Below are 72,089 nucleotides of genomic sequence, written 5' to 3'. Positions count from 1 at the left end.
GTTTCTTTGTACCAGTCCGCCCCTGATAGGGACAACAGAGCCTTTGTCCTTGCTACTCCAGACTCAGCACTGCAGAAACTGCACTATGTAACTTCTGGGAGAAGGCGTGACCAGTGGAGTTATGTGTCTCCATTCCGTCTGAAACTAACCAATGGTTTTTGTAAGAGGACTTCAGATTTAGGGCGAGTGATCTCTGTCCACAGCGCACTGGGTCAAACAGGGCTCGGTCCAGAGAGAGTTGAGACTGTTCTGAACAGTGTGATATGAAACAGATGGAGATCAGCTGCAAATACAGGAGAGTTGAAGAACATTTGCTGGAATTTAGCTTGATAACACAAAACTATTTGATTCTAAATGTCATGCCCTCGTCCTGTCATGTCTGTTTTCCCCGCCATGTGCTCTCTTAGCACATGGCTCTGTTTGTTTTTGTCCATGTCTCCGCCCTTGTCCCACCTTTGTTCCGCCTCCTTGTCCGCCATCCTCATTATCTGTTTCAGGTGTGTCTCATCTATTCATGTATTTAAGCTCCCCTGTGTCACTTCCGTGTATCGGTCATTCGTTTCGTTTAGTTTCCAAGTCATGTTGTGTTGTTTCTTTCCTACTCCAAGTCAAGTCATTTTGTTTCCTAGTTGTTTCGTTTTGTTTCCTATTCATGTTGTGTTGTTTCTTTGTTTTGTTATATTAAAGTATATGTGTTTTAGCAAGTGCGTCCGCCTCCGTCAGTCCGCCCCGCTAATCGTGACACTAAACTATCTCTACAGATGCTTTGATTGAATGAGGGATGTGTAGGTCAGCTTCTTTCTTTGAGATACCAGTCTGAAACACTACATTCTCAATTGCTCTGTGCTTTCGTTATTACCATACACTATAACTGACTACTCAGAACTAAAGAACAGTGTTCCTGACTCTGCTGACCTGCTGCAAATAAGACATAAAATCCTCTGACCTTTACTGAGCTGCAGAGCAGAGGGGTGACATTTTGAGGAAATGACCGGATACTCTCCCTCCCTCCCTCTGGGGGAGACGGAGGTTGTAGTGTCGTTACCTAGTTTTACAATGCATGGTAATTTGGCCCCTCTCAGCGTGAGAATGCTTATACAGGAAAACACATGCTCTCTTCACACTCCCGCACTCAGCTGGAACTGTACTGGAGACTTTGAGGATAGAAGCAGTGAGTGTGTTTCTCTGGATCAAACAGGACATGAAACGAGCAGCAAACCATAGATGCTCTAGCGACAAGCACTGGGCCGAGCAGTTCTTTAACAATTAGACTCCCTCCTTCCACGCACACGTCCAATTAATGATAATGCCGCTATCTCCACAGCTCCCACACTCTCAATTATAAACAGCCGTAACCAAGCCCCTCACCGGAGAATGAAAGCTGGCGAAGCATGCACGCTGCATAATTGCAACAATGCTGAAAGTCACTGGTAATTAAAGGTCATCTCTGCTTTTCCGAAGGGGGCAGGATGGTGATGGATGGATGCGAATAGGCACAGGTCAGAGACCTGGGTTTGTGTCTCCATCTCTGTACCTGGCCTCCAAAGCTACACTGGCACCGGAGTTAAGAGCAGACTGAATAATTCACAAAGGCCTTAAAGGTGATGTTCGTGTTTTAATTCAATACACTTTTTATACAATTCTGAGAATGTTTCCTCACCATTGGCTGCTCTCTGCTCTGTTTGTGCACTGGAAAAAGCTGTGATGTTTGAACACAGCCCTGGCTTCGTAAATGGGAAACAAACTAAGGGTTGTTGTCCGAACTGGGTCAGGAGCTCTCTCTCTCTCTCTCTCTCTCTCTCTCTCTCTCTCTCTCTCTCTCTCTCTTTCTCTCTGTCATCCATGGCAGAAAAATGAAGAGTTATTTGGAATGCATCTGGAGGAATTTGGACAGTGAAGAGGCAGAGAACGATGAAAATCATGAACCGAGATGAGGATGTTGCTCTATTCCTGCTCCATAGGGGGGTAACACTGACTTATTTTTGCTGTTACAGTTACATTACTTAAGGTGAAACTGACTCTAAATTCAGAAGAGCGCTAACTGCATGAAAGTAAACACAGACTGAAAGTGCTACAAAACTGAACAGCTCGAGTTACTCATGAGTTTCTGTGGTAATTATTTGGGAAAATGTACAGACAATTACACCGCTCCACCTTAAAAGAGGAGTTTGTTTTGCTGTGAGAACCGCAGCTCTCCAGAATTGTATATACTGCCTTTAGCTTCAGATTAAGGAAATAATTCCAGTTCATATTTTAATCGACAAGCAGTTTTTAAAGAGCATCTGAGGCTGTGGAGGTGAACTGTGCCACACTGGACACTTGTGATGAAGGGTTTGTGCTGGTTCATCACTGACTCCTGTTTACCCACAAGTGACTAACACCTACAGCTAGTTCCTTACACACAGAGGAGGACACACACACTGTACATTTACATATATATATATATATATTCTCCATATATGAGCATGAGATGCACTGAGGCTCTCTGGAGGATGCACACATGGATTTAAGATTATCACATACACACACCCACACACACACACACAGCATCCAAATCAGCAGTGCTCTTGTTAGCTGATGAGGTGATAGCTAGTGAACTAGTGTCGTTTAGATGAACAAAAGCTGAGGTCTATAGACACAGGTAGATAAGCCTCTGAGGCTGAAATGGATCACATTTAATCTCCGAATCATACACTCACAGACTGCGGGTCCTGCCCCTCCATCAAACACAACAATGCATGTCTGCTCCAGCTGAGAACAGCATGTTTAACTGGAGCATATTTAATATTTTATCACTACATTTCCTGTGTATTTACACAACATGTTGTTGAAAGGAATTATGTTCATTACAGAAAAATAAATGAAAATGGTCTACGTTCACTGCCCATTCCCTCAGCTCCACTGACCACACGGGAGCGTTTTGTAGTTCTACAGTTACAGACTGTAGTCCATCTGTTACTCTGCATACTTTTTGTTAGCCTCTTTTTACCCTGTTCCTTAATGGTAAGGACCCACACAGAGCATGTATGATTTGGGTGGTGGAATGACACTGACGTGGTGGTGGTGTGTTAGTGTGTGTTGTGCTGGTGTGAGTGGATCAGACACAGCAGTGCTACTGGAGTTTTTAAACCCCTCAGAGTCTGGACTGAGAATAGTCCACCGCCTAAAAACATCCAGCCGACAGCGTCCTGTGTCACTGATGAAGGACTAGAGGATGGCCGACACACACTGTGCAGCGACAGATGAGCTACTGTCTCTGACTTTACATCTACAAGGTGGACCAATGAGGGAGGAGTGTCTCACAGAGTGGACAGAGAGTGGACGCAGCTGTATCTGATCCATATACTATGAAGATATTTTTATCTGAATACACATTTTAGCATAAAATACACAAATATAAACGTCCTCATCTTTGTCTGTTCCCTCCATGTTTAAACTCTCCCTTGTGTCTCTGACATGTTGGTGCTTTGTTTTTGATCTCCTGCCCCGCCCTTGCTCCGCCTTATCTCCACTTTTCACCTGGGTCCTCTCTGTTCTCATGCTCCCTCATTGATCTGAGCTGTTCTTGTTTGTCCTTGTGTGTGTACATCCCCTTGTCCTTGTCTTGCTGTGTTATCCTGGGTTCTTGTTTTCATTTTACCTGTCGGGTGGATGCTGTTTGTTTTCAGTTTCATAGTTTCGGGTACTTTTGGTTTTTCCAAATCTTAGCGCAGGCTTTTGTTTTGCATTTAATTAATAAAAAGAGAAAAGCTCTTTCTTAGTGTGTCGTCTCTTCCTCAGTTGTGGTATTCGAATTAAAAGACACCCTCTAATGTCTGGAATGAAATCTAATATGGAAATGTTAATGTGGTAATCAACATTTAAAAAAAAATGAAAGAACACTCAAGTCTTTGTGATGGAGCAGCTGGCAGGAGCACAGCGGAAAGTCGTTCTAACTGCTTATTTTCTCTGTTATTCATTAAGATGCATGATTTAGGTAATCAGAAAAATTATTTTGCTGTGAATTGACATGCTTATGCATATTAGGCGTGTTAAAACAACTGTAAAGGGTAACACCATGAAAACTTTCAAACAGGGATCACTCTCAGTGCTGTGCTCACATTGACTAATAAGCAGCTAACTACATATATGCTATGTTTGCCTCTTTAATATCTCTGTAATTCAACCATAGTATGTATGAAATTTCTTCTTAATATCTACGTATTCATTCATTCATTCATTATCTGTAAGCGCTTATCCAGTTCAGGGCCGCGGTGGGTCCAGAGCCTACCTGGAATTATTGGGCGCAAGGCGGGAATACACTCTGGAGGGGGCGCCAGTCCTTCACAGGGCAACACAGATATACACACACATTCACTCACACACTCACACCTATGGACACTTTTGAGTCGCCAATCCACCTACCAGCGTGTGTTTTTGGACTGTGAGAGGAAACCGGAGCACCCGGAGGAAACCCACGCAGACACAGGGAGAATACACCAACACCTCACAGACAGTCACCCGGAGGAAACCCACGCGGACACAGGGAGAACACACCAACTCCTCACAGACAGTCACCTGGAATCGAACCCACAACATCCAGGCCCCTGGAGCTGTGTGACTGCGACACTACCTGCTGCGCCACCGTGCCGCCCAATATCTATGTAGATTCTCCTTAATTTTTCTGTAGTTAAACTTTATTATCTCTGTATTTCTACTTTAATATCTAAAATAACATCACCTTAATGGCCACAGTGCTTGCACATAGACGAATTTGTTGTCTACATTTAACCCAATCCGTGCAGTGAAACACACATTTACAAGCACACTAGTGAACACTAGGGGGCAGTAAGCACACATACCCGGGGAGGTGGGCAGCCCTAGCCATGACGCCTGGGAAGCCTTTTTCAAGGGCACTTCAGTCTGGGGATCGAACCGGCATCCTTCCGGTTACACACCCAGTTCCCTAACCACCAGGCCACAGCTGCCAACTTATCTCTGATATTTCTCCTTAATATCTCTGTAATTCCACCTTAAGATTTATAACCTTTCTTCTTAATATCTCTGAAGTTCCTCCTTAAAATCTGCCATTCCACCCTAATATCCCTATAGTTCCTCCTTAATATTTTTGTAAAATCCATCTGAATATCGCTGAATTTCCATCATAATATCTCTGTAATTCCACCTTAGGACCTCAGATCTTTATTAGTAGATCTCAGTTGCTTGGGAACAGTTAATGATCCACAGGTGTGTCATGTTTGGGCCTTGTGTGTTTCAGCACCTGTTTCTGTTTCTAAGCTCACATTTATGTTTATGCTCTATTTCCACTGCGATAGTGTCATTATCATAAGTGTTTGGTCTAGGTTTGACAGGTTTCTTTGTGTTTCACTTAGGGCCTGTTTACCTGGCATTAACTTGTATTTTGGATCAGGATAATATTAATATCAATATCAATATTTACTTTGACCGGATTCTGTTTACACTTCTTATTTAAATGCGTCCTTAATCTGACCAGATGGGTCTGACTTTATTTCCTCGCATAAAAAGCACATCACCGTATTCATTGTTTCTGTTTTCCTTCCTTTAACCGGCTGTAAACCTGGTTTCTCACCTGCTCCCAGTGTGTTAAACCCTCTCAAACCTCAGAAATATAACTTCAGTGGCCAAGGAAAAGGCTCCGTCCTGCAGCCATTGGGATTTCTGGACACGACAGAGACATCCAGACTGGTGAAAGAATTGTGTCCATTTTTACAGACACAGAATTCATGTCATTCCTTCAACAGATAATTAGGTTAAATGTGGACAAGATCCATCTCTGAGCAGCCAAATGTGGTGTGAGTGATTCCATTGTGACCTATTCACAATGCGTCTTGGGGGTGTTTACACCTGGATCACCAGAAATGCATCTTAATGTCAGGTGTGAACAGACCCTTGTTTTGTACTTTGTTTCATATTAATATAAAAAACACCCAGGTTTGCGCCTGCCCTGTTCATGACACCCTTAAGGAAAATCCCAGTTACACCTTCTGAGCTACCGCCCAGAAACTTTAAAGTAATATAGGATTATAAATTAGTGTCGCAGTGGGTTTGATTCCTGCTCCAGGTGACTGTCTGTGAGGAGTGTGGTGTGTTCTCCCTGTGTCTGTGTGGGTTTCCTCCGGGTGACTGTCTGTGAGGAGTGTGGTGTGTTCTCCCTGTGTCTGTGTGGGTTTCCTCCAGGTGACTGTCTTTGAGGAGTGTGGTGTGTTCTCCCTGTGTCTGTGTGGGTTTCCTCCGGGTGACTGTCTGTGAGGAGTGTGGTGTGTTCTCCCTGTGTCTGCGTGGGTTTCCTCCGGGTGCTCTGGTTTCCTCCCACAGTCCAAAAACACACGTTGGTAGGTGGATTGGCGACTCAAAAGTGTCCGTAGGTGTGAGTGTGTGAGTAAATGTGTGTGTGTGTGTTGCCCTGTGAAGGACTGGCGCCCCCTCCAGGGTGTATTCCCACCTTGTGCCCAATGATTCCAGGTAGGCTCTGGACCCACCGCGACCCTGACCTGAATAAGGGTTACAGATAATGAATGAATGAATGAAATGTGTCTCAGATGGAATCTATGTTGCCTAAAACCGAATAAAATGAAAAGACTGTAGGAAGAAGTCTAAATTCCCTTGGTCCCTTCTCCATACAGTGAGGCCCACGCAACCTTCAATTCCAGGCAGAATAAGACCCCTCCGGGGGGCTGAGCACTTCTCCACGGGTCTACTCTCCTTACACTGATGATGTCTCCCACTCCTTGTGTTGTGGCTGAGCAGATCTGCAGTTAACTCTGATTTCATTTGTTCCACGTCACATGGCGCCACACAGACATCACAGTGTCATTAAGCCGAGGGCATGCGTGTCTCCCCTGCGACATTTTCACAAACTAATGCCCCCTTCCTTCCCCTCAGGGGGCTCCAGTTCCACCCTCTTACTAGACATCATTAAAAGTTTCTTTGGGTTGGAGTGAACTCCAGTCTCCAGCTTGGCTCTCATAAGTATTCGGTGGCTCCTCCGGCGCGGGGAGCAGGAGGTGAGCACAGTTAACGCTCCCCCCTCTCTCTTTTCGCATGTGAAATCGGCTGAATGAGCTCGTGTCATCAGCCAGCGACTGGCTGCCTGCTAATGGCCTGTGGAAAACACACGTCCTACTCCAGAGTGATAGTGAGACGCCGTGCCCTGTTCAGTCTGACATCACACAAATACAAGACTGCGCTCCAAATCCACTGCTTCACACCGCACAGCGGTCCGTAACAATAACACTGAGCTCGGAAAGCCGGGGCTTTAAGTCTAAGAAAACAGGAGGCAATATTTCGCCTCCCGTGGTCACTGCACCAAAAGAAACATGACAGGAATTCAGCACAGCAGGAGAGGAACATTGTATTACTGTCAGGAACGCTTGATTATCTGATTACATATTTCATAGCAGTTGTGAAACATGTCTCTAAGTGGAACTAAGCTTTGTTCATCACTGATGTTGATTAAGAAACATTCTGCCAGTGTTTTCCTTGTTTGGCTCTGTTCTACATGCTTTTCTGTTTTGCTTTGGTCTTTATCTCCACCCCTCTCTCTCTGTTCATGCCTCATGCTGCTCCACGTATCCCCCGCCTTATGCCTGGTCCACACTACACGATAATCTAATAGTCTGATTTTGAGGCCGATTTACCTCCTAATGACGATCGCAAAGGTTGAACAAGGTGCAGTCGGAGCCACCCTGATAGTAAATCTTAACTGTGAAACATGTTCAGTATTTACGAGTCCAGATCCTGTAGCGTGGGTGACAGCCTCATAAACCAACAAGAGTCACTCTGGGTTATGATTTCACTGTGATCAGTCACGTTCATTAACATCCATCCATTCATTTATTCATTATCTGTAACCACTTATCCACTTATCATTGGGCGCAAGGCGGGAATAAACCCTGGAGGGGGCGCCAGTCCTTCACAGGGCAACACAGACACACGCACATTCACACACACCTACGGACAATTTTGAGTCACCAATCCACCTACCAATGTGTGTTTTTGGAAACTGGAGAACCCGGAGGAAACCCATGCAGACACGGGGAGAACACACCAACTCTTCACAGACAGTCACCCGGAGCGGGAATTGAACCCACAACCTCCAGGTCCCTGGAGCTGTGTGACTGCAACACTACTGCGCCACCATTAACATCCAGCATACAAAAAACTCCTGTTCTGTCCTGTAGCTGTTCATGAGAAACTCGTGCTATCTGTCGGGGTGAGCGTGATCTGAAAGTGTGTGGTGTTTATTCAGGGCGGCTTGTGTTGTGTTAGGACTTTGAGGACTAACAAATATCAGAAAAATCTTTGAAAAATGTCATTGTGTGTGAAGTGTCTCACATTTTCAACACGTCCTCTTTGTACTATAAGTGCTATTTGTAATGCTTCATTGAAGGATTTTCTCACTATCACACCTCATTGCTCACTAGCAGCTCAACACCACATTCACAACATTTCACAGACAACAGTGTCCTCGTTCCTCTGACAATTAAAAAGTCAGTTGGTTCTCCTCTCTCTCAGACTGCTTCTGCAAACAAGGGTGTATATATAGCAGCACATTTCAGCTGCAATGCGTGACTTCAGACAGATTAAGATGTCACACCACGTCTCGACTAAGATTCTGAGCTTCAGAATACTGATGATGAAGGTGCTGCATCTCGTATTTTGAGGCATGTCATGTGAAGACGTTCTGATGGCTTTAGAAACATTTCTGACAAAAGTATCGCAAAGTATTTTCTCCTATTCTCCCACTCCTTTCCTTCTTTAGTCCTCAAAATCCCCCTCCTGGAGATATCACAAGCATTTCGGGACTTATTAGAGTGCAGAGTCTTCGGGATTTGGGATGCACCGTGGTATCCGAGTAGTTTTCATGTATTATATGAACGACTACAGATGGATTCGGACACGTTAATCTTCCTGAAGTGCTTGCTATTGAGAGCAGAAGTGTGTGATTTCTCACTGCTAGTGCATTGCAGCTATTCTCCACCTCATCTTCCTTTCATTTTTCAGCAGAGAGTGCGGAGGGGCTTCCTGCCAGGTAGCTCTCTCTCGTCTCCAGACTCTCTCTGCCCATAGCAGATTAGATCCTCCCTTCTGAGGAAAGCCTAATTATGTTGTTTGGTTGTCTGACAAGTTCTCCTGAGGCGGAAGCTGGGGTGAGGCTTTGGGACAGATCAGAGGAGCCCTCGGAGGAGAACATGGACAGGAGGCGTGATGACTGAGGCCACGTTTTAACTGTTAAAAGGGTTTGATTAGTTAAAACTGTAGCTTTGTATACATGACGACATCCGAAATGATTGTTATTACTGAACTCTAAAGGCATAAAGAGGAAGAAACAGGCTGCTCTCCTAATTGCTTTTCACATGCTGAATCCGGCAAGGGCAAGACAAATGGGACAAAAAGTCAGACAGCACCAGTATAATTAAGCAATAATACACGAGAGGGAGTGCTATAACGTGATATTTGCACTGGTGTGCTGCAGTCGTAGGTCATTATACCAGTGCAGATATCTCACATTATTGCAGAGAACCTCAGGTGTATGACTGCAATTATACCACAGGTTCATTATCGCTGATTATTGTTAGACATTATAATAAAGAGGACAGAAAATGTGTTTATTAACATTGGGCAAGGTAAACTAGTTCCATTCCTTCACAAATCCCACTTCCCACTTACAGTGGGTTCAGACCATAGTCAGAGTTTAGTCTGCTTCAGTTCAAAAGTGAGTATTTTGCAGTATGGTTCCATGTTTACAAGTCACAGGTGTAACCCTTATCCAGTTCAGGGTCGCGGTGGGTTCAGAGCCTACCTGGAATCATTGGGCGCAAGGCGGGAATACACCCTGGAGGGGGCGCCAGTCCTTCACAGGGCAACACACACACACACACCTACCGACACTTTTGAGTCAAAAATCCACCTACCAATGTGTGTTTTTGGACTGTGGGAGGAAACCGGAGCACCCGGAGGAAACCCACACGGACCCACAACTCCTTACAGGAGCGGGAATCGAATCCACAACCTCCAGGTCCCTGGATCTGTGTGACTGCGACACTACCTGCTGCACCACCATGCCGCCCTAGGTGTAATTCACCATCTTCCAAAATAATTAAAAAACAGAAATATACTAAATCATAATGACAAACTGTTATCTTGGATTATTTCATCTGGAAAACAAATTTTAACAATTTTTTTACACTCAAACACAACAAATGGGAATGTCACAACCACCTGGAAAATAAATCTGTTCATTATTTCCAAAGCAATATACAATTACGAGGAAAAATCTATTTTTAATATAAATATATATATATATATATCCCAAATGAATAGAAACAAGGAGAAATCCTCATTCTTACCTTCAGGGCTCAGTGAATTCAAATAAAAAATGTACCAAGCTTCTCTCAGTGTCCATCCCTAGGTGAGGGGTTTACCATTTCCCACCTGTAAAACGTAATAAATTGGCATCATGTCCTTCATTATTGAACTGTGTAGCTACTGGGGATTTCTCCTCTTTATTCGTGTACTCTAAAGGTGTCGAGTTTCACTCTGCGTCTGTGAGAATATCGATTAATGCTCTTATTTTTAGGTGAGGACTTGGATGGGGAGGTTACTGGCAGGCTGTAGCACGATTAGCAGCTCCATCTGTGAGGAAGCTGGCCGTGGCCATTGCCGTTTGTTTCTCAAATACTTTCTCAGAGAGGGAAATATGTAGCCACTTATCTGGCCAGCTGTCATTCATGGATTTTCATGGACGTAAAAAGCCTTGGCTGAGACGCTGGAGACAGTTTCCCTCCATCAAACGACGTGCCTACTTTGATCGCTGATTATTTTGCTGGACTGCATGCTTCTGGAGCCTGTGGTTTGCTGTGTTTATACAACACAGTGTTTTCAGGATCCAGAAAGTCAGTGGCGTAGAACAGTTCTGCGAATCCCACAGATCCCTGGGGGAGATTTATTCGTCCTCCATTAGAGCACATGTGATCTGAAAGAGTGAATGCAACAAGGCACCACCAGCCACCCGTGCCCGGAGCAGTCATCACAGTTTCAATCCCATTTATCAACCGCGGGAGCCCGAGGACCGCACAGCGAGAGTCGTACCTCCAGCCTCGGTGCTCATAAAGCGCCGCTCGCTCTTATTGCTGCTTACCATCCCCTTCTTAGGGCGGCATCCAAAGTGAATCTCATCCCATGGTGCTGCCCTGAGCACCTGCTAAGAAGCTGTGATTCCACCCCCTCCCTTCCACCAACCACAAGCAGCTGGAACATCAAACCGCTGCTGTGTGCTGTCCCAATGTAAGTGGGTCACTTTATACCCGTCAGAAATGGGCCCTGTCATGGGCTCCCAGGGCATCCGCAGACGAAGCAGCATATTGCAGCTCTCCACACTCTCTGAAGAGCCCTCAGGGCAGCTTACATCCAAACTCCTGAAAGTCCACCCCCCCACCACCACCACACTTCCCACCCCAGCTGTAAAAACACAGCTGGAATTTTAGTGCAGGGCTATTTCTGAGCTGAATGGTGTTTATCTGCATTTTATTTATAGAAGCAAGCACTTCTTTAAACGCCTCCTGTGGGGTTATCTGAAAAGTGTTTAATCATTCAATTAATTATTCATTTAACACTCGTATGGACAAATCCAATGTACATCACACACACACACACATAGAGAGAGAGAGAGAGAGAGAGAGAGAGAGAGAGAGAGAGAGAGACAGAGAGAGAAAACCAGCAGCACGGCTAAAGGAAATATTTACTGAGAAGAAATAAGATCATTCACATGGCCCTGTGATGGACGGGTGCTGTGTCCACTGTGTGTTCCTGCCTTGATCCCAGTGATTCCAGGTAGGCTCTGGACCCACCATAACCCTGAACAGGATGAAGTGGTAACAGAAGATGAATGAATTAATGTAATTGTTCTTTTCAAACACAATTGGTTTTCTTCTTTTGTTTTCAAGATTGAAAACTGATCAGTACCTACACATTTCATTCTGATCTGGGTCTCGGTAGGTCCAGAGCCTATCTGGAAAATTTCACACACTCACACCCGTGGACACACTCATCCAGTCACTCACACCTGTGGATAGTTTCACACAGTTCCTCTCCACCTATCAACAGGTGTGTTTGGACTGTGGGAGGAAACCCACACTGACACCGGGAGAACACACCACACTCCTCACAGACAGTGACTTGAAGAGATGATCCGCCCGGGACCACAAGCCCTGTCAAGCACACGTCTCTGTTTTCCTTTCTTTTTAAAGACCATTTTGAGTAGAAATTGAAGCTGAATATGAATGGTGTTCTTTTGCTTCGACAACACTGCGCCGATCCAGTCGACCAAAGAGGCTCTCCTGAGTTCTATAAACAAGGAGGAAGAGTGTAAGAGAGAAGGATGATCAGAGAAGAGATTGTTGAGGGTTTTGTCCGAGTGGTACGACTGCTGTAGAATGATAACTCTGTGGATGTATCACATCATCAATCATGCGTCCCTGTAGCTCCATGCCTCTCCATACAGCACGCCACAGCCTACACACTTAGCTTTTCCTTTCATTGTCAGCAATGAAAAGCAGTATGCAGCGCCTAAATTAAACTCCCGTCCTCCAGTATTAGCATAATATTTCATGCACGTGAACCACTCCGTGCAGATCAGGCGGTTTCGGTCTGGCGTGATTGATAACGTGATTTACAGGGAAGAGAAAGCACCACTGCTGGTGTTTTCATAACGCTCCAAAAACCGTGGCATTGCTGCTTTCTCTCTGAGAAGCGTCGTCTCCACATGAATTAATCTCCACCGTGGCATTAGTGGGATGCATCTTCGTGCCTGGCTGACGTTAGCAAAGTCAGACGTGGCCACTCCGTAAAGCAGAGTTGGTCAAAGTCGGGCGATGGGGGCTATCCTTCCTCAGAACGCATTAGAGTCAGCCCTAAGACAATAAACTGCTGCCGTTGACGGAGGGAAGCTGGTTAAAATTCTATGAGAGGGAGAGAGTGCCGTAATGGGTCGTGCGGCCTCGCTGTCAGGAAGTTCTTTTTCATGTTACCTCTCTGAGCACGAGTCCCCCAGCACGCTTTGATGCTCATCTACAGCACTTTAATCCTTGCTCTTCTGAAGACGTCTGAGTCCACGTCGGGTGTCGTTCTGTAACCCAACCTCTCGCATGGAAATTTGTACAAATCTTAATATCTAACATTTTCCTAGGGACTCTCTTGTTCTTTTTGATACTCCTGCCACGCTTCAGCAGGGACCCCTACTTTCCAGCCGTGTCAGTCAGACTCTGTGCTGTGTATTTTCTTCCCTTCATTCCCTATGTTTCCCCAGAACACTTACAATTCATTAGTGCCCGGTGCTGATTCCTGCTGATGTTTCATTAGTGGCACACGCTTCCCGGTGCGGACGGGAGACATCCAAAGCATCAAAGATGAAATTAATCTCTTTGAGGCGCTATGGTATTAATCCCGCGGGATCAAATTAGAGCGGCCCTTCTTTTAAAACGTAAAGCTATTAGAGGACTTCAAAGTCCCAGATGCCATCGCAGAATTTCACAAGGCACAGATTCTGAGAGTCGCTCAAAGAACACACAGCCACACAATGTACGTCTGCATCGATGAGAGCGGAAGGAGCACAAGTCTGTGCAGGACACCGTCCTGAAACGCTCCGGCTCGTCCTGCTGTGCTGCTTTCTGCTCCTACAGCGTGAATGGACAGGATCAGAATAGATGGAGGATAGATTAATCCCAGCGGGTTCCTATTAACTTTATCAATCCACTCTGCTAATGGAAGAGATAATTAAGCCAATGCTCTGAGATTCTTCTTGTGAAGTAGTCCTCGGTCTGGGTGGTATTTTCTCTGTTGGTACAAAAGACCACAGAAGTTGTGCTGTGATGTCACTCTGTTAAGAACTCTAAGTCTGAACCGGATTTCGGAAAGACAGACGTCAGTGGGATTTAACCATGTGCTAAATAGCCTCAAATACAAAATACGTGCTGATATTCTCTTTTTAAATGGTACTAGATCCTTCACATTGTCTTTGAGGAGCAAAGAACTGAATCAACAGGGCGGCACCATGGCGCAGCAGGTATTGTCTCTGTTACAGCTCCAGGGACCTGGAGGTTGTGGGTTCGAGTCCCAGGTGAGGAGTGTGGTGTATTCTCCCTGTGTCCGCGTGGGTTTCCTCCGGGTGACTGTCTGTGAGGAGTGTGGTGTGTTCTCCCTGTGTCCGCGTGGGTTTCCTCTGGGTGACTGTCTGTGAGGAGTGTGGTGTGTTCTCCCTGTGTCCACGTGGGTTTCCGCCGGGTGACTGTATGTGGTGTGTTGGTAGGTGGATTGTGAGTGAGTGTGTGTGTGTGTCGCTCTGTGAAGGACTGGCGCCCCCTCCAGGGTCTGTTCCCACCTTGCGCCCAGTGATTCCTGGAAGTAACAGTAACATTTATATGTAACGTGAGGAATATTTAACATTATTTCTTGTGGGAATATTACATTTATATTTTGTGAAAATTACATTTCGCAGCATTTTACAAAACATAATACATGTGTAAAAAGAGTTACTGTGTTACTGTGTGAATTTTTTTCCAAACACTTCTTAAACCTAAAACAGTATTATTATGTGATGCCCTCTATATAAAATAAAGCAGTGCATTTGTTCTGTTTATTAGGCTTTATTTTGTCCATTTAAAGCGGGCTCATGCTGAAAAAGCTTTCCTCTCTTTTGCCAAACCTGGTCAAGCAGCGCTACTAAGACTGGAAATGGCTGATATATGGTTCTTCGTAGCAGGGGCTCAGTCATAGCTTGTTCTGAAAATACCATTGATTTGTGCCATTAAGGACTGTAGCCTATTCACTTGGATTCCTAACATGGCATGGGGACATGAGCACAAAGCAGATGTACGTTCTAAAGCATAAACTTCCGCAACCTCTCTAGCCCTGCTCAGAAGCTGCGCATGGTAACAGGCTGTTTAGGAGCGAATGGATGTGGAATAATTCCCTTTGCTCCTGTTTGTGGATGAGCCTGTGGTGTAAGACATGAAATGGAAAAAAGACAGGGCAGGCGTTTACTGCAGTGTTTACAAATGCCAGCTGAAGGTGCAATTAGCCTTAATGTCAAATGTACCCAGAGAAGCATTTGTGTGGCTTCACAATGACAATGTTGCATGACTCCCATTGTTTGAATGCTATCCCCATTTGGCACAGCCTCATTAATCTCAGTGCCCAATTTGATTGCCTTCCACCTGCATGAGCCCAGTATTCCAAATTGTGTTGTGCGTAAGTAGATGCACAATATAAAAAGAGAGATGCTTATCTGGAATTCACCCCTAAGGGCGGGACGGCAATTTGCTGTTGGCTGCAGATGAAATTGGGAATTGCATCAGGTAATTTAAGATAATGCGGATCTGTCCAACAGCCCGGGTGCAATATAGAGAAAACAAACAGCCGAATATATTTAATGATATATGGTGGCACTGGCCCTAGGTAAAAACCAACAGTGCTCATAATTCATCCACTGCGGCCATAATCAAAGGCCCTGGCTCGTCCCCCCAGTCACCCTTTCCCAGTGCCTTCCTCAGAGTGTATATACCTCAATGTTTTATTGTAAAAGAAAACATGAGGAGGGGGAGAAAGCAATTTCATGCACCAGAACACATGATGTATAAACAAAATGGATCCCGATATCCTCGTGAAAGCCATAAAACCTTCATAAGATGCTCTGCTTAACTTAATTCTTCAGGGCTGATGTGGAGAGAGCGTGCAGATTGGTGCGGAGCAGTGGCCTGTGCGAGCGCCACGCTTTCTCGGCTCTAAATGTGAAAATGGAGCTTGAGAATGGAAGTCGCACAAAGAGCACGAGGCGCTGGTGCAGATTGCATTAGGATCTCCAGGCCTGATGAGCCGAGTAGATAGATGACGAGCCGAGAAGCACACGGAGGGGCTGCGCTGCCTGTACCTCAGCGATCCGCCTGATTGGAATGGAATGAATGTGGCATTCAGGTTCGAGGCTGAGCGAGAACACATCACGCATTAATGGAGCAAAAGCAGGAAAGAGAAAACAACACATAGTGTTGGATATAAAAGTTTGGCTGACTCTGGTCCAATGACAAGTTTAATTGTCTCTGCAGGAGGAAACAAGTCGGGGAAGAAGCAATAACTTCAAAAACGAGAGGTGGAGCTCAGAGCCAAGCCCTCAGCCACAGGGACGGAGACTATGTTCACATTACAATCCACATTAATCAATTCCCATTGTTTGCTCAGATGGGATTTGGATCTTGACGGTTCACATTCATAAATGTAAGTGACTTGTATCTGTCTCCAGTGGCAACAAATCTGTCCTGGAAACAGAATGAATGTTGCACTTTGATACATTTATGTTCATTTTCTCCATCACCAACAACATCATAATTGTGAGATTGTATTAAAAATGGAAATACCTACCTGTTAATAGCTCATGTGCATCACATTTTGCCCAGGAAGACTACAAACAGCTTGTCAACTCTAGAGAAGGAGAACAAAATAAAGCCAGCCTGTTTTACAGCTGTACAAGTCATTGGCTCAATCTCAACCCTATGTAGTGCGCAGTGTAGGTCATAAAATAACAGTTTGTGCACTCACATAGAGCATTGTATTTCACAGTGAATTATGAAACCCTTTATAATTGATATAAGCTTCACATCTTGCTGTTGAACTAGTGCCCTCTCTGTGCGTAGTAATTTTAGTTTTATAATACATAAAGGTCACTATGCAGGGAGAATGAAAATGATGCTATTTCGGATGCTGTTTGAGCCTCTCCTCCGTTGTTGTTTTGCTGCGCTGCCAGTGCTGGAATTGACAGTGCTAAGCACATGCAAACAGGCAAGGTGACGCATGAAATGCGATATGATCTGACTATTCATATCGCATGCTTATGAATCAAATATGTACCTGATGTAGGACCACATATGAATGTGAATCACATCAAATTTTTCAAAATCTGATTTGGTATGTCCAGATAGCCCTGCTGGCCATGCCTGTGTGCTGCTTCTAGTCATGTGACCCAGCTCACAGGTGATTCCTGTTACTTATGTCTTTTTAAAAACCTGTCCTTGCTCTAGTCCTTGCTCCTCTTGTTTCTTGTTCCATTTTTTCCGTATTGTTTATCCCATCCTTTGTTATTATATTATAATAATTGCTTTTGCTTTTGTGAAAAAGTGTTCACTTTCTTTGAGTGTTGTTTAAAACCATGGCAGACTTCTCTTGATGGACAGAAACACAGCCAAACACTCAGTTATAAATTAGCATTGGGTTAATTTCCGAACAGTTGCTAACATTTCTCACAAAAGGATCCTAAATAGAGAAGAAAAGCACAAACCTTGTCTCGTCTCTGGACTGATACTCGGTGTAGAAAGTAGCTTCAGTGCAGTTCTATAGGTGACTCGGCCTGTGGGGAACTGACCCTTTCTGTACTTACTCCCACACAAACAGTTGCAAGGCTACTTCACTGATGTTCTTACCTGGAGTATGTGTTTAGGCTACTGTACTCTACCCACTTTCCCGTGAACAACTCTGTAGGAAAACCATGAAATCAGCCTATAGTCCTGTGAGCTCCATAGTTGAGTTGTTCAGTTTATACCCGTCAGTTTTGTACAACAAACAATGACGACAGGAGTATGGCACGGTTGGTCGGCCATTTGTATGATCCAGGTCAGCATTGTATAGACATGATTATACGTGCGCATCATGAAGCATTGCTCTCTTTTGGGCAGTTTATACTAAAGTACAGTGGGTACAGTGCATAATTACAACTCCCTAGGCATCAAATAATCCGTCCTCAAGAACCACTACAGAGAGGATACTAGACTTTGTTGGAAATTGAAGGCACAGCACAATCAAATACACGAATAAGCATAAATTGAGTCTTCAAATCAAAATTCCCTTCATTCCCCCCTTTGATTCTCCAGTTATCATAAACGGCACACCATGACAATTCCATTGTAGTCTGTTTGATTGCATGAGTAGTAGCCTACTGAATAAAAATGAGAAGCTGAATAAATAAAATGAATATTTATATCTGGCACATGCGCTACACTGTATCCAGTCCAGAAAGGACACAGCTCCTGAACACCAGATCATGCAGAGCCACCTGAGCTAATACCTGGCACACACCACAGGATAATCAGGCTGATTTTGAGGCCGATTTGCTCCTACTGACAATCGCAAATGTCTCGCAATTTCAGGGTGTTTGAAAATAATGGTCTTCCCAGATAATCCTGTAGGGTGTGGAGTTTATAACCCAGTCTTTACTCTTCTGATCCGCGAGGCTGCCCTGGTTGTGAATTGTAAATACGAAACGTTCAATATTTACGACTCAGGATCCTGTAGAGTGGTTGGATGCAGATTTTAACATCAGGTCTGAAAGACCGTAAACCACTGAGAGCTGAGCTAAGGCTAGGGTTTCATTGCCATCACTGTGTTTGAGAGCTGAGCCAAGGTGTGTTGGGTGTGTTTATTCAGGGCAGGTTGTGTAGTGTGGGGACTTTGAGGACTAACAGTGATCAAGCTCAGAAAAAATTGTGTAATATATTATTATGTGTAAGGTGCCTCACGTTTTCTCCATCAGTTAGGATTTTTAAAATCCTGGGCCAGGCATAAGCTGATCTGTGTGATGTTTGAGCCAACAGGGGGCGCTGTTGTGACAGTGACAGTACGGAATAAACAGCACCATAATACCAATGTCCTGACATTTTGAGGTCATTAAAGACCCCTGGGCATTTACATGTGACCTCTGGCTAAATCTGCCCCTGTGTTCTCTTCTGGTCTCCTGAATGTCCATATTTTCAATAAACTGGCTCAGTCTCTCCCTCTCGTCTTCTCTCTGCCTCACACACAGCTGGTGTGTGACGTGAAGACCGGCACATCCTCCAAGTGGAAGGTGCAAGATGGTGGTGTTGGAGGAGATTCCCTAACGTCCCTGTGAATGTTTGAGGGTCTAGAAAAGCCCAGCATAAGTGGAAATATCATTCATTCTATCAACATTTTACGGCTGCATTCTGAGTAATAATGGGATTCAATTATACTGTGATCTCTGTATTGAATAAGCACTGTGCCGCTGTCTGTTTTTCATGAAAGCACTTGTTGATTAGAAGGCACTGCTGATGGCAGCGGTCCTTGATTGATTTGGTCCCATTTGCATGAATTAGCAAGATACTGATCCGAGCGGAAACCAAATATTCTCATAGCATCATGTGCCAAACGAGTGTCATAAATAAGCAATGTGATGCTAAAAGTCTGGGCACTGTGCTGTTAACCCATGATGCCTTGTTAGCCTGGTTAACAGACACAGGACTATGTAGTAGTTAGTGGCCTACATTAGTAGAAAACTTAGTAGAAAACTGAACAATCTTGATTAATCTCACTTTTTTTGTCCTCTGTACAGACCTAAAATATGGCAAGATGATTGGAGGACACCTCATTTTTGCTCCTGCTCCTTCCTGGCTCCACCCCTTGATAATGTTTCTCAGATGCAGCTATTCAGAGACTCATTATCTCTGCTTCTTAAACCCTGTATTTGAGCAAGTCTTTCTATGTTAGCACATACAATACGACATGGTGGTTAGCCTTCAGTGTTTCCAAACACTACAGTAGATATTATGTGCTTTCATTTTGATGCTTATAGATGCTCGTTAGCCCCTTGTGCCTTGTTAGTTTGGCTAATGTCAGTGGAAACCGATCCAAGCGAGGACACCAAATATGCTCATAGCATCATGGGAAAAATGTGTGTCATAAATAATGATGCGGTGCAAAAAATCTGGGCATTGATGCTTAAAAGTTGTGTTTAGCCCCTGATACCTTGTTAGCCTAGTTACTGGATGCAGTGGGTAGTGTTCTTCACTTTAGGAACCTTGCATTTTTGACCATGCAAAGCTAATGATAGAGAAGCAGTAGTGGTCTAGCTACCGCAGAAGAACAAACATCTCCCTAATGTCTCTGTAGTTTCTCCTTAGTAGCAATTAGATCAGATGTAAAGACGTTACCATAAATCTGCTGCTCAAATATGTCTCCTTATATTAAAGAGAATGTCTACGATTGTGGGGAAATGCAGTGAGTTTGAACAGACTGTTGTTTGTTGTAGGAATAGAGCAATATCCACATTTTGGTTTGTGCTTTTCAATGTTTGGAGCTGTCGCTGTTGTCTAAAACAACTCCAGATGCCTCTGCCATGAGAGAGAGAGAGAGAGAGAGAGAGAGAGCAATTAGTATTATGGACCAAGCCAGTTTGGTTTTTTATTAATTTACAGACACTGGAGCTTTGTAAACACAGTAGACTAGTTTCAGGCACGTGGACTGACTGGAGAGCTAGTGAATGGTGAGGAAACATTTTCTGAATTTTATAAAAAAACAAAAGTCTTTTGATTACAATCGTGAATAATGCCTTCAGGTTTCTTACAGTTAATATTTTATTTTGCAGTGAGCCTTGAAGACTGTATTTAATGTCTTTGAGATGGAAAGACATTACCATAAATCTGCTGCTCACTAGTCTCCTTACATAAGACCTCAGTAACCTCATGTCTCCTCTTTTTTAAGTTTATTTGAGATCTCAGTAAAGTCACAAACTGTACTCTGATTTGCTAGTTGAACTAAACCCTACAATTCTTTCTCTCGCTCTCTGTCCTGATGTCTCCACTTTGTCTCATTGTTCTGAGAATCACCATTATGTCTCCTGAGCCATTACAGAGCAACATTTGGGCAAAACAATGTTCCTCAGGGAGGGGATACCTCTGTTTGTTCCTGCTTTACTTTGATTCTTTTTTCTTGCTTAGCTTCGTTAAAACACTGATAATGATTAGCGGGCTACGCTAACGACCCTTGTGTTTGTTACAGTAGATATTTTTGCTCTGCATTTAAAGCTCGGTCATATCTGAAGTTCTCCAGCATCCTAAGTCTGTGTTTAAGTCCATCTATTTTCAGAAACACTAGTCAGACATTTGATTGAGTGTGTGTCGGACATGATTGTGTCTCCTGCGAGTGAATATTGAGGTGACAGGCGCTTGCTCACTCTCTCTCTCGCTCTCTTTCTGCCACTGCCACTCTTCAAATATTTCAGAGATATGATGGTAAATGCCACACACACGTATTTGATTAAATTCAGGGTTGAGGGGACACAGGATGTGAGACACTTTATGACTTTGGCATTGGCAAGAGAGCGCGCTGAGTGAGTCTGACAGAATCAAGTGAGTGAATGCCTCCTCTTTTCTCCTTTTAAAGAGTGCACTGGTCATAAACCCCCATATAACACCCTGTAATGCTCTGCACCCCTCCTCTCACAAGGCTAGGACTGGCGTGCAAAATCGAGAATGAGCAGTGTTGCAAGGCACTGCGGATCTTGCGGCTAAACGCTAATTTTCCTGGTCAGCAGCTGGAAGGATTTTGATGCAATGAAGCTGCAACTGCATAGAGAGAGAGGGAACGTGAGCCTAGCCATCAGTCCAGTCCGTTCTGCTGCTGCGTATTGATCATGGCGGTAATAGGGGGAGTCAATTGAAAAATAATGATTCCTTCTGTACAGGCGAGCAGACAGGGTACAGAAGGAGGACTCAAAACTGAATGAGTTTTGCAGCCACTTGAGAGCGTATGCAGGGCTATTAGCGGCTTCTTATATTTCTCATTATAGAATATGTCAGCTTCATCTGCTGCCGGACCCAGAGGGCAGGGGGCCAGTCTCCTGCAACACAAACAGAGGGTTAATAGCGCTGTCCTAGCCCTGGCTTTATGATGTGGGCTGATTACACTGGCATCAGCGCCATACGAGCAGTGGAAAATGGGGCCTATTACAATTCCAGGTTTAGATGAGTTTAGCAGGATTGCTCGGGCTCGGCGCTGAATGAGTGTTTACTGATATGGTCTCGATAAGGATCGTTAGATAAGGCTCTGATCATTGCAAATAAAATATTATGTACCTTTTCTGGCACTACAGAGATTAGATTGATCCTGCATGTGCTTGCAAAGGGCCTAAAATTATAATTAGCGCTGCTGAGAATTGTCTGTGTGTGTGTGGTGTGAATGGGTAGTGAACGTCACTAATGAGTTTCTCCTTCACTGTATCTGAGGTGGTGTTTCAGAGAGGCTTTTATATGTGCAGTGTGTGTGTCTATGAGAGTATGTGTGTGAGTGTGTCTTTGTGTGTGTTAGAACAATAGAACCCATATCCAAGCTTTTACAACACCAGAAACAGAAGGCAGGAAATGCACTGTTAAAGTGCAGCCACACACAGCCCCTTTTCAATCACCATCAGTGGGGTCAGCGCTGGCTTCCCCTTCACACTGCAATTTTACCTCATAAAGCCATAAAGCACAATAACTCTGGCCGGCACGCTACAGCAGGAGGTGTCAATCAAAGAGGTTTCACCGCAGAAATGCCTCCACATCGCCGGAGCATGCAATCTGTGGGGGAGAATTACATGCACTGAAAAGAGTGGTAGACAATGGATGTTTGAAGCAAAACGTTACTAGATTTAGCTCCTACACAAAGCAAGAGACGTCATTTAAACATACAAACTGACCTCTAATGAAGCTGGCTTGTTGTACTCTTTAATAAAGTGAGCGCTGAAGAGATTTGAATCTAGTGCAAATTGGTCATGTGTGATGTTCAAGTTGGAGCAGTTATAATTACTCTCAGTGCCTTCGCTTTATATATTCTACAAGAAAAAGCAATGGCAATCGTTGCTGAAAGTGAGTCTAATGGCATTTCCCACTGCATGGTCTCTACTCTACTTGGCCGGTCCTGGTCCTGGTTCTGGAAGCGGGTTCTTGTTTAGTCGCTGTTCTCTCGTGATTCAGAGCGAGCCGAGTAGGGACTAAACCGTGGCGTGTAAACCTTGCAGAGCGCTGATTGTCCAGAGAGAATCGTCACTCTACGCCACGCAACGCAGACGACCAGCACCAACTCTCCATCTGTAAAATCTCCAGCTGCAGCAGAGATCACATTTGTTTCTATCCGACTCACAACGGCAGCTCGTAAAATTACACTGTGGTCTTTTGAAGAGGTTCAAACGCTTCTTGGATCGTTGGCCAATGAAAGAATCCAGCGATAACTGTTGAGTCCCAAACAACAACAACAACAACAACACGCCAATACACCATGAGTAAACACCGCTTAACGTTACCGCCGCCGTTGTTGTTGTAGGGGGCAGCTGGGGGGGAGCAGTGTGTTCTTTCCATATCTATGAGTTTTTGCAATTCCACATTACCACCTGCCCTGGGAGAAGCCAAACTATGGCCAGAGTGTATTCAAGTGGTCACAATGTTCTGTGTCCTTCACAAAAAGGCCAAACAGTGACATTGAGCAGGGTTCATTTTTAAGAAGTTTAACGAGGTTTACTCCCTTAATTATGGCATAGTACGTTTCTAAACAACAGCTCAGCCACTACTTTCTTGAAATCAAGAGGGAGGTGAGGGGTGTAAGGGTGGTTTCCTACCCTCCTCCAGAAGTTACATAGTGCAGTTTCGGAAGTGCTGAGCCTGGAGTAGCAAAGGCACTGTTCTCTCTCACATAATGTATTTTAAAATGGACATCGGGCAGCATCTATAGAACTTCATCGGTGCTCAGCTCTCGGCAAAACACTGTCTTCTCACAAAACATGCCATAAATATTAAATGATGTGTGAAATCAGGGAAAACAGAGGTGAAAAAATGAAAACCACTCATCAACCTGCAAAACAACAGCACAAAAATATAAAAGCTGTGCGGCTGTTGTCGGTTAACAGTATTTATAGAGTGAGAAGTGCAGTGTAATGGTGCTACGCTGCTAATCTTTCTGCTGCAGGTTTGCAGGCTGCAGGATAAATCACACACAGCAGCTGCCACTGAAACACTACTTCAGCAAAAGCCTCATGAACCCTGGTGTTTTACATCTATTTTCAGGTTTTTACACAGTGTATAATACATATAATAAATACAGAGGGCTATTTAGTGGAAAAGAAAGATGACAGGGGGTGAAATAATAATGGTAAATGCTTATTTAAATGTTCATTTGTATAAACACATGGTATAAAATACTTCACACCATTTTCCAGGATGAACACTGGTGGGGCTGTTGTAGGCCAGGAGGTGAAGAGTGTGTGTGTGTGTGTGTGTGTTTGTGAGCAGCATCATGAGATTTTCCTAGGGTCTGAACTAAATCTGAATCAGGGTTAGGGATCTCTAACACTGACCCCATCTGTAAATGGTCTAAACCCACACTCACACGGACATTTGGATACAATATTATCCCCAAGAACCGAACAAAAACCCATCACAGTTTCTGATCACTAAACTGTGATCTGTGCTAATCATGGGGCTGAGTTGTGGGGTGCCCCTTAGCTGCAGGGGAGAGGAAACCCCTGCCTGTGAGAACAAGGCCAGTTTTCTGGGTCACGTGTCTGTGGACGGCTCTCGAAAACTCTCAGAAGAATCTCACTGACATTACGCCTCCGTACACTCACTAGTCTCTGATAGTGTTTACAGAACTCATCTCACACTTCTAAAACATCTGTTCTGAACAGGGATTCCTCAAAGTGAATTTTAAAGGGCATCATTAATAAAAGAATAAGAAGGAACACCTTTATTGATCCCCTTGGGGAAATTGCTTTTCTGCATTTGACCCGTCTGTGGCAGTGAACACACAAACATAAACTAGGGGGCAATTCTTCACACACACTAGGGGCAGTGAACACACACACACAACATTAGGAGAGGGCTGCCAACCACCTCGGCGCCCGGGAAGCAATTTTGGGGGTTAGGTGCCTTGCTTAAGGTGATATTAGGCGTAAATGGATTTTTTTCTTGCCGGTCCCAGGAATTGAACCAGCGACCCCCCGGCCTCAAGCTCGCTTCTCTGACCTCAAGGACACGGCTGCCCCCATATGTCCATAAAATCGACATGAATTGAATCCTACATTTGTTCTCAGTATTTGCTCACAGATGAATTATAGTGCTGTAGCATGTGCATGGTGCTCACCGTTTGTTTGCAGTCACTAATGTGAATTAAAACCTGTATTCTCACTCTGATCAGATGTGGTTTGTGGTATTTCTCACTCCTCAGAACAGACCACGGCTCTCTGATCTGGGATCGTTCAGGAGCACATACAGAAGTCACCTGAAGCCCTGTTAATTGGATTATTATTATACAGTATCTTGGCATGCCATGATTACATGCAATCTCCCTGATTGGGGAACGACTCCAGGGCTCCACACTGTGGGTGAAAGGAGCCGGCGAGGGTGGGTCCTCTGCTCTAATTGTGGAGCCCGGAAATGGTTTATCAGGGAGAACAGCTTAAAGCTGCAGTTCTCAATTACCTCTCGCCAGCACGGCCCTGACCTTTCACTGCTCTAATTTTATTATGGGGTTATTAACGCTTGCGCTCTTCACACAATCAATCAAGCCATGCTGCTCCGAAAGACTTCCACCGAGGACTCCGCACTGAAGACCTTTCTCTCATCACCAACACGTGGATACGTGATGTGTGTGTTCCTTAATGGAGCTTGGTGTGTCACAGCTTCGCTTTTTGTAAAATGTGAAAACTCCCGCTGTCTTTAGATTTCACGATGAATGGAAATAAGGAAATAGACTCCATATTATTAAAGATTTAGAATGCTTTATTCATTTTTCTGTCAAGTTTCATATTTAAGGCGCTGAGGGTTTGATATCACAGCAGTGACGAGCCACCTACACACATTACCACAGCAGGAGGGTTACCTTTATAGATACAGGTGAGGAGGTGCTGATTTAAACACGTGACATGTAAAAAGAGATGTGCTACTGATATTATACAACAAGAAATACAGAGTATATACATGACTGATAACACATTAGGAATCCACCTGAGACCGTACAAACCAGAGGAGGTTTCAGTCCTGAATAACAAGACGACGATGTGTGACCGGCATCTCACTGATCCACCTGAGAGAGAGAGAGAGAGAGAGAGAGAGAGAGAGAAATAAACATGTCATTGTGGCATTGACCATGCCCCTCAGGGAAGGAGGATGCTGGAGGCAGTGGCGATGTGGCCTTCTGCCATTTATTCACAGTGACAAACATAATTTAAACCAAAAACAGTCAGGATTTCAGCTTAACATTAACAAAGCAAACATCCCTCTGTCTTCCTCCTCTCCTTCACTCTCCCCGGCCATTTGTACCCATCAACAAGTTGCTGAGAGCACCTCAGAGCCTAAACTCTATAGTGAGGATAGTTACGTGCCCACAGCCTCTCCAGAGTGGCAGCTTTGGTTGTCTTGGGCCACAGTCATTTCTAGAGAAAGATGAACATTTGTTATGCTGGATGTCCTTCCTGACGCAACTCTCTCTATTTTATCCGGGCTTTGCGAATGACTCTGCAACGCGATGTATTCCAGTGGCTAGGTACACACACTCACACCTATGGACATTTTGGAGTCTCCAATTCACCTACCACCTACCACACTCCTCACAGACAGTCACCTGGAGGAAACCCACACAGACACAGGGAGAACACAACACACTGCTCACAGACAGTCACCTGGAGGAAACACACACAGACACAGGGAGAACACACCACACTCCTCACAGACAGTCACCCGGAGGAAACCCATGCAGACACAGGGAGAATACACCACACTGCTCACAGACAGTCACCCGGAGGAAACCCATGCAGACACAGAGATAACACACCACACTCCTCAAAGACAGTCACCCGGAGGAAACCCACGCAGACACAGGGAGAACACTCCACACTCCTCAAAGACAGTCACCCGGAGGAAACCCACGCAGACACAGGGAGAACACTCCACACTCCTCACAGACAGTCACCCGGAGGAAACCCATGCAGACACAGGGAGAACACACCACACTCCTCACAGACAGTCACCCGGAGGAAATCCACACAGACACGGGGAGAACACACCACACTCCTCACAGACAGTCACTCGCAGCGGGACTCGAACCCACAACCTTCAGAACCCTGGAGCTGTGACAGAGACACTACCTGCTGCTCCACCGTGCCACCCTTCGAAAACCCCAACAACGGCAACTGTAAATTTAGGCGCTGTTTACTCATTGTTTGTTGGTATGTTGTTGTTGTTGTTTGGACTGAACACAACTCCGACCCCAGTTCTCACAGATCAGTTTTCCTAGTTGCACGTTTGGCTTTCACTGGAGACTTTCCTTGGCCACTAAGCCAAGGAGCCTCTGAACCTCTTCAAAAACCCCTTGTGGGAATGTTACGAGCTGCCGCTGTGAGTCGGATAAAAACAAATGTGAAAGCTGCCGTAACTTCAGAGATTTTACAAGCGGCAAATTTGTGCTGGAGATCTGCGTTTCGTGGTGATTGACAGGTCTCTGGCCAATCAGAGCTCTGCAGGGTTTACACCTCACCATTTACACCCTTTGGAACCACAACCGAGCATTGACTGAAAATGTACCTGGCTCCAGCGACCAGGACCAGATTTGGCTGGTGGAAAAACAAAAGAGCTGAGCCAAGTCGTGTAGGTTCCATACAGCAGAAAAGAGACTTAACAGACTTGGACAGTGAAAAGATAGATATCTAAAATACAGAAACTGCACAACAGACCTAGAGAGACACTCCGTATAAAGAGAGAGAACATGAGAGGGACCTAGAGGGACAGAAGACAGAGAGAAATGCCATTTACAAAGAGAGAGACAGAATGAAGCACAGATCTAAAGGGACAGATGAGAAAGGCAGAGGCCTCTAAACAGCTGATATAATAAAACCTGTGTTTACTTGTCGTTTAAGGTTTAAAATCAGACGTGAGGTACTTTGGCAAGGCGGCTTGCCAGTGACTTACAGCTGGTGCCACTGAATTTCAACATTTCCTCATGAAAAATTAATCACATCCCATCACAACAACAGAGACCAGAGCAAACAGTCAGGTTTTCTGTGCTCTCAGGTGCTGTATATGTGCAAAAACAAACAAACAACATCGCTGCCTGTGGAAAGCTTTTATTTAAAGCAACGTTAGGTGAAATATTTACCGATTTTAAACAGCTTTAAAATCATTGTGCTGCTCCACTAAACTATAATACGAGAATAGAGCCTCTGTCATGCACTAGGGGACACTGTCATATGGCCCCCCTCTAGATGTTACATAGAGCCGTTTCTGCAGTGCTGAGCCTGGAGTAGCAGTGACATAGGCTCTGCTTAGTGGAGCATTGCAATGATTTTGAAGCTGTAAACTTAAGGTAACAGTATTATGTAGTGATCATTTAACACTATTAATATCAGCGGTTACTTGACACACAGCTCAGCAGATTCATGGTTGAGGATCTGGAGGTGTGTCCACAAACCTCTGTGTGCCCTGTGTCACGATGCAAACACATCGATGCAGATCTACGCAGAAATATAAACCGGACTAAACAGATGTAGCTCCTCCCCCTGCTCTCTCCTGTCAGGAAACCCAAGTAAGCCCTTGATTCAGTCCTAGGACAAACCGCTCCTCAGTTTCAAACAGACTATTCGAAACATTAATGTCCACCATCGGTCACAGAGCTACAATAAACCCAAGCCCTTTATGTGAAAAGCTGAGTTTCATTTTCTTCCCACTTGAAGGTCCAGGAAAGGTTTTAGTTCTACCGGGTGCAATAAGGAGCCCATTTTAAAACCTTCAATAATTCACAGCGGGGTCAGGGGGCAAAGTGAGGGGCAGCTATGTTCCCCTCACACGTCTCTGGCTCTGAGCTTTATAGCACAGACCACTGACAGAACTATAGCAACCTAGAACACATACAGCAGCTCCTATAGCAGAGAGTATAAGGGTGTTTACTGAGTGGATTTACATGCTGCACTTTCAGAAAAAAAAAAAAGGTACATTAAAGGAATGGTATGTAATATTTTTACCTTAAAATTGCAGCTTCAAAATCATTGTGATGCTCCACTGAGCTGTAACAGGGAGAACAGAACCTCTGTCTTTATTACTCTGGGCTCAGCACTGCAGAAACTACACTATGTAACATTTGGAGAAGGGTAAGATACTACCCGCTTCACCCCCATCCACACTGGTTTTAGTACTGTGCTGTAAAAATGAATTACACTAGGTGGGGCCCCAGGGCCAAAAAGTCAGAAATTACCTAATGTGCCTTTAAAGGTACAGATTGTGTAAATAAATATTTAAAGGTAAAGCAGTGGTGTTAAAGTCCAGTTGTGTTTTCTACAGGTTCATTACACTCTCTTCTCCAGAAGAAGGGGGATATTTGTAAGCTGTCTTTATAGATATGGGTAAAAAAAATACCAAAATAAAAGTCCTTGAGAAAATACTTTAAAATCTACAATTATTATAAAATATGGTACAATTATGTTCTCTAAACAAAGGTAGTGAAGATGTAACCTTGAGGGTAACAACTTGTGGCATTCGCGAGCTCTACATTTCTAGATGAACTGTTCAGTCCGTCAGTTGTAGCAGAGATCTGTATAAAAATAACTTTCTAATACGGGTTGTTGTACAGTACATGGTCTAGTTGACGCTAGCTGAAGTCTAATTGCTAAGATACGGGCTTCCGAACGGAAAAGGCCCGCCGCGACCTGTTTGACGTCTCGATGAGTTTGTGGGGAGTGGAAAATTGTGAAATGGAAAATGAATTTCTCATCAGACTAAAGATTTAATAAACAACACGCCTTGAACTTGGCATTTCTTTGTTTGTGAGCATTCACTGCTTCCTGCCTGATTTGTCAACAGCAGTTTAACTGATTACACCGTGAATGGCTTTCCATAATTTCAGCTTCAGCAGCTCACTCCCTTCCTTCCACTGTGAGACTGGACTCTCTCCTGCTCTGTGTGGATGGTGGATGGTGCACTGTGCTGTGGAGATGTGATTAAAGACAGGTGATGAGACTGAGATGAAGCTCCAGCTCGACTGATGGGGGGTGAAGAACAACAGAGGAAGAGGCCTGGGCTGATAACTCTCTCATTAAAAGGTGGAAACGAAGGCCCATCTCTGCGGCTGACAAACCGTGGACGGAGCGCGCCGACACGCCCGCACATTTATCTGCCAACGGCAATTAGCCACGGACGAGACCGCCCACTCCAGCCTCCCCCTGCTGACAAGGACAATTAATTACACATCGTCGTGTGCTTTTAATTAGACGTCAACCTGAGGCCGCGCTGTTTATGCTCCGTCTCTGACTGCGGGCGGGGCCTTCTTCCGTGTTTGAAGTGGAAGGATAAACATGGTCTTGGATGTGGTTATTCCTGCAAACCTCAGCCAAGGCCTTTTCCCATCTGCCACAGCTATGGGCTTATGGTCTTCATTTGCACATGGAAATAAGCATCATGGGGATGTAAGGGTGTTCAGGCCTACGCTCTGTTTTCCCTTAGTGTGGACTTTGGTGAAGACTGAAAAATGATGTGACCCCAAACATACTTCTGAACAGCTGATACTATGTTTTGGCCTCACATTTATTTACGTCAAACAACTGCAAATGGGCTAATAGCGATGTAATATTTCACCGACCCAAGGATAAAAACAAATGTGAAAGTTGCCATAGGGCGGCACGGTGGCGCAGCAGGTAGGGGCCTGGAGGTTGTGGGTTCGATTCTCGCTCTGGGTGACTGTCTGTGAGGAGTGTGGTGTGTTCTCCCTGTGTCTGCGTGGGTTTCCTCCGGGTCGCTGTCTGTGAGGAGTTGGTGTGTTGTGTTCTCCCTGTGTCTGCGTGGGTTTCCTCCGGGTGACTGTCTGTGAGGAGTGTGGTGTGTTCTCCCTGTGTCTGCGTGGGTTTCCTCCGGGTGACTGTCTGTGAGGAGTGTGGTGTGTTCTCCCTGTGTCTGCGTGGGTTTCCTCCGGGTGACTGTCTGTGAGGAGTTGGTGTGTTCTCCCTGTGTCTGCGTGGGTTTCCTCCGGGTGACTGTCTGTGAGGAGTGTGGTGTGTTCTCCCTGTGTCTGCGTGGGTTTCCTCCGGGTGACTGTCTGTGAGGAGTTGGTGTGTTCTCCATTTGTCTGCGTGGGTTTCCTCCGGGTGCTCCGGTTTCCTGCCACAGTCCAAAAACACACGTTGGTAGGTGATTTGGCGACTCAAAGGTGTCCGTAGGTGTGAGTGTGTGAGTGAATGTGTGTGTGTTGCCCTGTGAAGGACTGGCGCCCCCTCCAGAGTGTATTCCCACCTTGTGCCCAATGATTCCAGGTAGGCTCTAGACCCACCGCGACCCTGAACTGGATAAGCAGTTACAGATAATGAATGAATGAATGAAGTTGCCATAACTTTAGTGGTTTTAAAAGCGGCGAGTTTGTGTTGGAGCTCTGCGTTTGGTGGTGATTGACAGGTCTCTGGCCAATCAGGGCTCTACAGGGTTTACACAACACGGTGTAGTATCTACTCAGCTCGGCTGGAACCGTAAGCGATCAGGGAGTAAAACGGTACTTGGTTCCAGGACCAGATTTGACCAATTTGGAAAAGCATAGGAGCAGAGCCGAGGCGAGTGGGTTCCATGCAGCGGAAAAGTACCATTAACACCTTAATGTCCTCGAGATATAGTGTCCATTCTGCATGCTGACAGATCCTTTGAGATTCATTTACAGAAATCCTCAGATATATTGTTACTGTGGTGGTACCTCAAGGTTCATATTCAGCGCCTTTTAGTTAGACAACATAAACGTCCCGAATTCTATATTATTTGTAGATAATATTCTGAGGTTTTGTTTAGAGGTTTGTGAAGAAGATCCCTGATCTGTTGTCATCTGCCACTGCTCTGTGTGCTGTTCTGTCTCACTTCCCCACCTCTTACATAATGAAACATAAAGGAGCCTAAACACAGGCCATTAGGCTGTCTACACCATCTCTCTACATGTGTGTGTGTGTCTAATTATGCAAATTCACCACATACCCCTCTCAGACCTATACGCACCTGCGCTTTTCCACGCTGTTGTTTGGAGTGAGAAAGAGCATAATTATTCATGATGCAAACAGAACAAGAGCTCCACCGTCGAACAGCCTCCAAAGTCGTGCATATTTAATGGCTGCCATACGAAGCCGCGCACCGCACTCTGAATTCCAAATGCCAGGCGCTCGTCCTGCGCCCGCGGGCAAAAAGGAGCATCAAAGATTGATTTTAACAACAGTTTTTGGGACAGAGTGGAGTCTGGGTGCTGTGGGCAGTTGCTGGATATTCAGGCCGCGCAGACCGCAGATCTGACCAAGCTTTTGACCACGGTCTTCATCCGTTTCTACTAATAATGGCATGAAGAGATCCTCTACCCTCTGTGTGTGTTCAGAGAGCAGGACTGTCACTCAGGTTTCTGGAGCAGCCATGGAAACCAGCCCAGTGCTGAGCTCTGAGCATCCCACTACTGTACTCACCTCCAGGCTAAAGCCAATAACCACTCCTTCAGCCGCAATCAGAAATAAATAAACAATTAAACCAGAGAGGGAGTATTGACCAGCTGCCGTGTGCACTTTTCTTCTTGTGTTTGTGAGTGTGTGTGTGTGTGTGCCTAAAGCAGGGCTATAGAAAAAGCTTGAGCAGTGGATTTGTGCAGACTTAACAGGCCAGATCAATCTAGTGCCCGAATCAATGCAAGGGGTTCGGCAAATCTCCATTAGCCGGTGTTATTGGGCTGTCCAGGGCCAACCACACGGAACTGGGACCAGCTCACACTTCTGTTCTCTGCAAGATCCATTCAATAACTCTTTCTGCTCTTACCACGCCACACCTGAGCTAAACATGGCAATTAGTGTCAGAATGGGTTCAAACAAACAAACAAACAAATAAACAAACAAACAAGCCTTCTTCTTCTTCAAAAATGGAGCTGCACAAGAGAGGAGCACATCCCTGACTTTACACTCTGTCACTGACTCACAAAGAAAGGCATAAAGTCAAAAACCAAAACCTGAGAAACTGAGATGCGTGAGTGTGGAGAACCATTTTAAAGTTTAAAGAAGCTTTGAATGATGTAAAGGGTCTTTAGAGGACCCTTAGTAGGGTAAGTTCAGCTGAGCTTATCTGACCATGCTGGGACTGCAAATGTTTGATGGAGCATCTGTGAGGAACACAGCTCAAACAACAACAGAAATCTCATGATGGAGCTGTTTCTGCACTTCAGAGTTAACCATGTCGGTCAGCTGGACGTACTCTCTGTGTCCGCTGTGGGTGAAGAAGCATCGGTTCAGTGAAATGCATTCATTTTTCATTCATTTATTGTCTGTAACCCATATCCAGTTCATGGCGGCGGTGGGTCCAGAGTCTACCTGGAATCACTGGGCGACACACACTCACACCTACGGACACTTTTGAGTCACCAGTACACCTACCCACGTGTGTTTTTGGACAGTGGGAGGAGACTGGAGCACCCGGAGGAAACACACGTGAACAACTTTGGTTATATTTACTATATTCCACTTCTGCTCATATCCCCCTTAATTTTACACACTGTTCCTTTAATTCTGAGCAGAAGTTAATTAAATGAGGTGTATTCTCTGAAGTGCACAGGTAAGAAAATGCTTTGAAGTGAAGTACCTCCACACAGGATCATTTAGAGGCAGATGTTTTTAAGAGAGGGATGGCTGAGGATCTGAGAGAGATGCTTTAAAGCATGGATTCATCTATTTTTTAATCCAGGATTCTCCTGTAGATCTGTAGAACTTGGCTTTGCTCTCTCTCTTGCTCTGTGTCTCTGTCTCTCTCTCTCTCTTGCTCTGTCTCTCTCTCTCTGGCTCACTCTGTGTCTCTCTCCATCTCTCTCTCTCTCTCTCTCTCTCTCTTTCTCTCTCTCTCTCTCTCTCTCTTTCTCTCTCTCTCGCTCTGTCTCACTCTGTGTCTCTCTCTCCATCTCTCTCTCTCTCTCTCTCTCTCTCTCTCTCATTATTCCTGCAGACTGGCCTTAGCAAGACCCACAGAGTTGGACAAATCATTCTCTGGCACACAGGCATACTTAAGCACACATTAATATACACTCTCACACACACACACTCTCTCTCTCACACACACACACACACACAGATGGAAAAACTGCCCCGGCAAGCCGAGTTAAGTCCTCAGATACACTCAGTGTGAATATTTAATTTAATTTCATGGACGTTGGAAAGAGCATCTCCAAGTTCCGACAAAGCCTTTCTGTGATGGCATTTTTCATTATCTCCAAGTGGACCTCAGGCTCCTGATTACAGGAAAACGCATGTTCACTTTGATAAGCTTCAAATTACACACATGCCCATGGCGAGAGCGTCGAGACAGCTGAGTGTTTGTGGAGACGGTGGGGAAATGGGGACGTGTCTCTCCCACATACCTGGGAAACAAATTCATCTCTCGGTATTTCAATTAAAACACTGTCTGAGATGGCAGACGTCCGACAGGCTCCCCGACGGCCTCGATACAGGAAATTTCAATCACCATTAGCACTGTAATTCACTGTACTCTGTTCGGTTCCAGCTAAATTCCAACTCTTTTGGAAACATGAGCGACAAAAAAGCATCACTGAGGGCTCTAATACAGTAATATAACAATATTTCATTTGCCGTTATTCCAGCGTGTGAGGGGCTGATTGTACACCTATCACTCCCCAACAGAGCACCAGCGAGGGGCCATTACAAAGTGTGTGTGGCTGCTGCTGACTTAATTGTCTTCTGACGACAACTCGGAGGGCAGGAAGCGTGTCCGTGGGGTGTATGTGTGTGTGGTTGGAAGGCCCAAGCAGGCCCAGCCCCTGGGAGCAGCCCATTAGCGGCGTAATTACAGCTTGGCTACGATAACCACGCCACACTTCACTACCCATCGCACGCAGCCCTTATTGCAGGGGGCTTTACTTAATACCTTTATTACAAAAGACAATCGCTTAATTATAGAGTCGGCAGAAGAGCATCAAATGTGCGTCAGAATCAATTTAGGAGCTGGTAATGGAGGCAGTCGGGCTGTTTATCCTCAACCTGACAAGCGTGTCAGTTAAGTTCCAGCAGTCAGAGCTGCGTTCGGATAACTTCCTGATTATCCATCAGACATGGCACAATGATGTGGAAAGAATGAGCGTTTCTGACTAAGTGTCTGTGAGGACTCCGCTCTGGTGATTGTGCTGCTTGAAACAATGGGAACCCATTTACAGACCAATTAAAGTTAAAGTGTCGAGACCAAATCAGGCTCACAACAAAACACTGGTGAAGAAAAATTTCAAAGAAAAATCCAAGGTCTCAACCCACGAGCCCCACAGCAGCGTTCTCCCTCTGTCTAAAAAGCCCTGTTCAGAACGCCTGCTTTCAGCGCCTGTTCCTTTAAATGATAATGAGCCGCTCGCTGTTCACCCCGACCCTGAGTGCCCAGCAGTGAGGAGCGAGGAGCAGAAGCTCTGGTTTTTAGCCATTTTTGCTCAATTCTCTTCATTTCCTGTTCCCGTTTTTTTTACTGTTTTAAACTCGTCTTTGCGCTCTCACATAAACGTGGGTCCAGCGCTGTGATTGGACAGACTCAGACAAGGGGGCGGGGCAATTCTAAAGTCTTTGCATGTGACGTCAGAAGAAGAGCGTAGCCAGAACGACTCGTTTTATCCCATGTTTTCTTACTCAGGCAGTGCACAGAAAACTGACTGGGGTCTTGTTTCACAGTGTGTGGGTTGGTAGACTCCAGAATTACACATTAATATGCACATGCACCGAAGAAGGGATTTCTTTATGAATCCCATTTAAGTGAGCACTCTTAGATTTTCCCTCTGTATTTGCCACATTAATATCATGTAAATCACCAAGAACAAAGATCACCTCTAACAAACGGGCAGCGTTTTAGACTGAGGTCAAGAAAATGTCAGTCAGTTTTTCTGAAAACGAAAGATGAAAAAGAAGAGCACAAACCTTGTTCAGTCTGAAAAACATCAGTACCATGATAAACCTGCCACAAGCCTTCATTATCACACGGCAGTGAAGCCTGTTGAACATGTGACTGATTCACATTAGGCTCATTATTATTATTATTATTATCATTATTATTCCCTGCACTGCTGATGATGAGCTGATGTGGAGTGAAGTTGCACTTCTCCACATCTACAGGTTGAGTCATAAACCCAAGGGAGCGTATATAAAGCAAGGTGTATATGGGACATATTCTGAAATAGATTTGTTAAAAATACACCACCCCTTCATTTGGAGGGAATGGGGAAATCAAGCGTGAGAGGAACTTCTACCAACACAGAGCACATCTGTCATTTCCTGTTGCTAATCACAAACACCATGACAAGTTTTTATTATCAAAACTTATTCTGGAAGTTTAAACATCCCTAGAAATATATAGTTTTTATATGGGGCAGCCCTGGCTTTTAGGTTAGAGAAGCGAGGGGGGGCAGAAAAAATATTATTCACGGCGGAAATGCCCTTGAGCAAGGCACCTAACCCCCAAACTGCCCCTGGGCGCCGAGGTGGTCACAGCCCCCTGCTCTGGTTGTGTGTGTGTTCACTGCCCCTAGTATGTGTGAAGAAAAGGAAATTCTCTAAGGGGGATCAAAAAAGGTGTTTCTTCTTTTTCAACATACAACAACCAGTAGTTCCAGGTCTGATACCTGATTGGCCGACTCACACAGTACGAGGGTCATTGAATAAGTTCTCGGTGTTGATATAATCTGTTAGGTATACAAATAAGTTTTAAAGAATTTTTGTGTAACACATAATCGTAATCCGCGACCTTGAAAAGGATTAAGCAGCAACTAAGAATTCAAACATTCATTCATTCATTATCTGTAACCCTTATCCAGTTCAGGGTCGCGGTGGGTCCAGAGCCTACCTGGAATCACTGGACACAAGGCAGGAACACACCCTGAAGGTGGCGCCAGTCCTTCCCAGGGCAACACACACTCACACATTCACTCACACACTCACACCTACGGGCACTTTTGAGTCGCCGATCCACCAACCAACGTGTGTTTTTGGACTGTGGGAGGAAACCGGAGCACCCAGAGGAAACCCACGCAGACACAGGGAGAACACGCCACACTCCTCACAAACAGTCACCTGGAGGAATCCCGCGCAGACACAGGGAGAAAACACCACACTCCTCACAGACAGTCACCCGGAGGAAACCCACGCAGGCACAGGGAGAACACACCACACTGAGTGTGTGTTGCCCTGTGAAGGACTGGTGCCCCCTCCAGTGTGTGTTCCTGCCTTGCACCCAGTGATTCCGGATGTACTCCGGACCCACCGCCGCCCTGAACTGGATAAGCACTTACAGACAATGGATGAATGTACACCTAATACTAAGTGCATCCTGCATATAATTTTCTAAAAGCTTGAGGCTGTGACACTTTCTGAGAGATATAAAGAAAAAATTAGGTGAGTTCCATCATTCATTTTGTTAAATCTCTGCAAAAACTGAACTATTCTGAGTAACACACGTGTTTTGAGGAAACTGGAGCCTGGCACTGTGTGTGAGACAGTGGACTCCTGGACTCAGGCCCAAGGGGTTTTTACCTGCTCCACAATCTGAAGAAACATCTCAGAAGAAAGAGGTTTTCTGATGATAACAATAAATTATATTTTTAGACGTAAAGACAAAATGTTTTTTCAGGGAAATGAAAAACTAATCACTAGATCTAACAAAGGTATAAAAGTTAAGGGTGATTACATATAGGAATAAAGATATAATACATTTCAAATGTGCTTTTCTTCATACATATACAGAGAACTTACATATTCACTGTATACAATTTGCACTTGAATATTCAGTGTATTAATGTGCACAGACGTGTCTGAATTCTCAAAATATGATATGATACGTGCAATTTATTTCATATAAATATATGGATACACAGGTACTTTATGGTTCCCAGAGGGAAATTCAAAGCAGACACTAATTATAATCAACACAGCAATTATTCACTGAACATTAGGTTTTACCTTTGATTTTATTGTTTTATTCTTTAATGTCCCTCGAGACCCTGAGTAAGTTCACCGTGGTTTCTCTTCATTTCGTGTCGTAACTTTCAAACCTCACTTTAAATATAAAAGTCTACTGTAGTCTCAGTAAAACACGGCCTCTGCGATTTATAGCTTATCACTTATTTTGACATAAATAACCCCTGATCTATAACCTGGGTGGGCCAGTCATTTTTTTAATCCCAATGTATGTCATTGTCATCTCTCTCCTGAAGGAATACACAGGAGACAGATCAATATCTAATTCCACTTTGTCCCTATCACTCTTCCAGGGGCCGAGTGACATCGGCGCCTCACTTTCCATTCTTACAAAACGCACGTGGCCGTGTGGAGGCAGTTCATTACCATCCCCAGACACTGATGTGACCCTGCCGTCATTGCTCTGAAAGGCTCTTGAGGCTGGTACTGATTATTAACACATGAAATCGCTCTGTATTTCACATCAAGAAAAAGAGAAATAATTATTTGCATTTGGAAAAAATGAAAGTTTTTCTCACTCAGAGTTGCATACCGAGGGAAGATAGAAAAGCAATAAAGACGCATGAGCTAAACAGAAGGAAATCTTTGCTTCAAGTGATATTACCCTCCATTAAGAAGAAACGATGCTCGTGTGCGGCCCACGCTTGAGGAAAATGAAATTAGCTCCTACAATTCCTCCTCAGCGCAATTACAGCGCATTAGGAAGTGATTACACATCCAGTATGGATATTATACTGAGGCTCTCTGCCTGAATCTCAAAAGACCAACATGTTTGTGTGCGTATGTGTTTTGGGTGTGCTGTGTATGTGTGTGTGGTTGTTTGGTGTGTGTTTATGAAGAGAGAAAAACACTCATTTACAATTCTTAGCATCAGTTTGAAAACGCCCTTACGTCTGCAGAGAGCCGCCTGAAAGTACAGAGGTAGTGGACAATTATCCCTAACCCTCACAGAGCGTCCACATTAATAGGAGATAATCACAGGGTCACCTCATCCACGATGGGGGCTGCCAGGGTTGTTACGCACATCAACAATCATTAATATCTCATTTATGAGCCAATATGCAGCCACCGACTCATGGAGATGCATCTCACTAGAGCAAATCAGTATCAGCCAGTGTCACTTACTGTATGAGGATGAGGACGATGAGGCAGAAGCCAGCCATGATGATGAAGGGCATGCCCGGGAAGGTGGGGAGGGTCAGTGGGTAGAGGCCGTTAAAAAGGATGGCAGCGAAGATGAAGCAGGTGGCTTCCACTGAGGCCGTGAAGGAGAACATGGCGCCTGCGGAGAAAAGGTCAGGTAAATGGCAGTGTTATGATATTAAATTTATTTTTGTTTTTGGATTTCAACTGTTTCACAAACATCTCAGACCCCTAGCAACCATCTAAATTATTCAAATGGGTTTGTAGAATTAAATATTTAATCACCACAAATCACATTTACATATGAATTACAGCTAAAATCAACAGGCTTGGGTCCAGGGTCTGGTTTCTTCACACACACATTGTGGCTCTTCCCAGTTCATTTATTTCTACAACCAGAAGCCGGAGCGACATTTCTCACTCTGTAACAATTTGTACTTTAATGTAATTGCTTTCCACAAGGCTCAGGCCCAGGCCTAACTCTCTGGGTCTCCCTCACGCCCCCTGCCTGTGAGAAGACCACTGTTTCATAGCGTTTTTGCTTTATTACAACCTGCTTTTGTTATTGCAGGTGAGAACTGTGACCTCCCAGGCTTTAGAGCTCATTCAAATGAGGCGCATGAGCTTGTGTTTTTCATGTATGTTTTACTGCATTGACTTGTGATCCTCATTAACCTTTGCTTTATCTAAAGTACACTGCTGAGTGCAGCTGTAAAATAAAGCGCAGGCCCTTGTTTATCTCCCGTACTCATGAGTAATGGCAGCGCTGGCTGGAGAGTATGGAGTGGCGTCATGAATAATGGTTTGATCCGCATTGATAAAACATCTCCCCGTGCTGTAGTGAGCGCTGGGACGGCTCTGACTAACTGGAGCAGAATGAGCTGCTGTGTGCGTGTGAGCAGCCTTTAAGTGCCTCTAACATGGAGTCCTTATTGATCTGAGCCGGAGCTGAAAGCGCTGCTGAACGTTGACTCTGAAGTGTTGGTGACATGTGCAGCATGAGACACACGGAGGGAAAGGAGCAGCTCGTCAGAGACAGTGTTCGTGATGGAGGCTAAAAAAAGGCAGGTTTTTAGCAGAAGTGGAAAACAGGAGCGTCTCCAGGTCCCTCCGCTGAATACAGCACACTCACGGTGACCCAGAAATATGACGGCATCGCTAAGTGAGAGCAGCAAACTTTAGAGACGATCACAGAAAGTTTTTTGTCATTTAGATGAGATAAAAGAAACCTGCCATCTCTGAGAGCCACATAAAAACACACAGAGCTTCACTGATCTCTTTCATCTTCTCCAATGTGGTGAGAAGCTGGTGGAAGCTGGAGAATCCCTGAGATCTCGCAGTATCCCGCAGTGCTACTGAGAGATACAAATGTGTCAGTGCTTTCAGTGTAGCCCGTAGAGCCCGTCTCCGTCTCTCTCCCTAGCTTTAAATCAGAGGAAGAGATGAGAGACACTCAGAGGAGGGAAGCAACATGTGACACTAGCTACTTGGTTTCTCCATGCTGTATTCTGCTAGAATCAGGATCCCATCCTCCACAGGTCTCTCCATGTCCAGCTCTGGAGGAGGAGAAAAACGTGGGGTCTATGCTGCTCCAGGCTTTCTCAGAAAAACTCTCCAGGCCTAGGCCCAACTCACTCAGCCACAGCTGTCCATGTTTTCCCTATAAGGGTAATAAGGGTGATGGCCCAGGCTCGACCAGACCCTAAATGTTCAGCGCTACCTGACAATACAGGAAAGTTTTACCATCCATTCTGACAGAAGATGGCACTGAGCATTTAGGGTCTGGTTGAGCCTGTAAAGAACAACAAAGGTTTTGAATTTTCTGTGTTGATACCTTTTGAACCATAAGAGATATTGCAGATCTGACTGCCACAATCGATTTCTGAGAAGATTCTGGTCTTCTCTGATATGCTACATGATCACATTCCCATTGGGAAAACTTGCCCTTGATCCAATATGGCGGCTTTCAAAATGGCGGATATGCTCTGTATATTCAAATTCTTTATTCTATAAATATTCAAATTCTCTATTATATTACTAACTGCACAGTCACATTCCTATATGTTATATATAAATATATACACTTTTTTAAATACACTTTAGGTCATGAACCTCCTTTAAAAGCACGGGTCTGATCTTTGGGTGATGGGGAGGTTAAAACAGACATAACTGCTGGCCGGTGCATGGTGTTCATGCATATGAATAAATGTCTTCAGTGTTTCAGCCACTCGCTCTGTTTTGTTTTCTGGTTTTCTCTGGTCTCTCTGTTCTGGTGATTTTACACTTATCCAATTCAGGGCGGCAGTGGGTACGGACCCTACCTGGAATCATTGAGCACAAGGCTGGAACACACCCTGGAGGGGGTGCCAGTCCTTCACAGAGGGAAACACACTCACTCACACTTACGAACACTTTTGAGTTGCCAATCCACCTGCCAACGTGTGTTTTTGGAGCGTGGGAGGAAACCGGAGCACCCGGAGGAAACCCACGCAGACACAGGGAGAACACACCACACTCCTCACAGACAGTCACCCGGAGGAAAGCCACACAGACACAGAGAGAACACACCACACTCCTCACAGACAGTCACCCGGAGGAAACCCACGCAGACACAGAGAGAACACACCACACTCCTCATAGACAGTCACCCGGAGGAAACCCACGCAGACACAGAGAGAACACACCACACTCCTCACAGACAGTCACCCAGAGGAAACCCACACAGACACAGGGAGAACACACCACACTCCTCACAGACAGTCACCCAGAGGAAACCCACACAGACACAGGGAGAACACACCACAATTCTCACAAACAGTCACCAGGAGGAAACCCATGCAGACACAGGCAGAACACACCACACTCCTCACAGTCAGTCACCCGGAGCGGCACTCAAACCCACAACCTCCAGGACCCTGGAGCTGTGACAGAGACACTACCTGCTGCTCCAAAAGGGTTTAATTGCATTATTATTATATCAGTGGCATAACATGTTCTTAAAATGACAAAAATATCATATAATCATATAATTTCTTGGACAATATTTTGATCACAATATCAGTATTGTTACAGGCCTAATTAAAGTGTCTGCTAAATGTAAATGTGATTTAGAAATTCTTCAGTGACTACAACAAAAAAGAGGTTATAAGCTGGTAACCAAGTGTGAGGCCATCAGCAACTGAAAGATGCTTTTATCTTCATCACACACACACACACACACACACACACACACGCCCAGAGCAGCATGCAGCCATCCCAGCACCTGGGGAGCAGATCGGGGTTAGGTGCCTTGCTCAAGGCCACATCAGCCGTGGATGTTGAGGGAGGAGACAGAGCTTTTTCTTAAACTAACCCCGATCCTGGACAAACCAGCAACTTTGCGCTCACAAGCCTGCTCCTCCAACCTGTGACGAAGCCTGCGGGGCTGTAGCCGTAGCTGTAGAACCTTTACTGTTACTTTCTCAACTCACCTTGTTCATCAGGTCCCACGATGGCAGAAGACAGGGAGCGAATCACAGCCTGGTTTATCCCAGCAGGAGTTCCTAGCACAGCCACTGCAGAGTAAACACACTGAGTGAGACCCTCGGCTCAACCGAGGCACATTATGATGTTAAAACAGGGGTGTGCTGCGCGCATTTAAAACCCGAGCTCTGTATGCGGTCAACGTTGCGAGGACGCAGCTGAGGGCCTCACGTATCAAAGATCCTAATGTGCAAATTGGTCAGAATTAAGATGTTCAATAATTCATGAGCCTCATCCATATGCATGTGGCTCCAAAGAGTCAACCCAAGCCAATAACCCCATTTTAATTCCAGCAAACACAAACTCAGTCATCTCTGTAAACTGCTCAAAAATGCAGCGAGGAAGCGGCTCAGCGGAATGACGGGGAGGGCTCTGGTTTATTGCTGTGGTTATTTGGGATAAGGCACGATCCTTCCCACCCCATCACACACACACACACACACACACACACACACACACGAGCATGCTTCAGCATCGTAATGGAGGTGGCGCCTCCTGCGTGATTCTGCTGTGCCCCTCATTATCCCAGCAAACGTAAAAAGAGAGGAATGCAGATGCCTCCTCCAGCTGCTGATTATTCTCCAGAGCTGCCACTCATCTCCTCCTCAAAGCGCTGCCGTCTGCCGCGTCGATTAGAATAACAATGTCCACCACCATTTACGCAATTAAAGGTATCAACATCGATCGGTTCCTCTTCCCCAACAATGGTGGTCTGCAGGGAATAACAGCGGTGGATGCACCCCCACAACCTCCACAGCACCCCTCGGACTTTCCAGCAGAAGGTCAGATGAGAAGAGTCTGGATCTGCTTCACCACGCCTTTGAGATGAAAACTCATTTAACAAAAAGGCTGCGTACTGAATAAGGATTATTTTTAAAGCCTTGAAGGCTGTTCCTGGATATTTTCAGTGCTCATAACTGAATTTAAATTATACTTTTCATCCTTTAGCAATAATCACATATAATATTGTATTCCGTGATTGATTCGTATCCATTTATTATTCCACAGCGGTTAGACCTTTTACATTTATCACACTCCCAATCTGACACCGAGAGGGAATGGAAAGGAGAGATGAAATCATTAATTCATCTATTCATCTACTGTAAGCAGGTGGTGTCCAGGAAGTCAGGAACACACCCAGGACAGGGTCCCAGCAGCGAGTACCTGCAGCGCCACAGTGCTGCCCTTGTTTTGTTTAATGTAATTATTTTACTGAGAGCATGACACCTCCTTGCACTGCTCCTCAGATCAAGCCCAAAGAGCAATAAGACACACTGCTGCACACTTTTCACTGTGAAAGTCTGGGTTGCTCCTGGTTTTTACTCAAACCAAACACAAATGATTAAATATAACAAATGCATGTCACATCTGCAGCAAAAAAAAAAAAGAATTAAATCTTCATTCAAATAACGATCAATGAAATAAACACATACATCCACATATATATTATGACCAACAATTTGTTTCTACATATTCACTGCTCATTTTATACAGAATCACTTTGTAGTTTTACAATTACAGACTGTAGTCCACTGTTTGTTCTGCATACTTTGTTACCCCCCTTTCCCCCCTGTTCTTCAGCGCTTAGGACCCCTACAGAGCAGGTGTGACGTGGTGGTGGATCATTCTCAGCTTCTGCAGTGACACTGACGTGGTGGTGGTGTGTTAGTGTGTGTTGTGGTGGTGCGAGTGGATCAGACACAGCAGTGGCTGCTGGAGTTTTTAAACCCCTCAATGTCACTGTTGCAGTGAGAATAGTCCACCGACCAAAAACTTTTATTTTTATTTCACAGCTCTCTGACCACAAGACAGACCAGTAATACTGTCCCTGTGTCCTTCGTCTCGACTGCTCACGTCTTATGACACCCACGTATAGCGCACATGACCTTGTGAAATGTCCCTGTATGATTCTATATAACCTCCCACATGTACATTAACAACATAGTGTCAGATATTGATCATCCTGAGAGGAGCAGTGGGAACTCACCCAGGAAGACCATCCAGGTCTTGTTGGAGAAAGCCAGCAGGGCGTAGGCGGCAGCTCTGAAGACAACGCTGAGTTTGGCCAAAGTGATTTCCCTGAAGCAGCGCATTAACAGAGGGAACAGACCCAGAAGACCAAAGCCCTGACACAGAGAAAACAAAGCAGATATTTAACTCTTTAAACAAAGAAAATATTGTCGCTGTTCAGTAAAAAAAACGTATCTTCATTTTTGTCAATTTTTGTTTACGCAATTTTTAGTTACTTTCAAATTTAATGACGAATGCACCAAGTGAAATGCTCAAAAATGACTTGGAATTAAATATTTTTACACTCTTCTTGCTCCATAGGTGGGTAATATTGACTTATTTTTGCTGTTACAGAGTATTTAGGTAGGAACGCTCTCCAAATTTGAGAGAGCACTAACTGTATGAAAGTAAACACAGAGCGAAAGTGCTACAAATCAAGCACACAGTTACACCTTGAAAGATATGGAGCTTCTGAACGTAAACAAACCAGAGTGAACAGTGTTTGCCAACCACAGTAAATGTTGCTTTTAAGGGCGCAGAGTCAGCAGTGTGTTTCTCTGCCTGATTCTATGTGTCTACTGTCACTACCACAGCACTGTGGAGAATCAGATGTGGTAATCATTAAAGCTGGGGCTACATTCCTATCTAAATATTTGGTATAAATGATTAATGAAGATTGCAGAGGGCCTTTTATTTCGGAGTGCAGTTTAGCGCTGCCCTAAATGGTCTTCTGTTTAGCCCTTCATCAACAAGAATGCTATAAATATTTCAGGCCCTTCAGCTTCATTACGGCCCAAAGTTGTGAATTCATTAACCTTCGCGGGCTGCACTTGATGAAAATGTCAAAAACAATCAGCACGTATTAATGTGTGTGTTGTGAGTGCGGTGTGTTTATGAGCGCTGGCGTGTGATTGAGCGCGTGCGAGCCTCGCCGATGAGCGAGCACTCCTGTACGTGTCAAGGGCGGCGTGACCACGCTGCTACTTTTTCAAGCAGACAGGTTTGATTTAATTATGGCCTCCACCAACCCCCAGCTGGCGAGTGGCTGGCATCAACAGACCTCTTTGGCTCCATAAATTTGCAGAGGGAAACAGAGTGGGAATGCATAAGCATTCGCTGGAAAAGGTTAACGCCGCTTGTTTTTACTTTAATCAAGTCATTAGGGCCTGCGGCGTTTAATAATTCCTCACCAGCTCCTCTCCGCCTTCGTAATGAGTCCATCTTTGGCCTGCAGACATTTAGAAACCGCGTGAGCACCGAGCCGTGAACTCACCCTTGGCCTTCAGGACCTGGGCACGTTGGGTTGCTTCAGATCTTTACAAACAGGAGCGCGGATATCAGACTGGTTGAAATTTCACCTCTAATGCCAAGATCCTTTTTAATAGCAGAGTACTTCTCGTGCTGTATCTCTCTGAACAGACTGAGTACACGGATCTGAGCGACTGAAACCTTATTAAACATAGTCACAAAACAAAGCACTGATCATTTTGAGATGTGTTAAGAACATGAGGTTAATTAACCTTTAAAGCAGCAGTAGGTGATATTTTTACCTTAAAATTACTTCAGCTCCAACATCATTGTGATGCTCTACTGCGCTGTAAGAGAGAGGGGGAACAGAGACTTTGCTACTCTGGGCTCAGCACTGCAGTCACGCTCTCAGATTTAGGCAGTTTTATACACTCACACCTGTGGACAGTTTCACACACTCACCCAGTCACTCACACACTCAACCTGTCACACACTCACCCAGTCACTCACACACTCAACCTGTCACACACTCACCCAGTCACTTACACACTCATCATGTCACACACTCAACCTGTCACACACTCAACCTGTCACACACTCACCCAGTCACTTACACACTCATCATGTCACACACTCAACCTGTCACACACTCACCCAGTCACTTACACACTCATCATGTCACACACTCAACCAGTCACACACTCACCCAGTCACTTACACACTCATCATGTCACACACTCACCCAGTCACACACTCACCCAGTCATTTACACACTCAACCTGTCACACACTCACCCAGTCACTCACACACTCAACCTGTCACACACTCACCCAGTCACTTACACACTCAACCTGTCACACACTCAACCTGTCACACACTCACCTAGTCACTCACACACTCAACCTGTCACACACTCACCCAGTCACTTACACACTCAACCTGTCACACACTCACCCAGTCACTTACACACTCATCATGTCACACACTCAACCTGTCACACACTCACCCAGTCACTTACACACTCATCATGTCACACACTCACCCAGTCACTTACACACTCATCATGTCACAAACTCAACCTGTCACACACTCACCCAGTCACTTACACACTCATCATGTCACACACTCACCCAGTCACTTACACACTCAACCTGTCACACACTCAACCTGTCACACACTCACCCAGTCACACACTCACCCAGTCACTCACACACTCAACCTGTCACACACTCAACCTGTCACACACTTACCCAGTTACTCACACACTCAGCCTGTCACACACTCAACCTGTCACACACTTACCCAGTTACTCACACACTCAACCTGTCACACACTCACCCAGTCACTTACACACTCATCATGTCACACACTCACCCGGTCACACACTCACCCAGTCACTTACACAATCAACCTGTCACACACTCAACCTGTCACACACTCACCCAGTCACTCACACACTCAACCTGTCACACACTCACCCAGTCACTTACACACTCATCATGTCACACACTCACCCAGTCACTTACACACTCATCATGTCACAAACTCAACCTGTCACACACTCACCCAGTCACTTACACACTCATCATGTCACACACTCACCCAGTCACTTACACACTCAACCTGTCACACACTCAACCTGTCACACACTCACCCAGTCACACACTCACCCAGTCACTCACACACTCAACCTGTCACACACTCAACCTGTCACACACTTACCCAGTTACTCACACACTCAGCCTGTCACACACTCAACCTGTCACACACTTACCCAGTTACTCACACACTCAACCTGTCACACACTCACCCAGTCACTTACACACTCATCATGTCACACACTCACCCAGTCACACACTCAACCTGTCACACACTCAAACTGTCACACACTCACCCAGTCACTCACACACTCAACCTGTCACACACTCACCCAGTCACTTACACACTCATCATGTCACACACTCAACTTGTCACACACTCATCCTGTGACATACTCTACCTGTCACACACACATCCTGTCACACACTCACCCAGTCACTTACACACTCAACCTGTCAAACACTCACCCAGTCACTTACACACTCAACCTGTCACACACTCAACCTGTCACACACTCACCCAGTCATCCTGTCACACACACATTCTGTCACACACTCAACGTGTCACACACACAATCATCCTGTCACACACTCAACCTGTCACACACTCACCCAGTCACTCACCCAGTCATCCCGTCACTCACACACTCACACCTGTGGACAGTTTCACACACTCACCCAGTCACTCACACACTCAACCTGTCACACACTCACCCAGTCACTCACACACTCATCCTGTCACACACACATTCTGTCACACACTCAATCATCCTGTCACACACTCAACCTGTCACACACTCACCCAGTCACTCACACACTCACACCTGTGGACAGTTTCACACACTCACCCAGTCACTCACACACTCACACCTGTGGACAGTTTCACACACTCACCCAGTCACTCACACACCCACACCTGTGGACAGTTTCACACACTCATCCAGTCACTCACACACTCACCCCCATAAACACCTGTGGACAATTTCATACACTCACCCAGTCACTCACACACTCACACCTGTGGACAGTTTCACACACTCACCCAGTCACTCACACACTCACCACCACACACACCTGTGGACAATTTCATACACTCACCCAGTTACTAAGTGTATATGAGGAATGTATTATAGATTAACACACTAGACACACACTGAACAGGTTTAGAACGTCTTCTCTCGCTGAGGAGCACTGAGGAGCCCTGAGGAGCACTGAGCTTCATTTCCAGGAATAAACCCCATCTTGAAGACAGGCTCTGATTGGTGGATAATTAAAGCTCCTGATGTTTTTTTTTTTTTTTTTTTTCGAGTGTTTGTGTATCAGCCGGTCGACCTCTGGCAGCCGTCTCCTACTGTCAGAGTGTATAATAGCCTCTCTGCCGATCGATGGCTCTGCCCACCTCACAAAAGGCAGCTGAGCGATCGGAGCCCCCGTGGTGCATTGTGGGCCACTGAAGTCAACATGCTGTAAATGGAGAGGCATCACCTCTCCGATTGGGAAGAGCCCTGCGCTTTAATGAGCAGGCTTTGTTTAAGTGTCACTCTAAGCTTCGGCATTGACCCGTTCATATTGACCAGATCAGTGGGTAGGGTTCCCCTGATGGTCAGGAAAAACACAGGCCCCTCACTTCGTATGGACGAGCTGCAAACACGGACCGCTCTGGCCCTGTGCTCCCACAGAGGGAGCTTGATTCGGTCTCGGCTGGTGAGAGATCGAAGATGTGTTTGAAATACAAAGGTGAGTCAAAAGTAATCCTAACTCTGGCTGTAGAATTTATTTGAATCAAATTTCAGAAAGGAGAAATGCATCATTTTTTGATATAATCCTCTCTGCTTTTCATTACTCTCTGTCCATGTGTCAACAGGGTTTCGTATTCACTCATTACAAATGTTTAGGCTGAACTCTGATCTTTATCATCGTAGGGCATCTGTCAGGGACTAATCTGGTGATAGTCAGATGGGGAAAGATCAGGACATTAAGGAGGATGCTTTAACCTCAGAAGCAGGTTTTTGGAGAGCTCAAACAGTGTGGGAACCAGTCACCAGTCATTATCATTATGTTTAAGAAGTGATCACATTCCTTAAACTTGGGGGCACGACCCCTCAGTGGGTTTCCAAAAAAAAGGAGGTGTCATGAGATGATTTTCTGTGTGAATGTATTAAGCATTATTCATTCGTTCATTCATTGTCTGTAAAAGCTTATCCAGTTTAGGGCCACATTGTGTCCAGGGCCTACCCGGAATTACTGGGCACAAGGCTGGAATCATATGGCAACCTGAAGGGGGCGCCCGTTCTTTGCAGCGTGACAGACACTCACACATTCCCTCACACACTCACACCTACAGACACTTTTGAGTCTCCAATCCATGTACCAACGTGTGTTTTTGGAGCGTGGGAGGAAACCAGAGCACCCAGAGGAAGCCCACGCAGACACAGGGAGAACACACCACACTCCTCACAGACAGTCACCTGGAGGAAACCCCCACAGACACAGAGAGAACACACCACACTCCTCACAGACAGTCACCCAGAGGAAACCCATGCAGACACAGGGAGAACACACCACACTCCTCACAGACAGTCAACCTCCTCCTATGGAAAGTGCTGATGAGACAGTGCAGCCACCAGAGTGTGCCTGATGTTTGACTTACCCTCATATTTTCATCTATGCAGATTCACAGGGTTTGCACCGACACTCATTAAGCACCAAACTAAACCAGAGCTGAGGGATAGATACAACACACCATCTGTCTTTATTTAATTCGTCGAAATACAAATCCTCTTATCAGCAGGTTAGACAGGTAATTATGTTACATGGGCGTTTGGCACACTGTAATTTCCAGATCAGCAGAATCCTGAACTTTGAGCTGCTATAGTCATCTGCAGATTGCAGCTCCTGTATATGACGAGATGAGAGTCGTTAAACAACTTCCATAAAACCAAAAACTTTTCTACAGTATTTTATTTTGATCTCAGCTGACACACACACACACACACACACACACACATACACACACACACCTGTGGACAGGTTCACACACTCACCCATTCACACACACACACATACACATACACACACACACACACACACACCTGTGGACAGGTTCACACACTCAGCCAGTCACATACACACACACACACTCATTCACAGCTGTAGACATTTTCACACACTCGCCCAATCATTCACACACTCACCCAATCCCTTACACACTCACCCAATCACTCACACACTCACCGAGTCCCTCACACACTCACCGAGTCTCTCACACACCCACCCAGTAACTCACACACTCACTCGGTCACTCACACACTCACCCAATCACTCACACACTCACTCAGTCACTCACACACTCACCCAGTCCCTCACACACTCACCCAATCACTCACTCAGTCACCCACACATTCACCCAATCACTCACACACTCACTCAGTCACTCACACACTCACCCAATCATTCACTCACTCAACCAGTCACTCACACACTCACCTAGTCACTCGCACACTCTCCCAGTCACTCACACACTCACTCAGTCCCTCACACACTCACCCAATCACTCACACACTCACCGAGTCTCTCACACACCCACCCAGTAACTCACACACTCACTCAGTCACTCACACACTCACCCAATCACTCACACACTCACCCAGTCACTCACACACTCACCCAGTCACTCACACACTCACCCAGTCCCTCACACACTCACTCAGTCACCCACACATTCACCCAATCACTCACACACTCACTCAGTCACTCACACACTCACCCAATCATTCACACACTCAACCAGTCACTCACACACTCACCTAGTCACTCGCACACTCTCCCAGTCACTCACACACTCACTCAGTCCCTCACACACTCACCCAATCACTCACACACTCACCCAGTCAATCACACACTCACCGAGTCCCTCACACACTCACACAAACACTCACACACTCACTCAGTCACTCACACACAAAACCAGTCACTCATACACTCTCGCAATCACTCACACACTCACTCAGTCACTCACACACTCACCCAGTCACTCACACACTCACCCAATCACTCACACACTCACCCAATCACTCACAAACTCTCCCAATCACTCACACACTCACCCAATCACTCACACACTCTCCCAATCACTCATACACTCTCGCAATCACTCACACACTCACTCAGTCACTCACACACTCACCCAGTCACTCACACACCCACCCAGTCACTCACACACTCACCCAATCACTCACACACTCTCCCAATCACTCACACACTCTCCCAATCACTCACACACGCATCCAGTCCCTCACACACTCACCCAATCACTCACACACTCACCCAGTCACTCACACACTCACCCAGTCACTAACACACTCACCCAGTCACTCACACACTCACTCAGTCACTCACACACTCACTCAGTCCCTCACACACTCACCCAATCACTCACACACTCACCCAGTCACGCACCCAATCACTCACACACTCATCCAATCACTCATACACTCACCCAGTCACTCACACACTCACCCAGTCACTCACACACTCACTCAGTCACTCACACACTCATCCAGTCCCTCACACACTCACCCAGTCACTCACACACTCACCCAGTCACTCACACACTCACTCAGTCACTCACACATTCACTCAGTCCCTCACACACTCACACACTCACTCAATCACTCACACACTCATCCAATCACTCACACACTCACCCAGTCTCTCACACACTCACTCAGTCACTCACACACTCATCCAGTCCCTCACACACTCACTCAGTCCCTCACACACTCACCCAGTCACTCACCCAATCACTCACACACTCATCCAATCACTCATACACTCACTCAGTCACTCACACACTCACCCAGTCACTCACACACTCACTCAGTCACTCACACACTCATCCAGTCCCTCACACACTCACCCAGTCACTCACACACTCACCCAGTCACTCACACACTCACTCAGTCACTCACACACTCATCCAGTCCCTCACTCACTCACACAAACACTCACACACTCACTCAGTCACTCACACACAAATCCAGTCACTCATACACTCTCGCAATCATTCACACACTCAACCAGTCACTCACACACTCACCTAGTCACTCGCACACTCTCCCAGTCACTCACACACTCACTCAGTCCCTCACACACTCACCCAATCACTCACACACTCACCGAGTCTCTCACACACCCACCCAGTAACTCACACACTCACTCAGTCACCCACACATTCACCCAATCACTCACACACTCACTCAGTCACTCACACACTCACCCAATCATTCACACACTCAACCAGTCACTCACACACTCACCTAGTTACTCGCACACTCTCCCAGTCACTCACACACTCACTCAGTCCCTCACACACTCACCCAATCACTCACACACTCACCCAGTCAATCACACACTCACCGAGTCCCTCACACACTCACACAAACACTCACACACTCACTCAGTCACTTACACACAAATCCAGTCACTCATACACTCTCGCAATCACTCACACACTCACTCAGTCACTCACACACTCACCCAGTCACTCACACACTCACCCAATCACTCACACACTCTCCCAATCACTCACACACTCATCCAGTCCCTCACACACTCACCCAATCACTCACACACTCTCCCAATCACTCACACACTCATCCAGTCCCTCACACACTCACCCAATCACTCACACACTCACCCAGTCACTCACACACTCACCCAGTCACTAACACACTCACCCAGTCACTCACACACTCACTCAGTCACTCACACACTCACTCAGTCCCTCACACACTCACCCAATCACTCACACACTCACCCAGTCCCTCACACACTCACTCAGTCACTCACACACTCACTCAGTCCCTCACACACTCACCCAATCACTCACACACTCACCCAGTCACTCACACACTCACCCAATCACTCACACACTCACCCAGTCACTCACACACTCACCCAATCACTCACACACTCACCCAGTCACTCACCCAATCACTCACACACTCATCCAATCACTCATACACTCACTCAGTCACTCACACACTCACCCAGTCACTCACACACTCACTCAGTCACTCACACACTCATCCAGTCCCTCACACACTCACCCAGTCACTCACACACTCACCCAGTCACTCACACACTCACCCAGTCACTCACACACTCACCCAGTCCCTCACACACTCACTCAGTCACCCACACATTCACCCAATCACTCACACACTCACTCAGTCACTCACACACTCACCCAATCATTCACACACTCAACCAGTCACTCACACACTCACCTAGTCACTCGCACACTCTCCCAGTCACTCACACACTCACTCAGTCCCTCACACACTCACCCAATCACTCACACACTCACCCAGTCAATCACACACTCACCGAGTCCCTCACACACTCACACAAACACTCACACACTCACTCAGTCACTCACACACAAAACCAGTCACTCATACACTCTCGCAATCACTCACACACTCACTCAGTCACTCACACACTCACCCAGTCACTCACACACTCACCCAATCACTCACACACTCACCCAATCACTCACAAACTCTCCCAATCACTCACACACTCACCCAATCACTCACACACTCTCCCAATCACTCATACACTCTCGCAATCACTCACACACTCACTCAGTCACTCACACACTCACCCAGTCACTCACACACCCACCCAGTCACTCACACACTCACCCAATCACTCACACACTCTCCCAATCACTCACACACTCTCCCAATCACTCACACACGCATCCAGTCCCTCACACACTCACCCAATCACTCACACACTCACCCAGTCACTCACACACTCACCCAGTCACTAACACACTCACCCAGTCACTCACACACTCACTCAGTCACTCACACACTCACTCAGTCCCTCACACACTCACCCAATCACTCACACACTCACCCAGTCACGCACCCAATCACTCACACACTCATCCAATCACTCATACACTCACCCAGTCACTCACACACTCACCCAGTCACTCACACACTCACTCAGTCACTCACACACTCATCCAGTCCCTCACACACTCACCCAGTCACTCACACACTCACCCAGTCACTCACACACTCACTCAGTCACTCACACATTCACTCAGTCCCTCACACACTCACACACTCACTCAATCACTCACACACTCATCCAATCACTCACACACTCACCCAGTCTCTCACACACTCACTCAGTCACTCACACACTCATCCAGTCCCTCACACACTCACTCAGTCCCTCACACACTCACCCAGTCACTCACCCAATCACTCACACACTCATCCAATCACTCATACACTCACTCAGTCACTCACACACTCACCCAGTCACTCACACACTCACTCAGTCACTCACACACTCATCCAGTCCCTCACACACTCACCCAGTCACTCACACACTCACCCAGTCACTCACACACTCACTCAGTCACTCACACACTCATCCAGTCCCTCACTCACTCACACAAACACTCACACACTCACTCAGTCACTCACACACAAATCCAGTCACTCATACACTCTCGCAATCATTCACACACTCAACCAGTCACTCACACACTCACCTAGTCACTCGCACACTCTCCCAGTCACTCACACACTCACTCAGTCCCTCACACACTCACCCAATCACTCACACACTCACCGAGTCTCTCACACACCCACCCAGTAACTCACACACTCACTCAGTCACCCACACATTCACCCAATCACTCACACACTCACTCAGTCACTCACACACTCACCCAATCATTCACACACTCAACCAGTCACTCACACACTCACCTAGTTACTCGCACACTCTCCCAGTCACTCACACACTCACTCAGTCCCTCACACACTCACCCAATCACTCACACACTCACCCAGTCAATCACACACTCACCGAGTCCCTCACACACTCACACAAACACTCACACACTCACTCAGTCACTTACACACAAATCCAGTCACTCATACACTCTCGCAATCACTCACACACTCACTCAGTCACTCACACACTCACCCAGTCACTCACACACTCACCCAATCACTCACACACTCTCCCAATCACTCACACACTCATCCAGTCCCTCACACACTCACCCAATCACTCACACACTCTCCCAATCACTCACACACTCATCCAGTCCCTCACACACTCACCCAATCACTCACACACTCACCCAGTCACTCACACACTCACCCAGTCACTAACACACTCACCCAGTCACTCACACACTCACTCAGTCACTCACACACTCACTCAGTCCCTCACACACTCACCCAATCACTCACACACTCACCCAGTCCCTCACACACTCACTCAGTCACTCACACACTCACTCAGTCCCTCACACACTCACCCAATCACTCACACACTCACCCAGTCACTCACACACTCACCCAATCACTCACACACTCACCCAGTCACTCACACACTCACCCAATCACTCACACACTCACCCAGTCACTCACCCAATCACTCACACACTCATCCAATCACTCATACACTCACTCAGTCACTCACACACTCACCCAGTCACTCACACACTCACTCAGTCACTCACACACTCATCCAGTCCCTCACACACTCACCCAGTCACTCACACACTCACCCAGTCACTCACACACTCACTCAGTCACTCACACACTCATCCAGTCCCTCACTCACTCACACAAACACTCACACACTCACTCAGTCACTCACACACAAATCCAGTCACTCATACACTCTCGCAATCACTCACACACTCACTCAGTCACTCACACACTCACCCAGTCACTCACACACCCACCCAGTCACTCACACACTCACCCAATCACTCACACACTCTCCCAATCACTCACACACTCATCCAGTCCCTCACACACTCACCCAATCACTCACACACTCACCCAGTCACTCACACACTCACCCAGTCACTAACACACTCACCCAGTCACTCACACACTCACTCAGTCATTCACACACTCACTCAGTCCCTCACACACTCACCCAATCACTCACACACTCACCCAGTCACTCACCCAATCACTCACACACTCATCCAATCACTCACACACTCACCCAGTCACTTACACATTCACCCAGTCACTCCTCAAAACATGTCTTTAAGGTAAACTGCTTTAGATTTAAATGTGTTCAACATTCTGTTTCCCAGAGGAAGGGGCAGATTTGTAGATTTGTCTAATCTTAACTTTTTAAACAGGGCAAGAAGATGAAAGGCCCGGGGTCCATATGGCGTTTGGCTTTAATACAACTTATTATGCAAATAATGCCACCGAATATGGTCCAATTAAACCCTGTAATTAAAGCTAATAAAGGTGCACTGTTGATCATTCCACTCCAGCGACGGCGTTTGCTCCCGCGAGGGTAAATTAACACACAATCATTTTAAAAAGCTGTTTTCCTCGCCTTATAAACTTACACTTTCTTTAATGCAGTGTTTTCTTACAATTGCCCGGTGTGAGTCAGGGGTTCAGTGATTTTGTTATAAAAAAAAAAAAACGCATGGAGTAGAATCTGAAATACAGTAAATTATCAGCAGAAAAACACAGGAGACTTGCTCCTGGATCCTAACATTTGTCAATCATTTTTAAATGAACTGAGCAGAATGAAGTGCAGAGAATTTCTTTTGCCCTTGATGACAGTCAGCACTTTCACAAATACAGCGTATTTTCATTCTGAGAAAATTTAATTCAGGATCATCTCTCTCCCTGGGGCTAGGGTTTCTATTACCTTGCTTTATTAAATATGTTGGTAATACTCCTCCACTGTATTGGCTCGACTGAGATGTGCACATCATGTCCATATGATTATAATCTGTTACAGTAATGCAATGATCGCAGCCAATAAACTGAAAACAAAAAGCACCATCATATATAACCTTCCAGAAAATGTGGCTATTATATAAACTTCTGTATAAACAGGAATCTGCACTGGGTTAAATCTGGGTTAAAGCTTTAGTTAACGACAAAGAAAATGTTTCCAAAGAAAATGTAAATATAAACCACACCTGCAACGCACTCTAAAAAGACTGGTTTCCAACAGTGCTCCATCATCTTTTCTGTTACTGACACTACTTAAGCATCTGAGATCTGAGGAGATTAATCACTGCAGTTTTGGAAGTGGAGATCTGCCCTTTTTCACACGAACTTCAGCTGCTCAACAGTGTGTAGTCCCCATCACCCTATTCTCCTCTTCATGATGCCCACAGGAGACAGCTCTCGCTCACACTGTGTCTATGAAGTCACTCTTAAAGCAGAGATTCCGGCTTGCTGAAATAACCATGGACTTCCTGGGAAGCAGCATGTGTCTCCACATCAGTGAAACGGGAATCTTCTATAAAGTCTGTGCTCTTATTTTGACCTCTTTCCAACTTTTTGGGAGTGTGCTGCAGGCGTCAGATTCTAAATGTTTTTATATTTACAAAATACAGCCGAGTTCTTCAGGGACAACAGTGGACATATTTTATTTGTGATTTTTTGGTTAAATAAAGCTTTGAGAGGATTAACACATCACAGAGTTCTGTTTCACTGCAGTTTGTGGAAATTAGCTTTGTACAAATTTACCTGAATTATTTCAGAAAAACAAGTTTTAATTCACTTTAATTAACATTAATTCAATCAATTAATATATTGAGCATTTCTATTGACCCATTTATCATGAAATTTAAAAAAATACAGTCCAGACAGCTTTACAGATTAAAAACTAGTTCACGACAGATTAAAAAATAGTTCACGACTGTAATAAAAAAAACACTTTTTATAAAATTCTGAATATGTTTCCTCTCCATGTGCTGCTCTACAGTCTGTTTGCGTGCTCTGGAAACCGGTCTAATGTCTTTATCTGTAAATGTGTAAAAAAAAAAAAAGTGGCTCAGTCTGGTATGCTAGGCTTTCTCTCTCTCTGCTCATGGCAGAGGCTTCTGGAGTAGTTTGAGATAATGGAGAGACTCCAAACGTTGAAAAGCATAAACCGAGATGAGGATGTTGCTCTATTCAGGGGGGTAACACTGACTGATCACTTAAGGCAGAAACGTCAGCAAATTCCAGAGAGAGTTAACTGCATGAAAGTAAACGCAGAGAGAAAGTGCTACAAAACTAAACAGCTCCAGTTACACATGAGTTTCTGTGGGAATTCATACAGTGAATAAACACAGATAAGTTACACTTCAGACACTTAAAAACAACAGTTGGTTTTTCCCCTCAAACACTTTTTTGTTTCCCAACTGGAGAGCGGAAAATGGTGAGAAAATGTATAGAAAGTGTTTTTTGATTAAAATCATGAAGGTCGCCTTTAAAGGAAAACAAACTAAAGGTGTTAAAGGTGCCGCCATGTCGACTGCCTCCAGTGTTGGGTTAAAGATGTAGTGATAGGCCTTGATCAGGTTATAGAAGTGCTGGAGGTTCAAAGAGAGCCAAACTCTGTGGAAATGAAGCCACTTACCAACAAGAGCATTTTGGCAGCACTAAACGCTCCGTACATGGCTGTGGTGAACTCTCTGGGCTTATACTTCAAATAAAGCAGTAAGATAGACTGCTCCCCTGGGGAGACACAAGCACATAAAAGCACATATCATTAACTCACTCTCTCGCTTTCTCTCCGTCTGGCCTCAGGAGTGCTGACACTCAGAGGGAGAGCATTTATAAACCTCCCTGAAAGAGCTTAGAAGTATTATCAACACAAACAGGCAGCTCAGCCAATGCACACGCTTTAGCGCCTCTGATAAATCACCAGAGTCAGACTCGTCTTAAAGTCTGGAAATCAGGTCAGTTAATTACACACAGCACACAAAGAGCTTCTGAAAGGGAACTTTTGAGCACTGTCTAACCACAATAAATAAGCTTGGATCACCCAAACCTATTCGCAGTGACACCTCTCTCTTTCTGGCATCGGATTTTATTTATAACAGTCTCTGAACGCAGGAAACGTTTGATTAATATTCTCCGGCTCAGTCAGAGGTTGCGGAGTGCTTCCGCTCAAGCTGCCTTTCAGAGTTAGCATTTAGCGCAGAGCCAAAATCACAACTGACTTTCGATTGGAGCCAAAACTGATGCACAACCAGGATTTCATTTCAGGAAAACACTGACGATAACACACAAGTGTGAAACTCATGTGGAAAGCTAAAGACCCTCTTAGACCACAGTCAGCGCTGAGGTTTAAATAGTGCAGCTACAGAGGACTCATTTTTTTGTGACCACATTCCAGTTAGGATTTGTGTAAATCTATTAGCCTATTAGGCCCTGTGAAGGACTGGTGTCCCCTCCAGGGTGTATTCCCGCCTTGCGCCCAATGATTCCAGGTAGGCTCTGGACCCACCGCGACCCTGAATTGGATAAGCGGTTACAGATAATGGACAGATGGATTAGCCTGTTAGAGTAACATTAATTATACATAATGCATTTAAATTAAATCAATAGTCTCTATTTTATTAGGTGTACTAATACGTTTTAGCATTTTTGTATCCAGTTCAGGGCTTGTGGTGGGTCCACTAGGCACAAGGCAGGAACACACCCTGGAGGGGGCGCCAGTCCTTCACAGGGCGACACACACTCACACATTCACTCACACACTCACACATACGGACAATTTTGAGTCTCCAATCCACCTACCAATGTGTGTTTTTGGAGTGTGGGAGGAAACCCATGCAGACACAGGGAGAACACACTACGCTCCCACAGGCAGTCACCCGGAGCGGAACTCGAACCCACAACCTCCAGGACTCTGGAGCTGTTACACCACCGTGCAGGAGAATGTTTGAATTTGGAATGTTGCACAAAAAGGGAGGGCTTGACGTCACACAAAGTAGACCTTTCACTGAATAAAACACTGAGGAATATAAGGTTAAAGTCACCTTCATGTTATTGCCTCTGAAAGCGTGTGGGAATCTGACGTGTGCTGCTTACCCTGCTTTTAAGAAGTCAGCCGTGGTCAGTGTTAAATCACTCTAGCATGCTTTGGCCTGTTTTTGTTTCTACATCACTCACCGATCGCCACCATGTTATTTATGAAGGTGCAGAGGATGAGGAGGTTCAGTTTCAGTCTGTCCTGCCCAGACCTCCTCCTGAACACAGCCCTGAAGGACAGCTTGGCGTACTTCAGTAGCACCGGCCCTGAAGGTCTGCTCTCGGGTTCCGGCCCGCCGTCCTCTTTCGGAGGGAAGACTAAGGCGTCCCGTCTGGGGTCTCTCAGCCACAGCAGGATGTAGAGGATAGCTAAAGCATGGCAGCAAAGGTAGGCCACAAACGCATAGAGCAAGCCAAACTCCTGCTCCAGAAAGCCACCCAGGAGAAAGCCCACCAAGCCTCCGATAAAGATCATGGACTCAGCTATGGCCATGCGCAGCGTCCGGCTGGAGGTGGACTCTGCTGTCACGTCAGCCAGGTAGCTGAAGGAGCTGAGGAAGATGGACACGTGGCCGCCGGTGAGGCCGATAAGAGCCGCGGCCAGCAGACACCAGTAGACGCTCAAGCTCTTGATCTCCACCATGGCCACCAGCACCCCACCACTCAGCAGAGACAGAACAAAAGGCATCGTGATCACAAACCTGCGCCCGGCATGGTCCGACCACGCGCCCAGCAGCATGGCCGGAGGAATGGACACCACGCTGAGGACGGCTGTGTACAGCATCAGGATGTAAGAGGACCGAGACTCCACCTCCTCATCATCTTCATGGCCAGTGCAGGTGTCTCCGTAAAGTTCCTGACACACCTTCAGAGATTGCGAAGGGAAAAGCCGGGTTTAGAAAGAGTTCAGGGAAAGAAAACATGAACACAATGATTTAAGAGCTCAGACATATGAGGCAGAATATTGTGACATTTCTCTCTAAATATTCAGACTTAATTATCATGTTTTGACTTTATTCTCTGATGTTTCTGACTTTGATATCAAAGCTTTTGTAGCTGCATCTTCATGCTAAGTTTTGTTACTATCATTTTTGTTTATTTTATTTTTTTGACTGAACCGGATGGCACCCTTGTTGACAAAGCCTGCACTAACACAACTCCTCGTTCCCCCTGCATGTCCTACAACCAAGTATTATTCATAATACATGTTTCTCTTCCTTGTCCTTGTCCTCCTCAACTCTCCCCAGCCCTTTATACCCCTCAACATATCCTCAACAGGTTTTTCTCACTGAGCTTGTGCCAATAATCACAACTTGCTTCAGTCCCTGCTCGGCTCCTAGCTTGATCGAGGCTTTAGCAAGGCCCCTCTGTCTAATCACATGTGGCTTGGGCTACAGTCGTTTATTCATGTCATTCGTGCCCATGATTTAAGTCTCTGGGTCTTTGAGCACATCTCCAGCAGCGCAGAGCTCCAGAGGAGACGGCCTGTGTTTAACCAGCCCGGCTCTGGCCATCTCTGGCTTCTCCTCCAGAACTGCACCCCGCTGACCTGCTTTTCAGGACACACAGTGCGACACGGTTCCCCAAGACCAGGCTTCATTAACTTCTCTCTCTCTCTCTCTCTCTCTCTCTCTCTCTCTCTCTCTCTCTCTCTCTCTCTCCCCCCCCCTCTCTCTCTCTCTCTCTCTCTCTCTCTCTCTCCCCCCCCCTCTCTCTCTCTCTCTCTCTCTCTCTCTCTCTCTCTCATTCTTTCTTTCTTTCATTGCTTTTCATTCCTCCATTAAGGGAATGTCTACAGCTTTGGGCCCTCACACTTCTCTCTGGCTGTTTACATTCTGAAGCTAAGCATCTTTTAAGGTGGAATGGATTATTGTTGGTGGTGTCTGAAGTGTAAATTGTCTGTAAGTGTTTATTCACTGTTTGAATTACCACAGAAACTCATTTGTAACTCGAGGTGTTAAGTTTTTTAGCACTGTCGCTAATGCAGTTAGCCTTCTCCAGAGTTTGGAGACATTTCCACCTTAAATGATTCAAAACAGCAAAAATAAGCCAGTGTTACCCCCCTATGGAGCAGGAATAGAGCAACATCCTCATCTCGGTTGGTGCTTTTCAGCGGTTGGTGTCTCTCTGTTGTCTAAAAACCTCCAGATGACGTTTCTCCGCCGTGAGCAGAAAAAGAGAAAGCCTAGCATACAGGACCAAGACACTTTGTTTTTTACCCATTTACAGACACTGGGGCTTCCTAAACACATTAGAGCGGTCATTCGTGCCCATGATTTAAGTCTGATTCGACCACACAGCTCTGAAAGCAACAGAAACAAAGAAGACATGAGCCACCTCATCCTGGAAACGTGAGCGCAGCCTTTCATACGCTGCCCTAGATCACATACACATTCAGCAAATGGCTGTGAGACCATAATGAGAACGCTCTCACATGGGTTCCTGTGGTTCTCCCTCACGGTGCGCTCTCTATTATTTGCTGTGAATGATTTTCAATACAGTAGCTCTTATGACCTTTACAAGGACCTCAGCATTGACACAGACATCACAGCTAATGCCAAAGTGTTTGTAGAGAGAGTAAAAGAAGAAATCACTTTCAAAAATAAACAGAGTGTAGGGAGAGTAGGATCATTAGCGGTGAGCATTTAACCCTTTAAACTTTAAATACTGCTCCCTGCTCAAACAATAGCGGGGCTCATTGGTGTAACTTATTCAGCCCTGTTCGTACAGCGGAGTTCAGAGGAAGGGTAGGAGGAAGAAGAGGAGAGCGGAGGGAGAGGAGAATGTGTGCCATATGCTGCTCCGAGCAATGCAAGGAGACAGGAGCAGGCCCTGGAAACAGCTTAACATCTCAATGAAAAGCGATGCATCTTTAAAACAGTCGCAAGGACGCTGCGCTTCTCCGGTGGCGCGAAACAGATGTAGCGAGGCATTTCAATGTTTTATGCTTTCAGGCGAGGTCAGCAGGCATCACACACACACACACACACACACGACCTCAACCCACTTCTTTTAATGCCCAGCAACTAAAGCCAGACAAATGACCAGCAGCCATAATTGCATCTAGAGCCGGGCAGATTACAGAGGCTCCTTGTTTTGCTCTGGGAACACTGTCACTGTGTTGGAGTCACGGACAGTTCAGGCTGATTAACGTGAGCTGCAGCTCTGGGTCTTTGAGCACATCTCCAGCAGCGCAGAGCTCCAGAGGAGACGGCCTGTGTTTAACCAGCCCGGCTCTGGCCATCTCCGGCTTCTCCTCCAGAACTGCACCCCGCTGACCTGCTTTTCAGGACACACAGTGCGACACGGTTCCCCAAGACCAGGCTTCATTAACTTCTCTCTCTCTTTTTCTCTCTCTTCTCTCTCTCTCTCTCTCTCTCTCTCTCTCTCTCTCTCTCTCTCTCTCTCATTCTTTCTTTCTTTCATTGCTTTTCATTCCTCCATTAAGGGAATGTCTACAGCTTTGGGCCCTCACACTTCTCTCTGGCTGTTTACATTCTGAAGCTAAGCATCATTTAAGGTGGAATGGATTATTGTTGGTGGTGTCTGAAGTGTAAATTGTCTGTAAGTGTTTATTCACTGTTTGAATTACCACAGAAACTCATTTGTAACTCGAGGTGTTAAGTTTTGTAGCACTGTCGCTAATGCAGTTAGCCTTCTCCAGAGTTTGGAGACATTTCCACCTTAAATGATTCAAAACAGCAAAAATAAGCCAGTGTTACCCCCCTATGGAGCAGGAATAGAGCAACATCCTCATCTCGGTTGGTGCTTTTCAGCGGTTGGTGTCTCTCTGTTGTCTAAAAACCTCCAGATGACGTTTCTCCGCCGTGAGCAGAGAAAGAGAAAGCCTAGCATACCGGACCAAGACACTTTGTTTTTTACCCATTTACAGACACTGGGGCTTCCTAAACACATTAGAGCGGTTTCCAGCGCAAACTGACTGCATTGGTCATATGCTCAGTAAATACACTCAACACCCTCCTTGATTCTCATTCTACATTTATCCAACTCAGTTGACTGAAGCACTTACAAACTGCAGTCCATCTGTTGCTCTGCATACTTTGTTAGCCCCATTTCCACTTGTTCTTCAATAGTCAGGACCCACACAGCAACACTGGAGTTTTTAAACCCTGTGTCCACTCACCGTCCACTCTGTAAGACACTCCTCCCTCGTTGGTCCACCTTGTAGATGTAAAGTCAGAGGCAGTAGCTCATCTGTCACTGCACAGTGTGTGTCGGTCGTCCTCTAGTCCTTCATCAGTGACACAGGACGCTGTCAGCTGGATGTTTTTGGGCGGTGAACTGTTCTCAGTCCAGACACTGAGGGGTTTAAACTCCAGCAGCACTGCTGTGTTAAATTGATCCATTGATACCAGCACAACACACACTGTGTCACTGCAGTGCTGAGAATGATCCACCACCCAAATTCAATGGTTGGGGGGTCCTGACCATTGAAAAACAGGGGGAAAGTGGGCTAGCAATGTATTCAGGGCAACTACAGTCTGTAATTGTAGAACTACAGAGTGCTACTTTGTGGAGCTGAGAGAATGGACAGTGATGTTTTGGTTGATCTGTGTGTGTGTGTGTGTGTGTCTATCTGTTTGTGTTTTTCTGCAGTCTTAACTCCTCTTGATATAGGACTATAGCTGACCTACCTTCTCCATGATCAGCTGTTGATAAGCCGGCAGCATGATGAAGGTGCTGGTCATGAAGAGGAAAATGGCCGGCTCCACTGTAACAATTCTCCTGGCCCTCTCCAGCCATTCTGGCATCGTTTCCGTGAGCAGACAGTTGTACAAACAAGGACAGAACGGTGGTTTATGGGGTCGAAATCAGCAGTCACTCCATTTCCAGGGTCAGAAAAGAAGTGTTGGACGAGAGAAAGCTCCGCGTCTTTTCAAAACACCACGCTGAGGTGAGGTCACGCAGTCACATGCAAGTCAGCCACAGAAAGCAGGAAAAGCCTTGGTCATGACCTGCTCTTATCAGCAGAACACAATGTTTATCTGCAGTGGCCTGGATAATGGTTTACTGCACCTAGTGAGTCCCTGGGAAAACACCCTGGGCACAGAGCACAGGAGAGTGGAGAACCATGAGCCTTCACCAGAGCTCAGTATAGAGGGGAGATTGTGTTTTAAGTAGCGCATTAAAGGCAGCATAAATGATTCTCGAGAGCTAGTGTTCTCACTAGTCAGTTTGGACGGAGACACTTAGTTTGTTTCCCATTTACAGAGCCAGGGCTGTGTACAAACACCTGACCTTTTTTCAGTGCAAATAAATCAGAGAGCAGCAAATCGAGAATAAACATTCTGTGAATTTTAAAAAGTTCATTGGATTACAATCGTGAACGTTGCCTTTAAAAGCCGAACAGATCCTCAAGCACACGGCTCGGCAGAGCGAGGCGAGGCCACTGTAAATGCCTTATTACAGCCTGTCAAAGGTTTCTTTATAACCTTTCATAAAATTGTAGTGAGGTTTAAGTCTCGCTGGGAGGGTGGTGGGGTCAGGTTTGTGATAATGACCGTGTGAATCACGTCCACTCTGAATTAGCTGATAACAGAGCCTGACGTTCTTTACAATGGAGTGTTATGCAATATTCAACAGCGGAGCTCAACGCCGGTGTTAACCCAACAGTCAGGAATCACAGCTACAGCTCTGGTTGATTAGCATATCGTCTCCCTCTGAGGGTCTGTACTCCAGGTAATTTTCCCTGATCGGGAACAGTCAGAGCTTTATCAGGAAAAGAAAAGGCACTCGTCACGAGTCCCGCTCACACAACGTGAGGAACATCTGCAGTGACTCAACAGCACATTAGTGAAAATACCGTGCTCTGCTCCTCAATGATTCATCTCATTACACCCGCACTGCCTCCAGTTCCAGTTCAATAAGGACCCGGATTATTACACACTGCACGCTGAGTGTGTGAAGGATAACTTTTAATGCAAACACCGTGGAGGGAAGGAGAGCCTCTCACACACTGGGCGGTGAGCACACACTCTCTAGAGGCCTGGTACTTGCTGCTTATACGCTGCAAGTATTTACCCCCAGGCCCTGCATCTGTGTCTCTCAGGATTTTCATGCAATTACATCTCATTTTAATAACATCCATCATCAGCTCTCACACAATTAGAGGCATCCACAACGTGAGGCCTGTGCATTGGGTAAGGACGGGTCACTAATTATAATGTAAGTTATAGGCACCTGAGATTTAAAATGGGATTAAACAAGCTATTTATCTGAGCAGTAAGAATTTACTTTTCAATAAACAATAAAAAATGGTTAAAAACTAACAAAAAAAACTCACTAATATTTAATGTGTGGGTTCGATTCCTGCTCCGGGTGACTGTCTTTGAGGAGTGTGGTCTGTTCTCTCTGTGTCTGTTTGGGTTTCCTCTGGCTGACTGTCTTTGAGGAGTGTGGTCTGTTCTCCCTGTGTCTGTGTAGGTTTCCTCTGGCTGACTGTCTGTGAGGAGTTGGTATGTTCTCCCTGTGTCTGTGTGGGTTTCCTCCGGGTGACTGCCTGTGAGGAGTTGGTGTGTTCTCCCTGTGTCTGTTTGGTTTTCCTCTGGCTGACTGTCTCTGAGGAGTTGGTGTGTTCTCCCTGTGTCTGTGTAGGTTTCCTCTGGCTGACTGTCTGTGAGGAGTTGGTGTGTTCTCCCTGTGTCTGTGTGGGTTTCCTCTGGCTGACTGTCTGTGAGGAGTTGGTGTGTTCTCCCTGTGTCTGTGTGGGTTTCCTCTGGCTGACTGTCTCTGAGGAGTTGGTGTGTTCTCCCTGTGTCTGTGTGGGTTTCCTCTGGCTGACTGTCTGTGAGGAGTTGGTGTGTTCTCCCTGTGTCTGTGTGGGTTTCCTCTGGCTGACTGTCTCTGAGGAGTTGGTGTGTTCTCCCTGTGTCTGTGTGGGTTTCCTCTGGCTGACTGTCTGTGAGGAGTTGGTATGTTCTCCCTGTGTCTGTGTGGGTTTCCTCTGGCTGACTGTCTGTGCGGAGTTGGTGTGTTCTCCGTGTCTGTGTGGGTTTCCTCTGGCTGACTGTCTGTGCGGAGTTGGTGTGTTCTCCCTGTGTCTGTGTGGGTTTCCTCTGGCTGACTGTCTCTGAGGAGTTGGTGTGTTCTCCCTGTGTCTGTGTGGGTTTCCTCTGGCTGACTGTCTGTGAGGAGTTGGTGTGTTCTCCCTGTGTCTGTTTGGTTTTCCTCTGGCTGACTGTCTGTGAGGAGTTGGTGTGTTCTCCCTGTGTCTGTGTGGGTTTCCTCCGGGTGACTGTCTGTGAGGAGTGTGGTCTGTTCTCCCTGTGTCTGTGTGGGTTTCCTCTGGCTGACTGTCTCTGAGGAGTTGGTGTGTTCTCCCTGTGTCTGTGTGGGTTTCCTCTGGCTGACTGTCTGTGAGGAGTTGGTGTGTTCTCCCTGTGTCTGTTTGGTTTTCCTCTGGCTGACTGTCTGTGAGGAGTTGGTGTGTTCTCCCTGTGTCTGTGTGGGTTTCCTCCGGGTGACTGTCTGTGAGGAGTGTGGTCTGTTCTCCCTGTGTCTGTGTGGGTTTCCTCCGGGTGACTGTCTGTGAGGAGTTGGTGTGTTCTCCCTGTGTCTGTGTGGGTTTCCCCCGGGTGCTCTGGTTTCCTCCCACAGTCCAAAAACACAGAAGACACAAAAGACACAGAAGTGTCCGTATGTGTGAGTGTGTGTGTGTGTCTATGTTGCCCTGTGAAGGACTGGCGCCCCCTCCAGGGTGTATTCCCGCCTTGCGCCCAGTGATTCCAGGTAGGCTCTGGACCCACCACGACCCTGAATTGGATAAGCGGTTACAGATAATGAATGAATGAATGAATAATATTTAACGTGGGTTTTATTCTGTCTTTAAAATGTAGTACAACAAAAACTGGACTCTTGACGTTAATCATGAACACACACACACACAGAGAGAGAAAGAGAGAGAGGGCAGCAGCCACCTTGATGTCTGAGGTTCATCTGTTGCTGCTCAGTTTAACAGCCACCATCCACAGCAGGGCTGTAAATATTGGGGTCACAGAGAGGGGCAATCGCTCTGGGGCCCACATAACAAAAGAGCCCCTTAAATCTTTACGGGACCCTTCATACAGAACCGTACACACCCGACTCACAGATAGATCCCATTTCCTCATATGATTCCTCCCCCCATCAGCTTCAATCAACCCCTCACTGACAGCCCCACCGTCTATTCATCTTCCTCTTCTTCTTAAAACAGTTCTTCCATGCAGATCCTTCTGAGCCTACCAGATGAGTTTATTATTTATCATTGAAGCTCATAAACAGGTCGACTGGTGGAAGAGTGCAGACAGACGTTAGACGGAGGTGGGTGGAGATGCATGCTCTAACGACAGCAACCTATTAGAGCCATTAACATGGAGATGACATAAAGGACATTAATAATACAACGCTGAAAGTTCATTTCAGTTCTTAATTTACAAAAGGCATTTCTGGAATTGATGTTGTGTTGAGTAGAAAAAACATTATTCTGTGAAATCTAAGCATCACTCGGAAAATATCAGGAAACCAATTTAAATACCTCTACCTTAAAATTACAGCTTCAGAATCATTGTGCTGTTCCTCTGAGCTGTAAAAGGGAGGACAGGGCTTCTCCCATTGCTACTCCAGGCTCAGCACTGCGGAAACTGCACTATGTAACTTTTGGAGGAGGGTAGAAAACCAGAAATACTCCACCAATCAATGATGAGGAGGTGTATCCAAACTTTTGACTGGTGCTGTATATTTGGGTATGGTACCTTTAACACAGCAGTGGTGATGCTGCTGTGACAGTATTGCTTGTTTTGGAGCTGAGGCAGCTCATGGAACTGGTCTCACTCGCTCACTCACTCACACTGTCACTTATTCACACACTCATAGTTAGTATAAATGTTCCATTCATTTATTATCTGTAAGCGCTTATCCAGTTCAGGGTCGCAGTGGGTCCAGAGCCTACCTGGAATCATTGGGCGCAAGGCGGGAATACACCCTGGAGGGGGCGCCATTGGTACCACAACCACTGAAAATGAATATGTGCCATATCTCAATTATAATTGTGATTGTAATAATTATTTTGCTAAAACATCCTATGACTCCTATATTTATTTTTGCATTATATGGAATATTCAGTACCTTAAAATGCATAGATAGATATAGCTAAATACATAACACTTTATAATTGCTGGTGTTATAATGCACTATAATATCCATTCATAAAAACACTACATAGTATAGCAGTGCTGGAATCTAGGCAGAGCGCGGTTGTACAGTCGCCTCCCCATCATTGTTTTGGGGTTTAGTGTCATTGGTGTGTGTTATGGGAGGTACGGGGTGTTGCTATGTGTGTTCGAGGGTGTTTTTCTGTGTGCCTTGTGTGTGATGATTGATGGGGCGGAGCAGTATCCACCATCTGGGAGATGTGTGTGGAGGTGGACTAGGCTCTGCTACTCATCATCATACACCATGCCCAAATACAGCCTTGTTCCCTTGTTCCCTATTCCCTGACACTGACTGGCCATGTCCCAATACCCAACTCTTTGTGTATGATGAGCCTACACTGGGCGTGTAACCTGAAGGTTGCTAGTTCGATCCCCAGAGCCGGTAGGTAATGACTGAAGTGCCCTTGAGAAAGGCACCTAACCCCCGACTGCTCCCCGGCCCCGTGGCTAGGGCTGCCCACCGCTCCGGGCACTGCTCACTGCCCCCTAGTGTTAACTAGTGTGTGTGTGTGTCTGTAAATGTGTGTTTCTCTGCACGGATTGGGTTAAATACGGAGAACAAATTCCTCTGTGTGCAAACACGGTGTCTGATAAAGTTTAATAACACTTGCCTTTATGAAGTTGCACACTTATAATGTATCTCATAATGTATAATTTCATAATGTAGCTTTAGAATGTAGCTTTGTCTATTTATATGTAAATATAGAGGCTTATAGCTGTTATTAAAATGGATTATATATGTCATATAATGCATTATAAATGCATTTATAAGTCAGTATGAATACAGGATTTATAGGAAGTGTTGCCAATAGTTTTATTTATCGTATAGTCATTCTTTCATTCATTCATTGTCTGCGACCTTTATCTAGTTCAGGGCGGCGGTGGGTCCGGAGCCTACCCGGAATCACTGGAGGCAAGGCAGGAACACATCCTGGAGGGGGCGCCAGTCCTTTACAGGGCAACACATTCACTCACACACTCACACCTAGGGACACTTATTGAGTCATTAATCCACCTACCATATATTTTCTCCATGAAATCAGCTGGATCAGCCGGAGCGTGCCTCAGCCTCTGTCATTGCTTACCACATGATGGCACACAGCACTTGGTAATAGGTACAAACCAGTAAAGCACAACACCTTTGGATGAAAGCCTTTAGAAGAGCCTCAGAAGCCCAGCGGGACCTCGTTCTGAATGCTGGATGTTCAGTATGCGACGCTGGATGGTGATTAATGGGCTGGCCTTTAGTGAATGGCTTACACATTTAGTGCAGCATGCGCAGGAGTGCTGCAGCAGGGGGTCGGTCCAGTGAGAGCGTTCCTGATGAGCACACGGCGAAGTGGCCAGCTTCAGTGAGTCACACAGGGCGGTGCGTGACGCACAAACCCCTCTCCACTGAGTAAATAAGAGCTACAGTCAATCAGAGAGAGAGAGAGAGCCCTAAAGCCCCAGTCTATGCCACTCTTTATGACTTAAATTGATTTTCATAACAGAGCCTCTTACTCCTGTGCATTTGGGTAATTTGGAGGTCTAGTATTTATGCGTGGTCATTATTTGCTTTGAAAGGATGCTGTTTGGACAATGTTGTTCTCACTTCCAGCTGAATACAGAGTCTCGGATAAAAATAGGCTAAATTAATGCTCCTGTAAGGAAGGTTTCTCATGTAAAATGTGCTTTATATCTTGCTACATTCGTAGAAAAATGTACGTTACAGGAACATCACTGTCACTAAAGCTACAAACAGTGTAGTGTGTCTTTAAAGGTACAGCAGTGGTGTTAAAGTCCAGTTGTGGACTAAAGGTTCATTACATTCTCTTCTCCAGAAGGAGAGGGGGATCTCTGTAATCTTTCATTATACAACTGTGGAGAATAAAAGAACACAATAAAAGTCCTGGAGATGAAACGGGGAAATGACATCAACACAACTTTAATATCCACAGTTAATTTAGAATAAGGTACAATTATGATCCCTAACTAAAGGTACAGAATATGTTCCCTTCAGGGCACCACCACAGAGACTAATCTAATCTAAAATGAAGTATTAATACACTACATTCCTGATGGATAACATCGAAATCCCCATCTGTAAATGGTCTAAACCCACACTCACACAGACTTTTGGACACAGTATTATCCCCAAGAACAGAACAAACCCATCACAGTCTACAGCTTTTTCCTGATGCAGCTCAGAACGAACGCAGCGTCCAATAAACTCTTCACTCGCTTCATTTTCAGTTTCTTTTTCGTTGAATAAAATGATCATTGTCATTTTTAATATGACATAGTCGCCGTAAAAAGACAAAAGAGTGAGAGAATGTTTGAATTTGGAATTAAAATGATACATTACACAGAAACCATTTAAAACTTGAATGTACACTTAATAATAAAGATAACTGGCATTTTTAAGGTATTATTAAGAGATTTTCAAGTGCTGTCCTTGCTGTCATGTTTTAAACATAAAGTGTACGACCACCTAATTAGATTTCTGACTGAGTGGACCCATGCTAATCAAATGATGATATTTTTGTGGCAATAAATGTAACTCTAACTAATGTTCCTCTCATTACAGTAGTGTATTTCAGAGAATGGATGAGAAGGAGTGGAGAAACAAGGCCATTTTACACAACTAGTAAATGGCACCACAGTTTGCCCTGGTCTTTTAACCTCAGGGAAAGTCTCAGATCACTCACATTGTTTG

General features: G+C 45.6%; 1 protein-coding gene across 2 annotated transcripts; it reads right to left on the bottom strand.

Moving 5' to 3' along the window:
- Positions 1 to 25,738: 25,738 nt before the first annotated feature.
- On the bottom strand, positions 25,739 to 64,954 carry zgc:174356 (uncharacterized protein LOC100137120 homolog). 2 transcript variants are annotated; one of them, XM_066659718.1, is made up of 7 exons: positions 64,838 to 64,954; positions 60,324 to 61,047; positions 58,783 to 58,880; positions 44,466 to 44,604; positions 42,427 to 42,510; positions 38,939 to 39,095; positions 25,739 to 25,908 (listed from the first exon to the last, which is right to left on the bottom strand). In XM_066659718.1, exons 1-7 carry the CDS (start codon positions 64,952 to 64,954, stop codon positions 25,857 to 25,859), a joined length of 1,371 nt encoding a protein of 456 aa, XP_066515815.1. In that variant the 3' UTR covers positions 25,739 to 25,856. The 2 variants fall into 2 exon arrangements, with proteins under 2 accessions (XP_066515815.1, XP_066515904.1); XM_066659807.1 differs by lacking the exon at positions 25,739 to 25,908 and having other exon boundaries at positions 38,935 to 39,095.
- Positions 64,955 to 72,089: the final 7,135 nt, after the last annotated feature.

The sequence above is a fragment of the Hoplias malabaricus genome, chromosome 1 (assembly GCF_029633855.1).
Source record: "Hoplias malabaricus isolate fHopMal1 chromosome 1, fHopMal1.hap1, whole genome shotgun sequence".
NCBI classification, from domain to species: Eukaryota; Metazoa; Chordata; class Actinopteri; order Characiformes; family Erythrinidae; genus Hoplias; species Hoplias malabaricus.
The sequence above is the reverse complement of the archived record's forward strand: the minus strand, read 5'-3'. Positions and strand labels throughout refer to the sequence as shown.

Excerpts from the sequence above, each read along its gene's own strand:
- zgc:174356 (XM_066659718.1), bottom strand. The coding sequence starts at position 64,954 with ATGCCAGAATGGCTGGAGAGGGCCAGGAGAATTGTTACAGTGGAGCCG. Across the intron at positions 61,048-64,837 it reads AACAGCTGATCATGGAGAAG|GTGTGTCAGGAACTTTACGG; the intron begins GTAGGTCAGCTA and ends CAATCTCTGAAG. Across the intron at positions 58,881-60,323 it reads AAATAACATGGTGGCGATCG|GGGAGCAGTCTATCTTACTG; the intron begins GTGAGTGATGTA and ends GTGTCTCCCCAG.